This window comes from Ostrea edulis, chromosome 2, assembly GCF_947568905.1.
Source record: "Ostrea edulis chromosome 2, xbOstEdul1.1, whole genome shotgun sequence".
In the NCBI taxonomy this organism is placed as follows: domain Eukaryota; kingdom Metazoa; phylum Mollusca; class Bivalvia; order Ostreida; family Ostreidae; genus Ostrea; species Ostrea edulis.
In genome coordinates this window covers 97,831,065-97,903,153 of record NC_079165.1, presented here as the reverse complement: position 1 = coordinate 97,903,153, position 72,089 = coordinate 97,831,065, and the positions used below count along the sequence as shown (strand labels likewise).

Below are 72,089 nucleotides of genomic sequence, written 5' to 3'. Positions count from 1 at the left end.
AAATTCCCTGTATATTCCCATGTAAATATTTGATCCCCTATTGTGCCCCCATCCTACCCCCGGGGCCATGGTTTTCAAAAACATGAATCTGCACGATGGCAGGGAGCTTTCATGTAAATATAAACTTTCCTAGTCCAGTGGATCTTGAGAGGAAGATTTTTAAAGATGTTCCCTATATATTTGCATGTAAATCTTTCATCCCCCCATTGTGGCCCAACCCTACTCTCGGGGCCATAGTTTTAACAAACTTGAATCTGAACTATGTCAGGAAGCTTTCATATGAATTTCAGCTCTTCCGCCCATAATGGTTCTTGAGAAAAAGATTTTTAAATGACCCCTCCCTATTTTTGCGATCATCTCCCCTTTGAAGGGGGCATGGCCTTTCATTTCAACAAACTGGAAAGCCCTTCATCCAACGATGCCTTTTGCTAAGTTTGGTTGAAATTGGTCACGTGGTTCTAGAGAAGAAGTAAAAAAAGTGAAAAGTTTACACGCAGACAGACGGACCACAGGTGATCAGAAAAGTTCACTTGAACTTTCATCTCAGGTGAGCTAAAACAACTTTTCAAATGTCTGTCACGTTAACCCGAAAATTCTCAATTTGTTAGATTTTAGCCTTGTAACGCGTACAAAATACTAATAGACAAAGGTAAAGAAACATATCCATAGATTTGAGGTCACGAAGCACGATTGACCCCATTGTTATGGGTCAGAATATCCCTTGATAGCGCAGCAGAATTTACTAACAAAGGCAATTAAACAATTAATAAGATTTATTTACAGTCATTGAAAGAAAATTAGAACAGTAACAAGATTGCTACGCGTAGCCACATATCCCCCGCCGCCGCAAAAAAGTTGAAGCACAAAAGTCCCTTAACTCCTGTAAAATTTGTAAAATCTAAATTGTGGTGGAATATTATCAACTACATGTTGCAAAATTTGAACAAAATCCATACAGTGGTCTCTGAGGAGTTACATCGACAAAGTGCTCCTATAAGGTATCACACCGGTAATTGTCCAATCAAAATGAACTTAGTCAATTGTAGTTCCATGTATTTAAAGAAATATTTCTTTCCTTGCGTAATTTTTCCCATTTCCTCTTCTTCTTTTCTAAAAAAAATTTGTACCCCTGATTAGGAAATTTTGTGTAATTTGTAGAAATAACCAAGTGTATACAAAGGAACTATTTGCTGTTGGTAGCTGAGGCTACTTCCTGAGGTGCACTCCGGCTGTTTACACACATGTGAAAAACACGTGGATTTGAGGGTAGTCTTGTTTGCGGGCAATGCCGCGTAGGGTGTTGTTTTTCTGGTGTCGGCAGAGGAGATAGGTAACATAGAACGTGTCTGACTGCGTTATTCGGCATCAATTTTGTAAACTGAATTTTGATTTTTTTCCCTCTATAGTAATATATAGTGAAAATAATTACCGGTGTGATACCTATATATAGTGTGGCATGTACAAATTCAACAAAGTCCCATAACTCCTGTCAAAATTGTCGAATCAAATTGGCGGCGTAATATGATCAACATAGTGACTAACAATCCTTCAAAATATGAACAAAATCCGTTGAGCGGTTTCTTTGGAGTTGCGTCCACATAGTGAAGTGGGACGGACGGAGGGCGGTATTTCTATGTCCTCTTCCGCTTTGCGACGGGGTCAACAAGGTACTAACTTACGATAAGTAAACAATGATTAAGTACGTACTGAACTGAATCTACACACAAAAACAATCACAAATCAGCTGTTACAAGCATTATGAAGTTTCCCTTTGAAATTAGATACATAGTCTAAAAGATTACGAGCACTAGTTTCAGTCAGCCATTCTCCTTTAGCAATTTCAAAGGACCTTTAACTGTATGCCAAACACTAATTCAAAGGGACTGAATCCTAAATACTTTTTGACTGCTTCTCTTGCAGCAAATAAAACAAGGTGAACCCCCTAATCCTAGTTTTTATCATACTGGTAAAAATATGTTTTCATCATATTTTTAAGGGTTCAAGTGTTCCCTGAGATTCGGGATGATAAGCAGTAAACTTATACTGTCTAACACCTAACTCATGCATGACCTGTTGAAACAACCCTGACATGAAATGTGAGCCTTGATGTGACTGAATAACGTTAGGCACTCCAACAAAACTGAAAAATTTAGTAAGATACTTGACTATGGTCTTTGCCTTAATATTCCTAAGAGATATAGTTTCTGGGAATCGAGTGGACGTACACATGATAGTGAGTAAATACTGGTTCCCTTACCTAGATTTTGGCAAAGGTCTTACACATTCTACTATCACTCGACTAAATGGTTTTTCAAATGCTTGAAGGGTTGGAGAGGGGCAGATGGAATTTTCTGATTAGGTTTATCTACCATCTGACAAACATGACAAAACTTGCACAATTCAGAAGCATCCTTTCATAACTTAAGCCAATGAAATGACTCAAAATCCTGTTACAAGTCTTATTGATTCCTAACTGATCTGCCATGGGTGTTTCTTTATCTCTCTTATACCCCCATCACACTAGGCCACGTTCGCACTACGACCATGTAAAAATTGATGATCGTAGTGCGATCGGGTACGTCGTAGTAGGGTCGTAGTAAGAACGTAGTAAGGTCTTTATGGTCGTGATGGTCGTGGAGCAACTTTGAACATGCTCAAAACAAACGTAGTGCGATCGTGGTCAAATTTGATCGTAGTGGAAGCGTAGTAAGGACGTACTAAGGTCGTATTTAGATCGGCATGGTCGTAGTAGCATCGTAATGGGATCGTGATGCATAAGAAAACGACTGCACTGCGATTCCACTACGCTCTCTATACGACCATCCCGTTTTCACTACGTTCTCATTACGATCATCCCGTTTGCACTGCGTTTTCTTCACGCTTCCGCTACGATCACGACACGTCCATACTATGTTGTTGAAGACTGTAGTACGTTTCTACCAAGCTCATCCCGTCCTTAATACGTCCTCACTACGATTTCACAGCGCGCAAGCCACGACCGAATCACGTTCTGTTCTCCCCCACACAATGGTATAAAAACTGAACAAAGGTTGCATATGACCATTGCTTCTTTGGAATCATGGAAAGGCCAGACCAAGAAATATTGATGGAGATGTTGATGCATATTCAGTATATGGCACTTAACGACCAAGCTGCTATTTTGTTACTTAGGCGAAGGAGGAGGAGAATCATAAGGCAGCGTATATCTTGCTGGGTACGACCTTGGCTTTCTGTTGAAAGAAGACTTCAGTTTGACCATTATGATCAACTGATGAATGAATTGAGGATGGAGAATCAACAGTCCTTCTTCAACTTTTTGAGGATGCCTCCAGAGATGTTTGATGAATTATTGAATAGAGTTGGACCCCGAATTCAGAAGAAGAATACCACATTCAGAAAAGCTCTAGAACCCGGTCTAAAACTGGCTATAACCATAAGACATTTGGCATCGGGCGGTCGATATTCAACCCTCCAGTATAATTTTAGAGTCGCACGCAATACCATATGCACATTTATACCTGATGTTTGCAAAGAAATTGTTCAAGAGTATAAAGACGAAGTTATATCATGTCCAACAGAACCAGAAGAATGGAGGGCTATTGCTGAGGAATTTAATTGAAGATGGAACATCCCACATGCTTGTGGCGCATTAGATGGCAAACATATTGCTGTTAGAAGTCCACCAAAACTGGGACATTGTTTCATAATTATAAGGGTTTTTTTCTCAATAGTTCTTCTTGCCTTGGTTGATGCAGACTACAAGTTCCTATGGGTAGATGTAGGTGGTTATGGTTCCATGTCGGATGCCCAGATATTCAACGCTTCTGAATTAAAAGAATGCTTGGAAGATAGAAGTATTGGATTTCCAGAACCAGATGCAATGCCTAACGATGTCCAGGACATGCCTTATTTCATTTTGGGTGATGACGCTTTTGGACTTAGAACCTATTTGATGAAGCCCTATTCCATATGAGGTATGACAAAAGAACAAACCATTACTAATTACAGAATTTCAAGGGGGAGACGTGTTGTGGATAACGCGTTTGGGATATTAGCACAGAGATGGCAAATTTTATTATCGACAATGATGCAAGGCCCAGATACCGTTGGTGTTGTAACTGAGACTTGCGTTTGTCTGCACAACTTGATGAGAACACGATATCCAACCTTACAAAATGCTCTACTGGACATGGAAGACGATCAACATAATATTGCTCCAGGTCTTTGGAGAGCAAATGCAAACAAGCACCTTTCCCTTTCCCTTTACCTTTCCCACCACGACCTCTTTCAGTTTTTGGCGGCATGCTTTTACAATGGAAATATTGGTACAGATGGATGACAAGAAGGTTCTGAGCTGTATTTATACTGAATCTGGATCTGATTCAGCTGCTGCAAAGCGTGGCGACAGCGGCGCGGAAACGTTGTAGAACCGTAGTAAGATCGTGGTAGAATCGTAGTAAGATCGTGGTATAATCGTGGCAGAAGCGTAGGAAACTCGTGTTGCAGTCGTGGGAGTCGTGGTGAGAGCGTAGTTAGAACGTGATGGACGTAGTGGGAGCGTAGTAAGAACTTGATGAACGTAGTGAGAACGTGGTGAAATCGTAACAAGGCCGTAGTTTAATCGTAGTGGAGTCGTGATAAGAGCGTAGTGAGGACGCAGTAACATCGTGAAGACAGACAAAATTACAAATTCATGCCGTTCGCACTACGATCTCACCACGATCTAAAAAAATGATAGAACGTAGTGAGGTCGTGATGGTCGTGATGTAGTGTGACAGGGCCATAGCAACAGTTCTTTCATTTTCTTTTCCTCTTTCTACTCTGTCATTCAGCTCTTTCGTTTTCTATTATTGCTCTCTTCAATTTGATTGGGGGGGGGGGGCTCCGTTGCGTAGTGGTTAGAGCATTGCGGTCAAAATCAGATGGCCTCTCACCTCTGCTCGGCGCGGGTTCGAATCCCGCTCGCGCCGGTAAGTGAGAAACTTTCTCATTTTACTTCCGGAAGGTCGGTGGTCTCTTCCCAGGTGGGTTCTCTTCAACAAATAAAAAACTGGGCGCCACCATATAACTGAAGAATTGGCGGAAAACATCAACCTAGTTTCATTTTCTCAATCTACGTTTTCTTACTTTCCCTTTTCTTTGTAATTCTAAGTTTTCTACTTTTAATGAAATTCAAATTCCGTCATTTTCGCTTGTTCAACTGTTTGTTTCGGAAAATCATATGACTCAAAAATATTTTCTTCTACAATTTTTTTTGCGACCCTAACTTTTTTTGTTGTTATTGATAATTTCATCATTTATTAGAAAGTATACATATTATTAGTTGGGACAAAATATCCTCATATACTCCCGCATAATTCTCACCAATGGTGCCAGGTACCCATTGGATTGAATGTATTTTATTATGGTTATTTTATATAAGGCATATATATGATTTACATTACTAAGCCATTACTTTTTCTTACAGATGTGAGGTTGTAGAGAAGATTTTTTAGATTTGCTCAAGTTTTGCCAATGTTTGATGAAAAGAATTGTATTGCGGGAGTTAAAAGTGTTCAATTGTTAACTCATTAAAAAACCTACATATTTACATGTAATAAATAGCTTCCTACTGTGTTCTAGTTTAATAGTGCATGGGACATATTTAGAATACAACTAAAATGAAACTAGTCTATAGTTTGCTCAACAACAAAAAATGCACATATTAAATACATATGAAAGGTTAAGGTAACGAACAAACTATGATCAATCTTATAACTCCTATAAGCAATGCAAAAATAGAGTTAGGGAAACACGGACCCTTGGATATACCAGAGGTGGAATCAGGTTACTAGGAAGAGGAAGCATCCCCTGTCGACTGGTCACTCCCACCGTGATCCCTATATCTTGATCAGGTAAACGGAGTTATCTGTAGTCAAAATCAGCGTGCCAAGAACGCCCTAACAATCGGTATGAAACACGTCAGACTGCATTTGACCCAATGATAGGTTGTATTGGCAAACTGGATCGTTATAACGACCATATCATTTGCAGAATGCTGACTTTAAAGGAGACTGTTACCCCTGTACCATCAACTTGTTTGTCAGTAGCTTGTCTCGATTTAAAAACTGACTATACGCAGAACATGCTCTTGCGTATCGAATCAGTTGAGAGATAGAAACACCATATGCAGATGATAATGGAATATTACTACATGAATATGGGAAGTTAACGATGGAGAACCTGAAATCATCCCGTTTGTCATACAGTTGAGTTGTCAGTTTGCCGTTAATGTCTAATTTCAATAAAAATATGAAGCAGATGTGGACGTGTGGTGTCTTTTATTTCGAGTTCACAGGGATATATCGAATCGACATATGAATGAAAGTTCTTGTTGTTAATAGACAAAACGTCGTCCACATATTTAAATGTTGAATATAAGGTCACAGCAAGAGATTGTTTCTTCTCACGTAATAGAAGTTTTTAAATAAATTCTGCTTCATATGAATATAGAAACAGGTCAGCTAACAAAGGAGCACAATTCGTGTCCATGGGAATTCCAAAAGACTGTTGAAAGACCTGATCACTAAAGACCACGAAGATATTGTCAATGAGGAATTCTAGCATCTGAGAGAAAGGAAAATTTGTGAAAAGAACAAAGAGCTTTCAACCCTGCAAGAAAAAATTGAGTTAAAGCCTTTTTGTGACAAGAGTTTCTTTCAACGATAATATGGTTGGATGTTATACAGGATTCCCACGTTATAAGATCTTTTTAAAAAAAACCTTTTTATTCACCTTATCTCAGTGTGCTTCAAGAATGAAATCAGTCTATCATAATCCTGCAAATGACCTTGGTATTACAGGACGTCCAAAATATATGCAACTCATTGATGAACTTTTTATGTCGGTTAAAATGTGGCTTCCGCTGTGAAGATTTGGCTGTGTGTTTAACATTCACATTTCATCAGTTAGCCGAAAAATTATCACATGGACAAACTTTATGTATAAAATTCTTGGAAGTATTCATATTTGGCCAGAAAAATAAAACAATCGAGCAACACATGCCTCAAAACTTTCAAAGACTATATCCAGACACACGTGTAAAAATTGATTGCAGAGAAATATTTACAGAGAAATCTTCCCTGGTCCTTGCTTCAAATACATTTTCTACGTATAAAAGCCACAATACATGGGAAGCACTAGTAGGAATTGCACCTCATGAAACTGTTACTTTTGTATCTTCATTATTGTCGGGCTGTATGTCCGATATTGAAATCACAAAACTCCCAGGACTTGTTGATTTACTGGAACCAGGTGACCAAATCATGGCCGATAAAGGATTAGTCCCTGGACAATTTACTGAAAGACACAGGCGTATTTATTGCAACCCCTCATTTCTTGTGTAGTGATGGACAATATTCAGAGGTACGAATTGAAGACAATCAAAAGATTGCCTCGCTTATGATTCATGTGGAGCGACATATAAAGATAGTAAAAGAGTACCACCTTTTGCAGTTTATTGTCCTACTCTCCATTGCAGGCTCAGTAAATCAGTTATGGACAATTCCAAATCTACTGACTCTGTTTCGAAGGCTATTAAAAGGCCTAAAAATTAAAACTTGTTATGTTGCATACTTGTATTAACAAATAAAAGTCATGTTAACAGTTTAATTCAAATTATGATTGAAGAGAAATGCATCAAGTTTGTTTTTTTAGTACACTGCCAAAAATCATTATCAAAATTTATTGTCTCCAAATGTTCATCACTTTCTAACCATACTGAAAAATCAAACCACTTAAGTCTAGTCACAGCCATTTGCATTTGTACTTGATAATAATAGTTGTCTTTTTTCAATTGCAATTTGCCATCAATATTTGCTAGACATTTTACTTTTCCTAAGTTATCAGTATTTGGACATTTGACTTCTAAAAGTCCATGACAAGGTTGTCTGTCTGGTAAATACACCTTTCTGTCAGGGGTCGCAGTAAGCCAGTGAGCATAAGGACTGACTACAACACCGCATGGAAAAATGTTGACTGCATTAACCATTTTCTAAAATAACATATTTATAAAATATCAAATTCTATATTCCTATAGATTTACAATTTATTTATGATCACTAATTGTGAAGTTAAGAAAATAATATATGAAATCAAACTTGAGTCTTTTGTACTATCTATATATATATATATATATTACATCAATACAGCTCTGGAGAGAATAAGATGACTAACTTATATATGTACCTCACTGTAGGAATGTGCAGCTATATCTTCACATGCAATGCACGCCTAATGGCCACCGTCTGTACATGTTCGTAGACTTGAGACGGTCAGCGAGCTTCTCACCCTCTGAAGAATGATGGACATGTAAATTAATTTATAGTATATATAAAACTATATTTCTACAAGTCAAACTACTACTACGTAATGATTATAACTTTTAAGAAGTAATATGCACTGCGTTTTCATAACATGTCGAAATCCTTCTTTCTTAAAAACTGAATAAAAAAATTATCTGGTAAAAAGTTTTGAATTTTTAAATTTATTTTTGCCCCCACCCCGACTCTTGCCCCAGGACCATGATATCTATAATTTGCAAGAGTCATGAAATTAAGAATTTAGGTTGGGCTCCTACCCCAAAAATCCTTCATAACAAATTTGGAAAGAATTGGTCGGCAAGTTTTCAAGAAGTTAAAAATGTTCAATTGTTAACACGCAGCGGATGATGACAGACGGGTCTGATAGTAATAAATCACCTGAGTGACTTATGTCACCTGATAAAACATGATGAAAATAGCGTGAAAAGTACCTGTTCGTTGCTTAGCAATTTTCCCAGCCTTTGAAGCAGTTATCCTGTCCTTCCTTATTTTGTGCCTTTTTGGATTTTTGGACCTTCACAATTTCTTCACATTCCCTCTCTGCTACTTTGAGTGATTCATAGACCTTCAGTTGTTGCTCATTAAATACAAACCTGATATTGTTTGATATTGAATTTATCACTGGGAGAGTTGGGAAGGAGTTGTCATCCATTAAGTTTAAAATGTATGTATTGGACAGTTTTTGCCAACTGTTGTAAATAAAATATTTTTTCTGCAAGTTCTTCGGTTAATTTTTTCTATGTCCATATTCACATCTCCAGGAATAGTTTTATACAAAGTTGACTTTATTCCCTCTGTAGTCCTCTGAGGATTCTCTCTGTGATAACCCTGGACAACTACATTGTCTGCCTTTTCTCCACGTAATTGTTCACCCCTAGGACAAATGTATATACATTTGTAATGATACATTATTTCCAAATTAACATATTTACATTCTAAAACATATATATATATACTTTATACTATAAACTGTGTCACCTACAAGGGCATCAATGATATTTTATTTTTAAGAAATTAGGCAAAAAGTGTGACTCTAAAAATGACAAATATCAAGCACAGTGATCTATATGTGCCACTAAGCTTTGCAGGTGACACAAACATAGGATTATCATCAATCAGTACCGGTATAAAATGTATCGAATGGTGAAAGATACTAGACTAGAGCTGGAAATGTATAACATGATTCGAAGTGTAATGAAAATAATGAATAAGAAAACATTTAATCACCTAGGGACATGCCAAGTCTGTGGCATTGATGTTTTCGCTATATCTGCAGGGATAATGGAGAGGTCCATTTTCTTGTAGTGGGCAATTAGGTACAAGACAGCACTCACATGTCCGCAATGCCACTTTGTCCAATAGTGCAAGTACAGACAGAGTGCTCGACTTTCTCCGAATTAATCAATATCTACAAATCATGTAAAACAAATCATATAAAATAGTCGTCTATTGCATTAACAAGCCTTTGTTTACATAACACATACTCTGAGCTCAGTAACACACAAATAACTCACAACATTGTAACGCATATTGTAATTGCTCATTAAAAATATACCCGACATGACATTTTATACAGAAAAAAGTAAAGTAAAATTCCAAATATTTGGTGTCGTGTCCAAGCACCTTTAAACATTATTCTATTCTATTCTGAATGAGGGTTATTGAGTGCATTTTGTTTGTGAAATTTACACTAGTCTTGCAGATTTCACATTACTAGGCCTATAATTAACCCAGGATGTTACATGTAGCTGTAGAGTCAGTGTTACCTTTATGTCGGGGGGGGGGGGGGGGGGGGGGGGCTTCACTTTTCCTCTGTGATCTATAACATTTTGCTTTGATCAAACATCCAATATCCTCATGGTACACAATATAGAAGCAGAAATTAGTATGTAAGTTCGCATTAAGGACTTCTGACTTAGTTTACTGCATGTATTTAGGGTGCATCAATCAGAGTACTTCTACCTGTTCACCTGAGCCCATTCACCGTAATGTTTGTCCCATCATATACATGTACAATGTACCTGATTGCTCTAATAAGTCTAACTAATCTAACCTATAAATAAAGAAATGTTTCACATGATCATCAACTTAATCTAAACTTAAAATTCATACAAGTTACTTAATCCAGTTCGGCACTCAATATCACCCACTTTGTATAGTTGTTAGATCTCTATACAAGTATATACTAACATAAACAACAATGCCAACAAAAGCTGTATCAGAATAGGCTTCATCTGTCCTTCAATTTATAGAAAGAGGATGAACACACTCGGGGCAAATATGAATCAGAGCAAACAGATTCGTTCCAAACAGCTAATTATTAAATTAGGAAACAAGTCAAGTGCGAATTCGTTTAAGGGTGAAGAGAACAACATTCAATCAGCTGATCGACCAAAGCGTTTTTGCACATGCTTATGATAGTTTATAGGCAATACATACACTAAAATAAATAATCATAGCACAAAATTTTCTGCAAATTATCTTAGTACTTTTAACACCAGGCTGAAGCTAGCAGCCACTAACCAGCAGCCAAATAAGCACGCAGAAGCTAGCAGCCACTAAGGATAATCATCAAAGGACTGAGAGTACTCATAGAAAAAATATTTAGTTTGAAACCTTTTTATAGGAAAGTTTTAATTTGATTCATGTTTTGAATTAATAAATGTCAATCACAACACTCATGGGCAACTTAGCTCACATGAGAGATTGTACATCAATGGTGAAATTAATTTATATCAGTAATGTGTAATGAAAGGATGGAACGAAATAAGATTGACCACACTTTTCATATCTTTTTGAACAATTAGTTTCTCAACATGCACGAAAGTAAGTGCATATTGGTAATTTAACTCACCAGAATATTACGATCTTAGTCATTAAGTACCTATGACTAGATTGATATGATAGGGAAAACTATATGATGTGGAGTGCTTTATTATCTCAAGACTGATCCTATTTTCATGTGTCAATCCATTTGCAATCATATTGCATTCAAAAATCTTTTCTGTAAATTTGCTCACCTAAAGAGTGATAACCATTCCTTTGTAACAAAAGAAATAAACAAAAGAAATATTTTGAGCAAGTGGTGTAAGGAAACAGGATTAAATTAGGAAACAAACACTTTCTCTGTAATATCTGGTGAATAATAACTCCATCCGGTGACTGTTACCAAAAAATGTGGATTAGCTCACCTGATTTTGACATTGCGTATAACCTACTAAAAACAGCTTTTAGAGCTGTAATCTTTGAAGACAAGGCAGAAGGAACATCAAGGCAAGGTACAAATGTAAAGGAACCCTAGAGCTATCATTCACCACTTTCAGTTTGGGGCTGTAGTGGTACCACCCGGTGGCCCCCGGGGATCGGGACAGATTTAGAGTCCCTATTTCTACTTCATGAGGGGAGACAAGGACAATATATCCATTGTTTGAGGTAGAGAATGCTAAGGGGTACTCGATGCCTTATAAAGAAGAGCTCTGGAATACCCGGAAGTATTGTTTAGCTCACTTAACTTTAATATTTTTCGTAACTCGTAATGAAAAAAGGGGTTTTATGACAACCTTTTCAGCATTTATCTTTGAAGACAAGGCGGAAGGAACATCAAGGCAATGTAGCGGACCCCTAGGACTATCATTCACCCTTTTCAGTTTTGGGCTGTAGTAGTACCACCATTTCTACTCTATCAGGGGAGACAGGGACAATGAATACATTGATTGAGGTAGAGAATACTAAGGGGTACTAGATGCCATGTAATGAAGAGCTCTGGGAAACCCGGAAGTATTGTTTAGCTCACCTGAACTTATGGTCCGCACAATACCATCGTAATTTGTTGTATGTGAAATGCTTCCACATAGGTGTTTTATATCTACAAATTTTAAAGTGATGATATTATGCGGACCTATTTAAAATGTTAAAAAACTATTATAGTTTTAGGGATATATTTCCAGAAATATGTGTTCCGTACATATTTTGATTAAGTCAATATAGTAGAAATGCGACACAAGTTTCTGTTTAATTATTTTTTTAGACAAGTGTATTTTGTCATTAATTTGCAATATAAGGGTTTGATTCAAGATGTCATTCATTTTTTGAAAAATTGACGGGGCCAAATAAACTTACTTCTTTTGTGAGATTATATTTTTATAAAAGAAATTATTTTCATTAACATTAAAATTATCATTCGTACCGTATAATTTTTACATTATGACCCCTGGGTCGAGCCTCTGCTGATGGACTAATAGTCCCCGAGGGTCTCTACAGCACAATAGCTAAGTAATTCGTTACTAATTGAAAATACGGATGTATATTTGATTGCTGTGATAAGATTTAGAAATTCTTTTCAAAATTAAGGATTATCTCCCTCATGCATAGCTCTTATCCTTAGATGAATTTGACTCCACTTTTTTGGCACTCTGTTTTCTCCTAAAATAGCTCTTGGGGCCTACAAGTTTACTGTTATTTCGGATTTCAAAAATTTCGGTTGAGCATCACTGAATAGACATTATTTGTCGAAATGTGCATCTGGTGCATCAAAATTGGTACCGTATAAGTTTTACATTAATCAATGTAAAGAATAGAATCATGTTCAAAAGAAGATTTTTGGTAGGCATAAGATATTGTGTAAAACAAAGCCCAGGTAAGTACCATCAGTTTTTGATTGAGTCCTGCCTACGTTTTCTGTAATCGTACGGTCACAAAGTGTCTCCAAAACCCCAATCTTTTAGTCTTCTTGACTATCCCTGAGAAATCACATGGTTAACCACTGAGTATTGTCAACATTTCCAAACTGTTAATAAGGCATACATGTGTTGTAGCAGATGATATTTATGTCATTTTATTATTCCTTTGTACCTTCTTGTAGATGAAGTGCAAATTAGCACGAACGTCCGATATAACCTTTTATTATATATTGTGTAATTGGACAGAACCCTGCTAATGAGAACGTACGCTTAGCATATGAATTTGCCTAGTAAAATCAAGAAAAATAAAGTAGAAGATGACACACTTTTACCTATCGAAGTTATTTAGGGACAACACCCTCTGTTCAAATATACAAACGAAATGGCGCCAAATCATCACACAGTAGAATAGTACGTTCCCAAATTTACCTGGATGGCTATTTCTTAACCAAAACTTCAAAATTTTACTTACATTTGTCAATATTATGATATGAGCACATTCAAGGCGATGGATAATATTTGCGTGTGATAAACGAACTAATTCGATTAATAATAAAAAGGGTCTTTCATCAATCGCCTTCCCTGTGCTCATGGTGAAATTATAAAATCTGACATTTCCGGAAAAAATACACATCACACACATTTGATACTAAGGTTACATACATGTATATGCGCGACAAATCATAAATTAAGGCGTGTGTTACCTTTTTGTGTAGTACATATATGATATAAAGAAATATAATAAGATTTCTATTAATTTATGTGATCATTATACATGTAATTCGGATTTTCAATTTCATTCGTTAATGAATTAATGTTGCACATATCCTCCACTTTTTAACAATATCAAATTTCTCTGGTGTAGCATTCATTCTTAACAAAACGCTCATGCACCACAACAATCAACTGAGTACATGTGCTTGCTTTCAACATCTCACAAATGATTTCAGCTACTGTGGCCCTAAAATAGCCCTGGGATCCATGGTTTGAACAAACTTCAATAAATACTATATAAAAAACTTGTCTATCAAGTCTGGTACTCATTGGCCCAACTGTTCTTGAGAAGATTTTAAAATCGCCTTACCTCTTTTTATTTCTAGATTATATCTCTTTCGCAGAGTGTGTGAGTCTTCTTCTGAAGAAATTTGAATCCCCTTCATCCAAAGGTGCTTTGTGATAAGTTTGGTTGAAACTGGCCTATTGGTTCTTGAGAAAATTTTAAAACATACCATCCAATTTTTTTATAATTTCAAATTAAACTAAAGCGCTACTGTCCTGGACTATTTGGCAGGTGTCAGTCATGTGCATATTGTACATGTGATTATTTAAGAAATAAATTTAATAGTTGAAAATACATTAGCACTATATGAAAAGTATGATAGTGTAAAACATTGCAGTTCGTACCCTCATGTATTTTCAAAAAAGAGATTTATTTTTTCATGTTTACATTCTATTTTCATTTCTGTTTGAATTTCCAGCCACTTACTGTATCTATCAAAATTCATATGTGCATTGTTTACAACTGCAACACATTCATAAGAAAATAACTATCATTACAATTTGTAAAGATATCAAAGACAAAAACATCGGAAATGTATCTATACATAAGTAAATATTGCGTAGGTCTTCGTTGGTGAGACACTGGGTGATGGCACTGGGAGGGACTGGGGGGGGGGGGGGGTAAATCTCTTTTTGGAATTGCGGGGGAATCTCGAGACTAAAATACAACATTCAAAACTTTGAAATTGCACAGCATAAATAAGATAGTGCAAGTATGCAAGAAAATAGTCATATTATGCTAAATAAACCCAGAATTTGATTAAGCACTTTTTACAACTGCATGTATAATTGTTAGTGTGCATCAATTTCTATTTTGTATATATCAATCCAATATTAATTTTTAATGTATTTTAAAAGAAATCAATAGAATATCCCTTTAGCATGAGTATATCTTTGCCATCACATATTCACAAAGAAATGTTAATCCGTTTCGAATTCCGGAATAGCGGTTTTTCATAGCGGACTTTGCAGCGCTATGTTCATAGCGTTGCGGGTTAAACTACCTGTTTTTCAAAATTTAATTGTTTTGATGATTTTCCAGATGGTACGAGGTGTGATGAACCTATCCCTATTTCATAAGATCGTCAGATCATAAATGCCATAAACAAATATCATATAGGAATATTTTCGTCGAGACTGAAACACGTTAATTGAGTATAACACAATAAGTATTAAACACTGTGCGATAGATATTAAAGTATATTTTCAGTTTATCAAGCTGACAGAAACGTTGTGACAGCTTTGATGAGAAAAGATTGACAGTGAATTCACAACTCAACGAAAAGGTATGTTTGAGAAATGGGTCATGATATATTCGATTTCAACACCTTGTAATAAGACTTTATTATTTTATATGTTACAAATAGTATACATATTTTCTGGCACGCATAAAATATAAAAATTGACGAATCTTTCAGACTTATAAATATTGAGTAAAATATGTGACGGGCAGATCAAGAAAAAAATCAGAATGGGGGGATTGGAGTTGGGGGGTTGTCGCGACCCAAGCGTGTTACCTTTTCTGCCAAAAAAGGTTGAATACTTTTCACCACAAACAGGCAAAATTGACAAGCTTTGGTAAAAACGTTCAGCAACGCAACATATGTACATAATTATATATCAAATAATATAAGTCGTTAAATAGTGAGCCTTGTTGTAAATGGACCAAATGAAGTTCATGTTTTTCTATCTACAGCCAAAATGGATCCATTACCCGTTACAGAAAGTTAATTCTTTCAGCATTACAGGATAGCGGTTTTTCATAGCAGTCTTTGAGGGCTATGTTCATACCACGACGGTGTAAATCACCCGTTTTCAAAATTCAATTGCTTTGAATATTTTTTAGGTGGTACGAGGTGTGGTGAACCAATTCCTATTTATTAATATCGTCAGATCATAAATACCATCAACAAATATCACGTAGAAATATTTTCTTCTGAAATGGAAACACTTAATTGGGAAGTATGCAATACGTATCCTACCTTGTTCGATATGTATTAAGTATATCTTCTGTTTATCAAGGTAACGGAGACGTTGTGATATTTCTTTTTAAAGAAAAGATTGACAGTGAAATCACAACTCAAGGAAAAAATTATGTTTGGGAAATGAGACATGCTATGTTATGTTTCAAATTCTTTGATGAAATGTAAGAGAATTCACGAATATTTCAGACTTGAAAATATCAAGTGAAGTGATATGTCACGTGCACAGGCTTTCAATGTTTTAAATACATTTGATGAAAACAATGGTCTATCTGTAAGCAAATTATTCACAAGGTGTAACACGCCACCATCTTGTTATATCTTTTACCAGCGGCATCGGAGAAAAATTCGATGTAACATTTTAGATAGACCCCTATCGCGTCGCAACATTTCTGTGAATGCCTTACCTTTCACATCGTCACCACTACCATTGGAGAGTTAATTTTTTTTTTTTAGGCCTATGCTCGGTGCATATGGCCTTTGAGCAGGGAGGGATCTTTATATCGTGCCACACCTGCTGTTAAACGGGACCTCGGGTTTTGCGGTCTGATCTGAAGGACCGCCCCATTTAGTCCCATCTTACAACAAACGACAAGGTTGAGTAAAATGGAATCTCATGTGTAGATTTGGAAAAAGGAGAAGAAATGCCAGGGGAGTGGGAGGGGGTGCGATCTAGGTTCGACCTTTTCTTTCCTTAAAGATGTAAAACCCCAAAGTAGCTAAAAGTTACAAGTTTTGTTAGGAAAGGTCAACACCGCAACATACGTAAAGTATCTAAATACATATTTAGTAATGTAAGTAGTTGCAATGTTACAAAGTGACATTTGTTGAAAATGGGCCCAATGAAGTTCATGTCTGTTTATCTACTACCAAAGCAGGCCCGGTACAGAAAATCAAATCATTTCCCCATTACAGGATAGCGGTTTTCCATAGCGGGCTTTGTAGGGATATGATCATAACGCTGCGGGGTAAATTACCTCCTTTTCAAATATAAATTGTATTGAAGATTTTCCAGGTGGTTCGAAGTAAGATGAACCAATCCCTATTTATTAAGATTGTCATATTATAAATGCCATGAACAAATGCCATTTAGGAATATTTTCTTCTGAGACTAAAACGCGTTAATTGAGAATTACACAATAAATATGAAACCAACTTCGCTAGATGTTGCGGTATATTTTCAGTTTATCAAGCTGACAGACACGTTGTGAAGGTTTTCTTGAGAAAAGATTGACAGTGAAATACCAACTCGAGGGAGAAGGGTATGTTTAGAAAATGGGACATAATATGTTATATTTCAACACCGAGTAACAAGACTGTATATTATTTTGTTCTGTGATCTGGTTTGGATGAAATATAAGAATTGACAAATATCCTACACTTGCAATTGTCAAGTAAAATAATATGTTAGGTGTAGATCGAGAAAAATTTCAAGGGGGGCGGTGGTTGCGACCTAAGTTAGTACCATTTCCTCCGAAAAAGGACGAAGACTCCAAATTAATGACAGATTTTGTGAAAAATGTTCAACAACGTAATATATGTATATATTTAGTTATATAAGTAGTTAAATAGTGAGATTTGTTGAAAATGGGTCCAATGAAGTTAATGTCTCTATCTACAGCTAATTGCAGGATATCGGTTTTCATAGCGGGCTTTGGGGGGCTACGGTCATAGTGCTGCGGGGAAAAACTACCTGTTTTTGAAAATGTAATTGTTTTGAAGATTTTCCAGGTGGCACGAAGCGTGCTGAACCAATACCTATTTATCAAGATCGTCAGATAATAAATACCAGCACACATATCATGTAGGAATATTGAAACACGTTAATTGAGATTTACACAATAAATATCAAACCTTGTTCGTTAGATGTGAAAGTATATTTTCAGTTTATCAAGCTGACAGAGACATTGTGATAATTTTGTTGAGAAAAGTTTGGCAGTGAATTCCCAAATCAAGGAAAAGGGTATGTTTGGGAAATTGGACATAATATATATACATTATTACTACAGTAACTTGATCCGAAGAGTCGGATCACGTCGAGTTGACAGCACGGATTATCAGATCACTCGAGACGCAAACTCCGTACAGCGTCAAATTCTCCGGGACTACTTTCCCCTACGAATAATGACACTGCCACAGGCTTTCCAAACTTCTGCAGAAAAACGCAAGTTACGATACGCGTGTGATTCGGTTTTCTAAAATACCAGATAGGGTGGTCACGTAGGGTTTATTTATTCCAGAATTAGTAGAAACAAATTCTTCTAAACTCTGTGTAACGTTTAGACTGATTAAAAATTGAAACTACTGGCCTTGACATTGGACTATAATTTTGAGCGGAGCGTCATCGACGTAGTGATGGTGATGTTGAGGCGTCTGTGGAAACAGGAGGAAGATTTTATCGTATCAGGGCCACACCTTTGCGTATTGCTGTCATATTTGAGAGGGAATCCAGCCAAGAAAGACAGATACACCAGGGACTTCTTTACAGATGGATAAGTTGTCCAGAAAAAGCGAGAACATTCAAACAACCAGGTTAGTGACTCGAATTTTCTCAGAGATCTCGTATCTTTTGAAAAGTCCGTCAGCTGTTCGTAGTGCCATAGAGAATGATACATGTTGATAAAGTTTAAGTGTACGTACATCTTCAGTAAAATACTACAGGCACAGATTAAAGATTGACTATCAAGGATATTTTTAAAAGCGTAATTTCGTTTTTAAAACAATCTGGAAGTTGTTTCTAAAATCAAAGTGCTTGAGAAATCGCTCATATCAATCACTAGATCTATATCGCATTACTTTGATTATAGGTAATTCAGATTTAATCTGTTGATCTATGCAAACAAACTTTTATGGGAAATGCCTTCTCTCCCACCCCTCCCCCAAATTAACATTGTGGAGGTGCACTTTCAAAAATTATTTTTCAAATAATTATTAATTGTGTCATGCTTGTTCCCAGTGTAATGCTGTTGAACATGGTGAACATATAGATCTGGTACAGGATTTTAAAAAGTCATATGAGTGTATCAATGACCATGATATGGTCGAGATTAAATCATGCATATAACTTTGTACACCTTGCTAGATTCACAACTTGTGTTTACACACCAATACAAATAATTAGTGGCTCAAGAAAGAAAATCCAAAGAGAACAAATTCATATGCAGTGTAACTATATGTCTAATATAGATATCAGTTGAATACCTGACATTTTTGAAAAAAATGAAATTAACAATCCAGTATTAATTAAGATAAATTGTAAGTGTGAGATATAAGGTCTATGACTAATGTAGCAATGAAATAATTTCAATGATAAATAAATGTGGGAATTTATATTATGACAGGGCCCAAAGTTAACATACAGAGAAATTGATAAATATACTCTCACCACGGAAATTTCATCACTAAACATGTGAAATTTCTATGATGAGACAGTTGGACAGGATGTACATATATATGTACAAAGTATTCACCAAGTGTTCATACATTATGCTTTGCTTGTCATTGAAAATCCATGATGTAATGAATATAAATCATTACATATTGATGCAGTTTAAGTCAACCAATGGGAATTCAGCTAAAACCAATGTAAGAAATTTTTCCTGTTTCAGATGTAAACATCATATTGTATGCATCATCATTAAATGTAAGGTGTTGCAGATTGTTTTCAGATTAAATTTGTATTAATGCAAATTTGCAACATTGAACCACACAGCTTTATTTAAATTGGATCAAAATGTCTAAACTATGAGCATATATATAAATAAAACATGGTTTATATTTTTGTAGGAATTGCATCATCGCAATTACAAACCTTGATTTTTGAGTCCACACCAGCTTCCGCAATCTGACAAAGGAGAGAATTTATGGGAAGGATCCATGGGTAACCGACGACGAGGAATTACAAGATGTGAAGGATTTCCACTAATTTGAATTAAACTAATTTGAATGAGGTACTAGTACTTGTCTTTAACACATGTACATAGAAATTTGTAATTTAAAATGAGAACAGTAAAAAATCATGATTGCTGATTTTTGAGGGTAAATCTTTAATTCTGAGGAATGTCTATGCATGCCAACATCTGCAACATTAATAGTGAGAGTAGCAATATATACTTAAGCTTTAGAATTTATTATTGTAACAAGGTAACTTAAAATTTGTTTATCACAGGCCATCACTTTGCACTGTGATACATTATTGATATATACATGTTTATTGAATTTTGAGTTGTCTGAATTTCTGAAACAACATTTGAATATAACAAATAATTTTCTTCATTTCAGTTCCTTACATATGAAAAAATTACCATTTTTTGCCTGTTTCCAAATATGTGCAAGAAGCATACAGGGATTGAAAGCTGAGAAAGAGACAAAAATTCCTTTTCAATGTTACATATTATATATAGTTATGTATGACAGTGAGGCTATCAACAGTGCAATAATGATAAACATGTGAAGTGTTTGCTAATAAAACATGATAAATTTTCTGAAATTGTCATTTACATGTGTTTGATAGATACCTGTAGTTCTCATACAGTACATATTGAAAAAAGCCTCATGGGAGGCAAATTTAATGAAGAGGATTATGCATAGATACAGTGTATATATGACATACCATACATATAGAATATTTATTGACTTTCTTGGTATGCCTGTAGTAGGGGCAAATGGTCAAAGTAAGCTTTTCACATAAATTTTTATTTATAAATGGGGATCCCGGACCCCTTCCAAGGAGAAATAAATGCAAAATAGAATGGGTCATTCTGAATTTCAAATCTGCTGTAGAACAACAGGAACAGAAATGACAAAACTGTGTGAATATTGTTGTATAGGGTTTTAAAACATGGTTCTTGAGGACATGATGGGGACATATAAGGGTTCATTTTATTAAATTTTACTGAAGGACACAAAATACATATGTAATATACACAAATACATATATGTAATATACACTGTATATTCATTAAAAATTTTCTAAGGCAAGTGTTCATCTACAAAAGAGTTTTGATTCAGAATTATTTCCTGTTGAATCTTTGAAAATACCAAGAACAATTTGATTACATTATAACAAATTATGCATGCACTGTAAGGATGTGAATTTTGATTTGTTCAAACAGTGGGGTATTTTGTTGTTGCATGACAGTTTACAGGGGACTTAAAAACAATTCCATAATTATCAAATTCATATACATGTAATTCATAAGATACTTTTTTTCTTATATAAACATTGAAGTGAAATTGTCACATTTACAACAGTAATGAAGTCAATTAAGTACAAGTGGACTGAAAAAAGTGTGGTGCTGAAAGATTCAATGTATTTCTGCAAGAATTTTTACTGTCTAATTAGAAACGGTCTTTGTGAAATAAGAAATGAATTGTTGCTTGAAGTTAACTCGCTTTCCTAACTGGTCTTAATTTCAGAAAGATTTTATATGTTAAAAAAGATGTTTTCTTGAAAGCTATAATTCATTAAATTTGTTCAGTTCTGTAAGAAAATAAATAATTATATGGGGACCAGAGTCATATAATTACAAACATCATCAGAGCATGGCGTATACTACAAAGAATTATACTACCGGCAAATAGAACTTGGGAGGGGGGTACCCATCTTTTCCACTTTTTATGACAAATATGCCTTCCATGTAAAATAATACAATGGACAATATAATTTAAAAATATCATAAAATCAATAAACTAAGTTGCTTCATGCCAACAAGAGTAACAGTGTGTGTGTGTGTGTGTGTGGGGAGGGGGGGTTCTCTCTCTTCATTTTTTGCTTGTCGACCCCCCCCCCCTTTTTTTCGTTTGTTAAAGCAAAGCTACATGTATGAACCTGTACTTATATTATATATCTCAAATGCAACCTGCGAAGAAACGCTGATGTGTTTTAGAATATAGATAATGGTGACTGCAATTTTTGTTCGTTTAATTTGGGTGCATGGTGGGTTGTAAATGTACTTGTACAATATGTAATACACCTCAAGTTCATATGTTAGTTTGTTTCGATCTGGGATGTTGAGTAAATTTTAACACCCCCCCCCTTCTCCTCCTATATGCCCATTTTCATAAATGTGCACCAGATATATTGCTGTGCACAAATTTCTAAATGTAAGTTTATCAACAGCGCCTCACACATGGATCCCTGACGTGAAAAGATGAAAAGTTAACTATGATTTTAAAAATCCACCGGGCATCGTGTACAGCGACAAGGAATAGGCCTGCATCAAATTCTTTTAAAATGAATACCAATGGACGTTTTCTTATCTGATTCTAGCGAAATTACATTTATCTGAATCAAATAATTTGACACTACAATTCTACTTACTTTACTTACCTTCTCTTTCATTGATTTATATAGTACGTTATTAATAACGGTCTATGAATATCTATTTGAAGAAATTTGAAAGAAAATGATAATCTAAGACTTGATAATATATTAGATGCAAGGAAACCGATATCGATTAATAAGGAACCACTACATGCACAATGTTCGCATAAACGTTTCGACGTGGATTTTTTCTCTAAATATCAGCTTTATAATTTACCGCGCTTTTGCAACTGTGACGTCATGCCGTCAACACGGCTCATATCTGAAAGCCTGTGGCAGCGATGATATTGGAGTTGTAGCGTAACGGAACATACTGAGCTGACCGGAGCTTGCTCGAGACGCGAAGCGTCGAGTTTGATCTGATGATCCGCGCCTGTCAACGAGACGTGATCAAACTCTTCGGATCAAGTTACTGTAATAATGATAAATTTATTATATACCCCCTTATGCATTTTAAATCCACATTTATAAAGATAGTCAATGGAATCTAAATTATCAAAAACACAGAATACCAAGAAATCATGTTTGTGTACACAGTTTTGTTTTGTGACGCGGTCAATATTTTCCACAAATAACGTTGCATTGATGCATTGTGACGTCATTGTGACGGCATCAGTTTCAGAGAATACTGATACGGAATCAGAAAACCACAGTGTGGTGATCCGGAAAACCGGATCACACGCTGTGAAATCCACAGTATCAAAGAACGATACATTGATGGGTATATAATAAATTATATTTCAACACTGAGTAACAAGACCTTATCCTATTTTGTTTTATGATCTATTTTCTGGTTTTGATGAAATGTAAGAATTGACAAATCTGCTACACTTACAATTGTGAAGTAGAATGATGTTTTGTGCAGATTGAGAAAAAGTCCAGGGGGGGGGGGGTGCGACCTAAGTTTGTACCTTTTCCTCCCAAAAAGGATATAGACTCCAATTTTAATCAAATCGTCCATGTTCTGATTTTGATGAAATGTAAGAATTGATGAATCTCTCGGACTTAAAAATATCAAGTCAAATGATATATCAGGGCACAGACTTTCGATGTTTTGAATATATATCATCAAAACAATTGTCTATCTGTAAGCAAATTATTCACAAGGTATAACACGTCGCCATTTTGATATATATTTTACCAGCGACATCTCTTACAAGTTTTGGAGAAAAGTTCGGTGTAACATAATAGATAGACCCCTATCGCAAATTTCTGTGAATGTCTTGTATCTCGCATCATCATGGGGAATCGGAAATAAAGTTCATTTATCGGAGATAATCAACCATCAAATAACGTCTACTTTTTTTTCAAATGCGAAAACTCGGTAAAGGGAGGACAGAAGTTCGGGATAGTGCTTTTTTTCAATGGTTGATAAAATCAAAAATGATCAGGAATGTCAAAATGAGTAGATTTCTTAGTCGATTATTTGATAGCTTTAGTCGAACAATATTATCCAAACCTTTTTAACCACTGATTTTAATTTATACAATGCATCAATGTATATACATAATTGCATTGTTTAGTATAACGTACTCATATTTAATTGCCTTTAACAACAGATACGCATAATATAAGCTACTTCAAGGCATATTCAATCTGAATTTAACGTTAGATATGACTTTTTGAATGAATTAAAGCCATGCAAAGGTGTTGTAAAGGATAAACAGGACAACCACCTTAGGTGTGTAGAACGGCATGGGCAGCAAACCCGGGTCTAAATTCTAACCAATTCGTGTTCACTTAATCGTAAAAGTCCCGTGAGGTAGACCCCAATGTAAACATCCATGATGACAATTAAGTAAGACAATATGCATGCCATACCCTATTTATTTCAAATTAAATGCCAACTCATAGCATTTCAAATACCCTCACCCATTGGAACACATGTAATGAAATTGGTAAATTATCAGTTATCAGTATGCCCAATTTTTTTTACTGACTATTCGAATAAAAAAATAGTCGATGTTATCGAAGAATAGTCGAATATTAGTTGACATACCTAAAAATAATGATATTATAATTAGCGGTAGAGATGTTTTAGCAATGATTGATTGATTGAATATTGTTTTTCGAGAATATTCACTCATATGGAGACATCACCATTGCCGGTGAAGGGCTGCAAAACTTAGGCCTATGCTCGGCACTTATGACCATTGAGCAGGAAGGGATCTTTATCGTTCCACACCTGCTGTGACACGGGACCTCGGTATTTGCGGTCTCATCCGAAGGACCGCCCCATTTAGTCGCCTCTTACGGCAAGCAAGGGGTACTGAGGACCTATTCTAACCCGGATCCCCACGGGAATTTTAGTGATGAAGTAGATCTTGAACAATATTTTCTCGGTATAAACCTATTTATAACGCTAAACATTACTAGTTTACTTGTCCATGCATTCATTGCAATTTAAGATGAGTTGAAAGTAAATGTTATGTAGTAAAAAATGGTATGTTTGGAAACTCGGGCATGATGTGTTATATTTCAACATTTTGGAATAGGACTTTATTTTGTTGTGTTCTATCATTCATGTTCTGGCTTCGATGAAATGATCTTTCACACTTAGAAATGTCGAGTAAAATGATATATCACGAGTAGATCGAGAAAAATTTCAATTGGGAGATGCAACCCAAGTTCAGACATTTTCCTTTCAAAAAGATTGAAGACTCCCAAATAGCCAAAAATGACAATTTTGTTATAAAATTCAATAAAGTTCAACAACACAAGATATGTTTATAAGTATATATTAAGGTACAGTGTACATAAGTAGTTACATAGTGGGCTCATTGGAGTTTTTATAGTGGTGTTTGCGGGAACATGTTCATACCGCGGCGGAGTAATCTACCTTCTTGTTTTTTAACTGTTGATAGCTGTTCTGAATACTTTGTCTTGTCTCTTACTTCCAATGGATAAAATCAAATATAACTACAATTCAAATGTTTATGAATTACATTTTTTGCAATGATATTTGAGAGGAAATATATATGTATAATTCTATTATCAAAGAATAAAACTTTAAATATAGTTTTCAAGATCGAAAAAATAGTAAACCAATGGAATATCTGTTATCTGCTATTCTGGAGGTGTTGCTCAGTTTTTGACCTGTCAACTCTGGGATGTTGTCCTACCATCTCTTCCCTTGCCTTCTACGTCTTCTTCCTCCATGTACTGTGCCTCGCAGGATTGTACTGGCAAGTCCTGATGATCGTGAGATTTGCACGTACCACTTCAGTTTTCGTTTTTTACTGTGGTCAAGAGTCTTCAAAGGACCCGTTAGCTTGTCTGTTCCTGTTCCAGACTTCTTCATTTGTGACGTGATCTTTGTAAGAGATGCAGAGAAGTATGCGAAAGCATCTCATCTCAAAAGCCTGTATTCTTCATTTAGTATCTGCTGTTAGGGTCCATTATTCATAGGCATACAAGTATATGGGTATGACCAAGGAGCGCATTAGTCTGATCTTTGAGGTGAGCGCAATGGTCCTGTCTTTTCGGATAATCTTGAGTTTGGTGAACGCTGTGATGGCTTTGGAAATTCTTTCATAGAGGTGTTCGATGACTCTGATCAGGTTAGCATTGGTGTTGTACAGCCTCATGGTGGCCTATAACGCTGCATGTCATACTCTGTCGAATGCCTTCTTAAACTCAACAAAGACGTGGTAGAGGTCTTGTTGGTATCTTTCATGTAGTATCCTGAGGTTGAAGATTTGCTTTGTTGTGCTACGTCCTATTCTAACGCCTGTTTGTTCTTCAGCAATCATCATCTCTGCCTGTGGCTTCAACCTTTTCAGCAGTACCTTCAGCATGACCTTGCTTGGGTGGCTAATAAGGCTGATGTTGCGGTAACTTTGGCACTGTTGTAGGTTTCGTTTTGGGGGGATTGTGATGATCAGAGATTTTGTCCATGGTGTAGGCCATTCTCCTGTCCGCCAGATCTTGTTGCATATGATCAGTAAAGCACTGTTCATGCTTTTTCTCATGCCTGGACTAGTTCTGATGGTATATTGTTCACTCTTGCTGATTTCCCCCTCTTCAGCGATCTCATCGCTGCTTCCATGTCTTCTTAAAGGATGAGTTTGTTGTTGGTTGCAGGATGTACATGTAATACAGTTGTGGCTCTGTAACTGTACAGCTAGAAGCAATGCTCAATCCAACGCTGTAAAACGTTCTGATCTTTTGTCAGACACCTTCCAGTTTTGTCTTGAATAGTGGCACTCCATTCCTGTCATGTACTGGTCAGGTCGTTCAAAAGTTGGTATGCTTTCTTGCTGTTGTTCTTCAAGTTTCCTTCTTTATCCTGTCATTGTTCTCCTATTCAGTTCTCCTTCGCCCTTTTCATGCTTTATTTCACTTGTTGGTTAGTAGCCCGGTACTGCTTTGTTCTTTCTGAATCAATCTTCTTATTTATTTCTCTCCGTTTGTCACACAGAGCAAGGATGTCAGCTACAACCCATGGCTTCCTTATTGTGCAATGTTTGTCAAGGGTTTCACTGGCAGTGTCGATTACTGCTGCATTTAGGGTATTACTCAATGAGTCCATATCTGTGTTATTAGCATCGAGGATGGTCAATAGCGCAAAATTCCTTCCGACCATGGCTTGAAAGGTTTCTAGAACCTTTGGGTCGTTCAGTTTCTCGAGGTCAAACTTGAGTCTTGTCTGTCATTGTTTCCTCGCCATCTTCAGGTGGAGTTTGGAGGTCATCATCACGAGTTCATGGTCGCTTCCGATGCCTGCTCTTGGAAAACTGCGAGTCATTGTGATGTTCACACTGGACTGGAAGCGCCTCTAAACCATAATGTAGAACATCTGATTGCGGTGATCTACATTTGGGCTAGTCCAGGTACATGTTCTGGATGTATTTGCCAACATGATGTTGTTACAGCTGGTGAATTCCAGTAGTATCAGGCCTCTCTCGTTTGTCATGTCTTGGTAACCCGGGTGGCGGCCGAACCGGTATGTGTTGAGAAATGAATGTCATTTTCATGTGGCGTATCAAGGGCAAGTGACATAGCAGAGACCATCCCTCTCTATGTCCGACCACAGCCGATATCGTCCAATTCGGAGGCTCGCCCTTGTTAAAAACACTTGGACGTTGAGTTCATCTTGGAACTCCTTCGCCCTAACCTGTGACCTCATCATTGAAGTATATTCACCTTATGATCCAGTGTTACGATCACCTCACGTGGTTTAGCCTGCCAGCTGAATCGGTGCACCGGGGTATGGTGCTTTGAGCCAACAAGTGAAAGTTTTAGGGGATGAATGAGGGTCATTGGTGCTCGTTTACTCTTCAGAGATTACAGCTACCAAACACCAAGGTACTATTCCATACAGGGCCTACTACAAAGTATATATAGCTTAAATTTCTTCTATGATATAATTAGCAGCCTGAAATAACATCTAATGCTTACTTCACCTAGGCATCTGATCCCACTTCTGCTTTATCCAGGGTTCCATGTCTACCCAACTCTTTAGTTTATATTGCTTATAAGAGTTATAAGATTGATCACTGTTTGTTATCTTCACCTTTGATATAAATAATCATTCAGATTTTAAATATTTTGATATGTAAATCTATGATGATAAATATTTTTGTCACATCATGAATGTAATCAAAATCATATCCTAACCTGCTGTCAGAAATAAATGATTGTGTTTACATTTTCATTGCTTTTAGATATCGTCTAGAAAATTTCGTTCAATGCCACTCACACCGTATGAATAATTGACACGAGTAACATAGTTAATATTTTCAACATCAGGTCAATGTATGTTGGGTGAATTTTGCAATAAGTTAAGAATTTATCAAGTTTTTATGTTAAGGAATAAAGGTGTTGTGTTATAAAGTCCGTCAGTATAATGAGAAGAAACAGAGCAAAAGAACATGTTTCCAAAATTTGTTAGGGAACATACTAATGATACTCAATTGAAATTATCAACGTCACAGAGTAGAACTGAGTATATTGATTATAAATAATTTTCATTTGCACTCGCATATTCTGGTGAAAGATAAACTGCAGACAAGTAGACATCTTTGTGGAAGTTAAACAATTATGGTCAAGTTTAATCCATAATATATCTGGGTAACTACATTTCCGTTGAATTATTTTCCTCATAATACATTTTGCAAAAATACATATTCCAACCCTTCCATGTTTTACTTCTATAGTGCACCAACTGAAAATTATTCATCGAAGTATTTGGATTAGTGTCGTTCAACCAGGTTTCTACAAAACTGATAATGCTAAAATCAGAAACAATATATTAAAATTATGGGTCGAAGACCTCTCTTGCTAGACCCTCAAATTCCACATATCGAATAAAATATTCATTGTATTGTAAAGTTGTCGATTTTCAGTATATAATACTTGATACCTAAATTGTACAAACAAGAGCTCTTGAATTGATATTGATTCTCTATGAAAGGTGAAGATAACGAACAGTGATCAATCTCATAACTCCTACAAGCAATACAAAATAGATATTTGGGCAAACACGGGCCCCTGGACACATTATCAGATAGAGAATGAGTGTCTCATATCATCGGCATCAACAACGAAATGAAATTTAAACATGGGTCTAACTAGTTAAATGACCATGGAGGTGGATACACGGATTGATGTGGTGACACAATCTGGCGGTTGAATGGCGATAAATGATGCGCAACTACAGTTTTGTGATGCATTCTATCGTTAATCCATATCATTTTAACGATACAACATTCTATGCTTACTCCTCCTAGGCACCTGATCCCAAATCTGGTATATCCAGGGGTCTGTGTTTGTCCAGTTTTTAATTTTGTATTCCTGATAGGAATTACGAGATTGATAACTGTTCGTTATCTTCACCTTTTCATGATGCTCAACGAGGGGATTCCTGTGATAAAATATTCGTACTTTTGTTGGAAGTTTCTACTTAACAGGTGAAGAATGAGGCACTGTTTCAATCAAAGAGTTGTCATAGAAAGTGATGGGTGTTTAACAATAGCTGGTAAACCTTTGTATTCAGATTAATCTTACCATGGAACATGCTAACTGTTGACTGAAATTCATCAATAACATGTACTTTGGAAAACAGTTAACGGGCGTGAAACATTTATAAATTAGATTTGTCTCCAATTTGAACGAGGTATTTGCGGTTGATGAATGGTAAGCAAGATATGCGACAATTCTCTCATGAGCTGCAACTCAAATCCAAGAGATGTGTAGCAATATTCCATTATCACCTGCACCCGTTTATGAATTTCAACTGATTCGATTTGCAAAAGCATGTTCTGCGTATGACTAATTCTTAAATCCAAGCAGACTGCTGACAAATATGTTGGTGTTTCAGGGGTTCCAACAGATGTTTAAAGTCAACAGTTAGCAAATTATATGATCGTTATAATGATCTAATTCGCAAATACATTGGGTCGAATGCTGAACGACGTGTTTCATACCAATTGTTATGCTGTTCTTTTACATACTGATTTTGACTACGGATTAACCCGTTTACCTGATCATGATAGAAAGCTCACAACGGTTGTGACCGGTCAACTGGGATTACCTCTCCTTGGTGTTTGCAGAAGTTCCTGCTTGCTCTACTCCCAATTTTATATTCTGTATGAGATTGATCACTGTTTGTAATCTTCATTTTTCTTTGTTCATTGCATGGAAGTATAAGAATGTTTTATCTAATATTTTGATTAAATCCCATTGGCATTTAATTATTATTGAATCAGACTTATTTATTAGTGCTGGAATGTATCATCTTTATTTTTTCATCACTTTGTAGTAAAACTTTATTCTGAACACTGTCTGTTGTTACTTCGCCTTACCATACATCGGTTATCCAGAGTTACCGTCCTTTACCCATTAAGTAACACAAGTGTCATCTTCTGATTTAGAAGATATGTACTATCCTAACGAGGACCGCCTGTTCATATACATAGAAAGAATAACAACTCATAAAAAAAGTTTTGATGATAATATGATGACCTTTAAGATATGGGGTTAGATATTGGGTTATTCAGAAATACGTATTTTGACACCAATTTGACATGGAGAATAAAACAACTTGTTACCTACTGTGCTAGTCATGAACATGAAAATATTTCAAAGTGCGAGTTTTCAAAATCTTAAAATTTCCCCTTAACTACGTTTACATACCTTGATATAATTTTTACAATCTTTTACATGGATTCAGGAATTTAAACAAATGGAGAATCACGCGACCTCTTTCCAAAACAGAGATTGTAGAGGTATGAAACAACCCGAAGTGCTCAGTGGAAACAATAAAACTCCAGACAAAAGAATACCATCAAATGCATCATCATCGTCATCAGATATGGAGGTTCAATTGTCAGACGTGGATGTATATCAAATGTACGCCAATTCCAACTCTTCTGAATTTTCTGAAATGCAGAGTTCTTCATCTGAAGCTGAAAAGTCTAAGGATGGTATTTATGATGACAAGAACAACTGCATCCCACTGATAAATGGATCCATTGTATTGTCACTTATGGAAGCGAAAATGTGGCACAAGTTTTTGGAGTTGGGGACAGAAATGATCATCAACCGATCTGGAAGGTATAGTATATTTTGTTCGTTTGGTTTACGTCCCTTCGATAAATTTTCGTTCACATTAGTATCACAAACTGTAGGAAAAATGCCGCACATTCAGGCCTATGCATAACTCCTGATTACACACACGACCTTCCGGTTAGGAAGCGAACGATCAAATACTAATCCATTGTTACAGGATTTTAACTATAGGAAGAAGTTAAAGAATATATATTTTTCATCGGCGCAAACTTTGTGAACATAATTTCAGTGATGAATTCGATTTCGTCGGTAAATAAGTTTAGAAAGTATTGATTTTTAAACCAGGGAAAGTACATATTCATATCAGTAATTTTATAGAATTCAAATCAAAATTTAAGTGTCACCTTTTTATTTGTGAAACAGTTTGCTCATTACCAGGGATGATTTGGCATTACACTTATATGGAAGAATTATCATTGTCTTAATCATCTTAGCAATCCCTAACCTATTTGATTTGTTATCAGTTTTTATTCCTTGCAAGTTCGCCTTTCATATCTTAAATGATTATATACAGACCCTTAAACGTTCTGCTTTATCGTTTTCCCGTTCGCTCACTGTGCACTCTCCGTTAACAGTTTTGCTTTCACCGTGAGTTCATCGTTCGTTCACCGTTCAGTCTTTTGTATTTGCATTGCTAGTCACTGAAAGGTTTGTTCTTCATAGCGAGGCGAAAATAGAAAAGGAACGTATACGTAAAAGTGGAAGGAAACTTTCTAATTACATCAGAAATTTAATTTGGAAATACAAAATGTCAGGAATATCAACTGTGAAAATTCAAAGAAAACTGCAGACCACTCACCAATTTGTTACATCGAGACAAGGTATTAAATTCATCTGACACGGGGTACCTATGTACGGTCCGTGTTGTTTGTTTAATAAATCTATTGTGACTTCTTTCGGGGATGTTTGTTGATTACGTGTATCCCAGATGACCAAGCTCGTAAATTTTGAAGCCATGCATATACACTTGTAAATTCATTACAGTGCTAATTAGAAGACTATAGACCTTTGTTTTTCAGATACATTGTATATAGCAATTCTTTAAAAGATTAAATATCATGGATCATTTGTTTAAATGTAATAATATACCGAGATGACACCCCCCAATATTCATGATTTCTCATGAAAAGGTCAATAATTCTAAATATTATAGAAGATGGTACAATGCATCAAACATCCTTTTTTCTACTTATCCATTTGTTATATACATGTATTCATTGATTACATACACATATCTTTATTCATACCTGATTATGAAATGGGATTTAAGTTTTTGTTTCTCGATAGAATACTGGTTTCTTTCATTTAAAAGCACATCCGAGTTTTTTAAAGCATAATCACTGGACATGTCATCTAACAACTTATTTGGAATATATTTCAGGAGAATGTTTCCCTACGTGGAATTTTTCCTTAAAGGTGTAGATCCAGCTGGGTTGTACGACGTCATGTTTGATATCATACCCGCCAGTAGCAAAAGCTTTAAGTTTCTCAACAACAAGTGGATACCGATAGGAAAGAAGGACGAAGAATTTAGAAATCATCCATTCAAACACCCGGATTCTCCACGTATTGGATCAGATTGGATGAGTCGGAAAATTTCCTTTGAGAAAATTAAATTGTCAAATAAACCTGATACAAAGGATGGAATAGTAAGTATTTACTCAAATAGGCAAACATTTTTTGTTTGCAATTTTAAGAGCATTCATAAAAATGAATCAAATTTTGAAAGAGCTTACCATGATAAGGTTTCCAGAAATGAAAAATAGATCATGGTGCATGAGTAACCATTATCAACATGGTTTATTTATAATGATATTCATCATTCAGAATGACAACGTCAGATCTCACATTTGAAACTTCAGAGTACTGTAGTGATAGTGTGGTTTGTTTCATACTTTGTAATTATGTTCTCCAAATGAAGATTGGGAACATATTGGTTTTACTCTATTTTTTCTTTTTTTTTTCATTCTTCTTATGACATTTTTGTCCGTGATTGTTCTGAGAAAGTACTCAAGGGATGATTGATTAATTGAATATTGTTTTACGCCCCTCTCTAGAATATTTCACTCATGTGGAGACGTCACCACTGCCGGTGAAGGGCTGCAAAATTTAGGCCTATGCTCGGCGCGTATGGCCATTAAGCAGGGAGGGATCTTTTTCGTGCCACACCTGCTGTGACACGGGACCTCGGTTTTTGCGGTCTCATCCGAAGGACCGCCCCATTTAGTCGCTTCTTACGACAAGCAAGGGGGTACTGAGTACCTATTCTAACCCGGATCGGGATGAAGATAAAACCTTTTGTCTAAGATGATAGTATAACATATGTAAATGCACTAACTGAATGTCATTTTGAATGAAAATGCATGCATCTTTATGTACTTGCTTTGGATTTCTGGTCTACTAACTCTGTGGAATCAGTCTAACGTTTATGTTTCTTAGTGAAATAGTTTTAGATATTTGTCGTTAGTAAATATTGCGTCCATTTATTCATTGACATAATCAAAATCTATCATCTTCATGTACATGAACATGTGCTTGATTTTGATTGGATAATACCAAAATCTTATGTAACTCTCTTATAAAATATCGTAATTAAATAATATTCACATTTTAGCTAAGTAATGCAACTATCTATATAATGCTGTAAATAAAAACGCAAACGCACATTCACGTACATTGTCTTTTGAAGGTTAAATTCTTTGAATGACTATAACTTTAATTTTGTTTTTCGTCAAAATATTTTGAAATTCATGTTCTGAGTGTATTTTAATATTCTTAACATATTGCTGTTGTCAAAATCACTTTTCAGTACATGCATGCATGCACATGTGCTAAATTCTGAATGGACGATTTTAAAATCACCATAGCTTTCCTATAAATGGCATATACAATAGTACTGAGTCATACTAACATGCACTTTTATACACATGTATTGGTTTTCTTTCATTTTTCGGGTACAAGAATTACCATAAATTTGCAACTAAAGAATTGAATGAATTGAAAGTTTTGCTGTATGTTTATGATATGAATGCTGTCAACAAAAATTCCTTCATCAAATTCACGTGTGCCTGATAGCGCGTCCATTGTAAATTTTGACAAATAAAATCATGTTGAATGACAAAGAAAATTGGCCAAGTTCTTCCAACCATCTTGCAAGTTGACCTTATGGTGCTTTGAAGTGGAGCAACAAGGGAAGACTGCGATGATCTGTTCGCAGCAAAAACTGTCCCCCAAGTAAATAATGTTTGTATTGGTGGTAGAACGCAACTACAGCAAGCAGCTCACGTCGCGTGACGCAGTGCTAGTCCAAAACGTCGACTGGAATAAGAAATAATTCTTTCCACTCTATCTTTGCCCCGATACAAACATTCGAAGCGTCCGTGTCCCAGGTCATTTTTCCTTCTGGAAAGGGATACGCCATCATAGGTACAGGTGTCAGAGCCTTTTTAAGGGCATTAAAAGCAAAACCTTGTTCATGGTCCCAATGGAATACAACACCTTTTCGTGTGAGGTTGTGCAGAGGGTGCGCAATTTCAGCATAACCTTTATGAATCTCCGGTAATAATTTGTAAGTCCTAAAAATGTTTGCAGTTCCTACACGTTTCGTGGAATTGGCCACTGGGCGACATCCTGAACCAATGAGGGGTTGGTACGTACCCGATCTTTGCTCACAATATGGCTAAGGAACAAGACCTCATCTTGAAAAAAATACATTTCTTTGGTTTAGGCTTCAACCCAAATCACGAAACCTCTGAAGCACCTGCCTAAGGTTATTCAAATATTCCCGATATATCCTTCCAGTAATGATCACATCATCCAAATAAATCAGCAGAATGCTCCACTGAAGACATCATTTTATACACAAACCATTTTCAGCTATAATGGCTGTCTTGGACCTGTCCTTCTCATCGACTTCGAAAAGTCCACTGATCAAGTCGAGAGTAGAAAACAACTTGGATCAGCTCAAAGTATCAAGGCATTCTTCAAACTTTGGAAGTGGATAAGCATCTTTCTGCGTGACATTGTTCAGTTTACGGTAATCAATGCACCAACGCACTCCACCATCCTTCTTTCAAAAAAGCATTACTGGGGATGCCCATGGAGATTTAGATGGAACCACAACTCCTGCATCTTGCTGCTTCTGAAGGTGCTCCATTTCCTCGCCTTGAAAGTTTAAGGGGGTCCGACAACAAGTATCAATATGGTGCTTTACGGCAGCAAAAGTACCAACGTCATATTCCTCTTTGGCAAATTTGTCCTTGCATTCACAGAGGAAGTAAGTACGGTCTTGCTTCTGAGAGGTAGTCATCTTCTCTGAGGATTTTGTTACGAGTTCAACGAAATCAGCTTGGATATTTTCACTTGCGACATGAGGTAGTGCATGACGGATATCCCCAACTTCTGACTTCCCTTCAGTGCATGTCGACATTATCTGGACTTCATTGCCTGCCTCACAAAGTTTACCTAGATGAGTTCCTTTCACAAGACGGATTTTTTTCATCCCGGACGTTTAGTACTCTAACAGGTACTTTTGCTTTCATGTTTACCAAGCAAGACCCAATTTATAGGATTCCTCCAGGGAGTCTATCGTCACAAGCGTTAAGAACCAGCCTCACCCTCCAACACCCCCCAAATTCACCAAAATAGTGAAGTTGAAGTGTGTTGTAGTAACATACATGTACTACGAAGTCCTACACATCTGCTTCGCACTTAGACATTTTATTGAAAATGAATTTTAACGGTAAACTAACAACTTAGTTAAATTAGGTTGTAGATATATCTTAGAACTGTCTACTGATCCGTGTGGTAAAAATCACTTACTAGAAGGCACAAGTACGTGTGCGGAATTTTGATGATATAATATAATTCTGGATTATACTTTTTACGTCATTTGCTGAATTGCGTCAATAGGAAATAGACTGAAAATCATAATATAAGTACAAATAGGGGATTTTCGAGTTCTTCCGTTCCGTGCGTATTTTGTGTTTTAGAATCTACCTAAGTCACGTGATTTGGTGATTTTTTAGGCATGCTTTCTTCCGGTTTAGCTAACAATTAGACGAGTTCGTTCATTTATTTTACTCAATGATTTTGATACCGAATTTAAGTACCAGTGCCATTGGTGTGTGGCAGAGGGATGTAATACGGATTTACTCAAGAGGGGAAAACAGGCACGTAACATAGTTCTTCAGGGAATGGGGGGGATGAGAAGATGCCTTCAGGCTTCACACTACTTTGTCTAAAATTCTTGACAATAATAGATAAATATATCAAAACAAACAAATCCTAACATGTTCTTTTGACTAATATTTAAAATCTTTCAAATTTGAAATGCATGAATGAAGGTTAAGTAGTGACATACGACTTATTATACCTCAATATATATTTTTCACACCTTTTAAAATTCAGGAAGGGGGGGTTGAATGATTGATTGTTTTTACGACTCGTCGAGGAGTTTTCTCAGGGCCGTAGCAGTGAGGGTTCCTTATCGTGCCAACGCCGTCGGGGGGGGGGGGGGGGGTAGCGTATCATGTATATTGCATAAGAATCCCGCTCCCCCCCATTCTGATAACTTGAATCGTAGGGAGAACATATTATGGATTCACTTCATAAATTGCATTCGTACCATTCACTTCTGTCGCCATAAAAAGTCGGAGGGGGGGGGGGGGGCTTGGTGGTTGTCTCACGAAATATATCTTTATTTATATATATAAATAATAGAAAGTTATGGTTGTTAGAATGGGGACCATTACCTCCCCCTCCCACATTCTACGTGCATGCCTCAGAAGTACCGATATATCCATTATCGGATTTGCAATGCTGAAGTCGCCGTTCATTCCAATGGTGCCCAATATTTATAAAGATAAATCATGACATAACTTTCAATAGCTGGTATATGTCCTCATTTAATTTTCCCCCACAATTTTATTGATGATTTCGGACAACTTAGTCATTCAGTCAGTTTTCTTTACCAATAGGCGATTGACATTCAAGAGCTTGAGATCAATTCTTTTTACGTATCTACACCAACATTTTTGGAAAGGATTTCCAAATTTGATTATAGGGCCAATCGCAAGCTTACATATAGCCTTTGTATATTACTTTTACGGTAAAAGTAACAAGAAACACTTATCTATTACAAAAATGTCTTTAGTTCGATTATACTTGCATAGAATCATCGTCCATTTCAATAGGTTGTAGGCCCTACATGTATATATACTTACACAAGACTTTGTGTATTTACGTTAACTACGATAAACCGGATATGACCATGCCTAAAAAAGTATGACGTAATAGTGACTAAATGCAGAATAAACACGGACATGGAAGAACTCGAAAATCCCCTATTGAGACACTTAATTGATTGATATGATAACAATCACCTCTATCAACGCACAAGCACGCCAACATACTTTTGATTGGATAGTGTTTTAACTTGCAGAGCTCTCTCACGATTCAATGAAATAATGTTAAAATCATATTGTTGCTAATCAAAGTGTAGATTGAACAATTCAACAGAACTTAATCAGACAAAATGGAACCACTTTGTAAATGGTGGACGTTTGAGGAACATTCTGTAACGTTTCTTGTTACAATTAGAACTAAAAATGTTTTTACACTTCTTAATTTCTATTTCAGTTTACGCTGCACACATTTCAGAAGTACTTCGTCTGCATATATATCGTCAAACATGAAGAAGATGACAAGCTCTCAGTCATGGACTTCCCCATCCGGGCCACGACCTTCATTGCTGTGACAGCATACAACAACAGAAAGGTTACCAAACTCAAGATTAACAGCAATCCCTATTCCAAGGGATTCCGATTTCCGGTGAAAAGGTTAGGAATGTTTATTTCCAAAGTAACACTATATTTGTAGAAATGAAATGTATAAATTTCAAGAAAGTCAAATTGTATTCAATAGATTTTATCTTGATGATAGTGTCTTGTCCGTAATGTAATGTAATGATTTTGGTAGTGATGGGTTACAAGAATGCTGCCTCTTGAATAACTATATTTCCCCATGTTTCGGCAGTAATAGCGATAAAATGTATCTATGATATACGATCATGAATATACAAAGTAGCGAGGTCCTGTATTGACCAATAGGAAGACAGCTATAAGTGTCATGGTCCATTATTGACCAACAGGAAGACAGCTATAAGTAGTGAGGTCCTGTATTGACCAATAGGGAGACAGCTATAAGTAGCGAGGTCTTGTATTGACCAACAGGAAGACAGCTATAAGTATTGAGATCCTGTATATATTGACCAACAGGAAGACAGCTATAAGTAGCGAGCTCGAGGACCCGTATTGACCAATAGAAAGACAGCTATAACAGGTAGAAAACAGTTTTTAAAACTTGTGAACGTCAATTGGTGTACAGGTCTTTTTGTTTTTAAGCAATTCTTAGCTTTATGTGACCATAAAACTGTAGTGATTAGTTCCACGAAGTAGAAAAATCCCAAAACACAAAAAAGAAAATAATAGTTGTGTGTTAATTTCATTAATTGCAATTTTCTTTTGTTCATTTTGTCAATTTCTTTTAGATTAAAAATCTTGTTAAATTGTTAATTCGTGCGTATATTAGATCAAAGGAAAATTATCTCCCTTGGGTAGAACAACATTTTAACCAATGTATATTAAGAAAATGTTCACTTCATGCATTTTCTACCAATCACAACTGAGAGAAAGTGCACAGTCCAAGACTGTAAATCACTTCAAGTATGTATACATTTTCATTAATCTTTAATTGAAAATCGAAATAATTTTCGCTATGCAACAGTAAAATTAATGACTTAATTCACCCTAATGCATTTTAAAGATTTTACATGAGGCTTGGATTTCTCAGGAAAAAAAACTGAAGTCGAAACTTTTACTTAAGTCTGCGATTTTACTCAAATTTTCATTTTACAAATAAGAAAAAAGTCCAACTTAAGATTTTTTTTTCGAGATATCCATGTCAGGTTTTAATAAATGACATGTCTACTTTCTGTGAATATTTATGAGAGTAAAATCAAATCAAATCAAATCAAATCAGGAGTTCGCATATTGTGTTGAAAAATGTTCATTGATCAAAAGGTAGGTTAATACTTAGCATAAAATAAATACATACATAAAAGACAATGGCCTCCCTGTTACGAAACGAACGCTTTATCACTGAGCTATCGCGACCGGTACAACTGAAAATTAATCTAAAACACATGTAACAAATATTATAGCATATTCTTCGTTGATTACCCCAGACTAAATATGTTATATTGTAAGTGTAAACATTTATAAAACCCTAGAAATATATACAGTAAAGAGTGAACATTCTAAATGTATATGGACAGCTGAATGTATATTGTAAACAGATTGTAGGTAGCAGAAAGGTGAGGGTAAGCTCTACACGTGCAAATTAAGCCATTTAAGTATCTTATCATGTCGAGAATGGGAGTCGAAAGGGTAAATAAATTTCGCATTTAATCAAAAACTTTTATAACAAAATTATATTCTTCTGGTAAAGTTATCTTTTCAAGTGACGCTATCTGCTCCCAATCAAAATAAACTAACAAGATCAAAGGAACGGGAGTCATAGAGGTTACTCAAGATGACTACAAATTCACAATATATGCTATCATATCAAACTATCATGACTTGATTGGTATACTAGGTTGAAAATGAAACTTAAAAATGATCATTCATCAGCATAAAATCATTTACCACCTAAATTACATAAATGATATATTGTTTAGTACCAAAATGAAATGGCACCATACAATAAATCATGGCCCCCGTTGCCAGGGGTCCGTGTTTGCCCAACTATCTATTTTGTATTGATTTTAGGAGTTATGAGATTGATCACTGTTCGTTATCTTCACACCTTTCATATGTGAGATTAAAATTGTCAGGGATATTTCAGCAAAACCCTTGGGCCATGAATCCTTAAGATGGCTGTATGATTTCCATGTTAATTGTATAAGTGATTGTATACGCCAAATGTTAGAGCAACATCATACCTTTGTATGTATCTTTATAGCAACATTTACAATTGGGAAGAGGTTTTCTCTTCTTAGCATTTGCAGCTGGTGGTCTATAGTTTACTCCTCCAAGCCATCTGCTCTCACCTCTGGTATGACAGAGGTCAGTGTTTGCCCTTCAAAGTCTCCCACCACAACGCGGAAGGGGGACATAGAAATACCGGTGACCGAAACCGCTTGACGAATTTTCTTCAAATTTTGTAGGATTGTGGTTAATTATATTGCGCCGCCATTTTAATTCAACGAAATTTTATGGGAGTTGTCGGACTTTGTTGAATTTGTACATGCTACACTTTAGGAACACATTGTGGACGCAACTCCTCGGGAACCGCTCAACAGATTATGTAGGATTGTTAATCACCATATGTAGTTGATCATAGTGCACCACCATTTTGATTTGACAAATTTTACAGGAATTGTGGGACTTTTGTGCTTCAACTTTTTGCGGCAGTGGGGAAAGATGGCCATGCATAGCGAATATATAAAGAAAATGTTGAAAAATCTTCTCCTCAGGAACCGCTGAACCCGAAAGGTTCACATTTATATGACAGCTTTCTGACATAGTGCAGATTCAAGTTTTCTGATAGCCATGACCCGTGAGTGGGGTGGGTACACAATAGAGAATCAAAGTTTTACGTGGGAATATATAGGGGGAAGTCTTGTAAAAACCACTGAACCAGAAAAGTTCAAATATACATGAAAACTTCATGATGTAGTGCAAATTCATATCTGTAAAAATCGTGTCAAAGAGACGTGAACCAACTCTTCGGATCAAGTTACTGTAGTAATGATAAATTTATTATTATAACCCTTTATGCCTTTTAAATCCACATTTATAATATAATAAATGTAATCCAAATTATGAAAAACACAAACATACCATGAAATTATGTGTACGCAGTTTCGTTTGTGACACGCTCAATATTTTCCACAAATAGCGTTGCGTTGATGCATTGTGACATCATTGTGACGGCATCAATTTCAAGGGATACTGATACGGGATCAGAAAACCAGTGTGATGATCCGGAAAACCGGATCACACGCTGTGAAATCCACAGTATCAGAGAATGATACATTGATAGGTATATAATAAATGTAAATAGTGTTTCATAATGAATATTAAATCATATTTTCTAAAGACGTTGCGATGAATCGATTAACGTCGTGATACCTTTAAGAAAAATATCTTTTTAAATCAAATCCTTTTAATTCGCATTGTAGGCCGAACAGTCATACCTTCGAAGAACTTGATAACAAAGGGAAAAGACTGGTGACCTATGACGATTGTGTGAAGAACTCATTGTATTGCCACCCAGATGAGATACCAATTTCACTTCAGTTAGTTCTCCATATATTTTGTAGTATTGTAATATAATGTGTACGAGAGAAATATGTAAATCAATGTTTCTTAAAAGTGAAAGTGATTCCTCGACGAAGCGAATTCCCCTGGAAAATATTCTATTATAAACGTTTCTAATTAAAGTTTAAGATAAAATGATTTTTTGGCTGTAGGTTTACAATATGAATGTCTGATGAATGGTGTGAAATAATATGAAAGATAAATGCTAAATCCAATTTGCTTGCGGGATAATGCACGTGCATTGTGGTTTTTAACTTCTTTCAACAGGTACCTATCTATTATAGAATATTCGAAATTTCAATGAAATGTTTTGAAATTTATGTAGCAGATTTATTTGTGGCTTCTCTAGCAGCGTAACAATCACTTGCACACGCACGCAAGCACATGCATTCAATTTTGAGTGGCTAATATTTACATAAACGGTAAATCACTTACCAATGAGAAAAATGTAACGATCTTGACATCACAGGCACATTAACATCTTACAAAAACTCGAAATATAAGATGGTGGGTGCAGGAGCACAATGACACCGCTTTTTAAATTAGGAACGTTTTGAGGGAACATCCATAATGGTTCCTGTTATAATAAGAACTAGTTTACGATTGTGTTAATATTGGACGTATATGATTATTGTGGGTTTTCAATTTTCCCAAAAATCGTTCATAACGTGTGTTTATGCATGTTACAGGATTTATGAGATTGATTAATGCTTGTTATCTTCTAATTCACTTCTTCATTGATATCTACTCAACACATCAATTGTATAGATGCATGTAAATGGTGTTCATAATGAATATTAAATCATGTCTTCTAAAGATTAACGTCGTGATACCTTTAACAAGATATGTTTTTGATTTCCAATTCTTTTGATTTGCATTTTAGGCCGAACAGTCACACCTTCGAAGAACTTAATGACAAAGGGAAAAGACTGGTGACCCATGACGATTGTGTGAAGAACTCAATATATTGCCACCCAGATGAGATACCAATTACACTTCAGTTAGTTTTCAATATATTTTGTAGTATTGTAATATAATGTGTTTGAGAGACTTATGTAAACCTGACCCGTTCCTAGCAAAACAGGCCCTTAATTATTTTAATGCTAAAGTATGAAAAGTAATGCACACAATCTCTCAAAATATTAGAGTAATATTGATTGTCGTTGAAATATTATAGTCAATCAAAGATGACAACCAACTCGTGATTGGTAATTATGACCTTTTTCTTAACCAGTATGTCAAATATAAAGTCATGTTTTTTCATGATGACGTGTTTTGAAAAACATTGTTGGATAAGCTAAGAGTCTTTTTTGCTAGGAACGGCTCAATTCTATGTTTCTTAAAAGTGAACGTGGTTCCTCGACGACGAAAGTCCCCGTGGGAATATTCTGTTATAAACGTTTCTCGAGGGTGGGTGAGGGCATTTATTTTGCTATTTTTTATATACCGGTACACAGCCTCTGTTTTCTCATACAGAAACAAACCGAATATTTAAGTGATGACTTGTGCTTTCTAAGAAAGCCCTCTCGTTATTTTGTTTCATGATTATATTGCATACTTCAACTGACCGTAACACGTTCTATGAAAACTTAAAGGTATATATGTACGTTTTAGTAATGCCTGATCCCCACTGTCGTGCAATCTGATACGAACGATTCGCAGCTGATCTCGGAAATTTTCTGAAATTGCGGGTTTTAATTCGAGATTATGCGAGTTAATCCGTTCTGATACGATTTGTTGCCCTTTGATCCTGTTAAGTCATGATAGATAAATTAATTTGACACGATCTGAACACCCGTTCAGATACGATTACATACGTTCTGATAAGATTGTCCCGATCAAGTTCACGATTGGACCTCGATCTCAGACGATCTTCACGATCAAGGTTCCCCATTTTGGACCATCATATACGTGCAGATACATTCGTATACATTAAGATATGTTAATCGCGAACCAATGCGCTATGTTGCGATAGGATGCGATTGTGATCGCGATGTCTTTCACGACCAGAATCGAACATAATCACTGTCTGAGCTATGCATGGACCCCGACGGATATATATACAGCCCGATTGACCATTGACTTCCTTATTTAACATCTAGCAAGTGAACAATACAACTCACAGCCATTTAAAAAAGCGGAAGTTGATGTTGATGACAACGTAGTATTTGTAACATTGCTGTATGCTTATATTATAACTATCGTGAGGGATTGTCGGACACTGCAACGCATTGCAACATTTGAAGCGTGGTGTTTACCTAGTAAAAGATTGATCTTGATCATCACGATTTTGGACCACGATTAGTTGCGATATATTGCGCTTTGTTACGATGCAATACGATCTGATGCTATTGTAACGACTGAAAATTAATCATGTTGATCGTAGAAATTTTTTGAGAGTTGAAACACTTTCTACGATCAAAACGATTGCCACGACTGATGGCAAGATTAGGTAAGATTTGATACAATCACAACGATTATTCCAAGATTAAGACCAAGATCTCAATATCTCAATCGTGTCGAGAATCATGATAGTGGGAATATTTTGAATACAGTCTTTGGCATACATTATGCAGAGGTTAAATTTCTACGTGACATCAGAATGCCCCGCCTCCCGATCATATTCATAGATAAATATGTATATCTCTGTCAGTAATAAACCTACAGATACTATTATTTTAAAAATAAAAATGTTTTAAATGCGTATAATGTAAATAAAAGACGATATAACACGAATCAAAGGCGTGATAACTCGAATTAAAGGTATACTAATGTGAAGTTAAAAGGTGCTCTAACTCTATTTGCAGGGGCATGGTAATGCAAATGAAAGATGTAAACAGCGCAAATAAAAGGCGTAGTATTGCAAAATATAGGCGTGATAATGCAAACTTTAAAGGCGTAATGATGCACGCAGAGAGAGAGAGAGAGAGAGAGAGAGAGAGAGAGAGAGAGAGTCCAACACTGATCCCAACCTACAATGAATGAAATAATATTACGCTATTCTATTCTTAGTAGGAAAAATGAATTGTTCTTCAAACCTTATAAGGTGTTTTGGACCCCTATTTACGGGAATTTCTATTTATACAAGCAAAATTAATTCATGATTTCTCCCAAGTCCGATTGTTAACTCTTTCATTACCATATTTCTTTTATTGTAATGCAGTTTTTGAAGTATTCCGGCGGAAGCTTGAAGATCATAAATGTACCCTCATGTATTTTGAAAAATGAAATTCAATTCCTAAATGAAGGACTATTGATTTTACTAATATAAAAGAAAACCCCGTATCTTGTATTTCTTATAGACTACCATGTCCTCTAATATCAGGGTATTTGCAAAAAAAAAAACCCTACTATTTTCCCATTGAAGAGACACGGACCCCTGAATATATCAGAGGTTGGATCAGGTACATTGGAGGAGTAAGTATCCACTGTTTACCGGTCATACTCGCCGTGAGTCCTATATCTTGAAAAGGCAAACGGAGGAATCTGTAGTCAAAATTAGTATGTAAAAAACGACGTACACTTGGTATAAAATACGTCAGATAGCATTCGACTTAATGACAAAAATTGATTATACGCAGAACATCCTCTTGCGTATCAATAAATTGAGATATCTAAACATCATATGCAGGTGATACGGGAACATTGCTACATGATTATGGAGAGTTGAGGACCAATAAACTAAAGTAATCTCGTTTGTCATAAAATTATGTTGCTAGTTTGCAGCTGATGTCAATGTTCAAGAAAATATTTAAATATGAATCAGACATGGAATACTCTGTGGTGTATTTTATTTTGAGTTCTCTGTCATATATCTTATGAAATAAGTTGATAGTATAGGGGTTTGAACAGTCTCGTTGAAAGAAAGCATTTCGCAAATGCTACGGTCGTTATAATGATCTAATTTGCAAATACAAACTGTCACTGGGTCAAATGCTGTCTGACGTGTTTAAAACAAATGATTAGGCTGTTCTTTACATATTGATTTTCACTATGGATTATTCCGTTTACATGATCAATATATAAGGCTCACAACGGGTGTGGTCCACAGGGGATGCTTACTTCTCGTATGCACCTCATCCCAGGTCTGGTATGTTTAAGGGTTCATGTGTGTTCTTATTTTGATGTTGTATTCATTATTGGGATTTATGATATTGATCACTGTTCGTTATCTTTACTTGTTTACAATGTATAATACTGATTTTATCCCTGTAATGTTCAAATATTGTATTGTTTTTAGAGGTCCGCTAGATTTATCTATCAAGAAAGACAGCAGGAAAACAAGTAAGTCTCTCAACTCAGTATATCACTCATAATTGTAGTCTGCAAGAAAGTCATTCTCTTTTCCATTACTTCTATAATTTGTTCCCAATCCTACATACTTTCAAGTACATTTTGATATTGATGATTACTTTCTGAATATTATTTAACGGTTGATTTTTGTCATCATTAAGATAAACAAGAAGATATGTGCATGTATTTTCATAACTTACGAGATGAAGCCATATTAACCTTTCTTACTTGTAGTTGCAACATTTATTGCTAAATTAGGTCTAGGGAACTTAAATTCAAGGGGTTAATATTTTCAGTGGTATCAAAGGTGTAGCAAAATAAAATATCTCATTATTCCCTCATTTAGAAAATTGAAAGTACTGAATTTTGTATCCAACATAACAAACTAACGACAAGAAAAGGTTTTTAAAACTATGGAAATAAGCAGTAAGTTACTAAAGTAACAGGGTTTAGTAAATTTGCTTGATATTCTAAATTTGCTTTCCCATATGATGCCATGGTAGATGCTCCACCCCAAATCTTTTCTTCTTAAGAATTTTTTTTATCATTTTCTCTTTCTTATTTGATCATATTGGCCTACTTTATTTTATGTCATTATGCACCACATCACACCAGTGCTGTTACAGTTAAACACACTTATTACAAACAGGCTTATAACGAATTCACACTTATTGCATAGTGATATTTTAATTAGCTAAAATTTTAACAACTTTAAATCTCCTATAAATGAGCAAAATGGAATGATATCCACAACATAGGTACATACTAGAAGTACCTGAAAAATATGGTTAAAATTCCTGAAAGACATATGTGAATATGCACATACATTGTTGTTCAGCTTGCTATGTTTGAACTAGCATTTCTTACTTCGTTCTTCTTTAAAATGACTGTTTGAATTTTGCCTTGTAAGTATATCCCACCTCTGGTGTGTCCAGGGGTCCGTGTTTGCCCAACTATCTATTTTGTATTGCTTGTAGGAGTTATGAGATTGATCACTTTTTGTTATCTTCACCTTGCATTAGAACTCGTACCTAGTTGGCATAGTCAAAATTACTCACAACCACCCGAACTCACGTGTGCTGAATTTTGATTGGATAACAATTAAACGTCTATGTCTTTCATATTTTTCGATGAATTGGTTTGAAACTCATACTTTAAATTTATATTGAGATTTTTGACAGATAGACATTACCACATCGTCGCTAGCCTCACTTAACGAGTACGAGTAGGTGTGTACCTACCCTACCTCAAACCGAAGCTGTATGATCGACGAAACCCTCGATTTTCATTAATGTTTTGGAAATGACAGCATCATTTATTGACCAATCACAGTTATGATAACAAATTTCGATATTTTAATTGCTACACCCGCAAGTAAAACATGTAGCGTTTGTTTACAAATAATAACAGACAAAAAAGCTTACATATCATTCTTTTAGAAGCAAGTCATGTACATGTATATAGCTATATATTAAATAAAACCTGATTTTACAACAGAGTTTATGCTTACAAGTCATGTATATAGCTATATGTTAAATAAAACCTGATTTTACAACAGAGTTTATGCTTACAAATTCTGTATCAATAAACTTATTTTGATTGACTGTTGTGTCGGTTTTCCTCGGATCACTTCATTATGAGCCACGCGATGATCACCGTATGTGTGTATGGATTTTAAAAATATTACGGGAACTCCTCAGTTAGTTGATTTTGGAAGATCAATATTTATAAAGTCAAGGGTTTTTAGTCATAGAAACACGGCTATAACGTAATGTGACCTGAGACAGTAGACATGGTTTGCGATGATGGCATTGTTATAATTACTGACAGGAATGCGCATGCCCGTTTGATTGATTGGTTGTTTTAACTTGCGCATCTACCTTAAAGGGGCATGTACACGATTGAGCTGAAATTTTGTTTTTCCATTTTATTGTCTACAATGCTTAACTAACGTAACCAAAATTTGAATATCAGTTCTTGAGTTACAAGTGAGATGCAGCACTCACAATTCTTTGTTATGTAAACAAGACTCGTGCCATGTGATTGTTTCCATATAGATTACCCGATAGAAAATAGCATGTTTAAAACAAAACGAGATGTGTTAAACACTAGAAACTGTTGAATTATGCTCAGAATTAACTTTTAAATTGAAAAATCTGCTTTAAACAAACTTTTACTTGTATATTTAACCTATGTAAACTAAAACATGACACAAATCTTGTTTACATAACAAAGAATTGTAAGCTCTGTATCTCCCATGTACTTCGACAACTGACATTCAAATTTTTGCTGATCATTCGAAATACCTTAGCTGAGAATTTTAAACATTAAAAATCGAAAAATAAAATTTGAAAATTTTCAGCTCAAATCATATGCATGCCCCTTTAAACATGAAGGGGATAGAGTGAAATTCATACTTTTTGTGAATGTAAATAAGCTGCTGTAAGATGCAAAAGTTTTAAGTAAATGAATTAAAAATAAACTAGCATTGAACATCTTCGAATCAAATTCACTCCCAGATAAAACGATATAATTGGAACACCGTCAACCTTATCCATGTAATTCGCAATGTCTTCCAAAGTTGTCAATCTTTGTTGAAATGTTTGTATAATTGATTTACATGTATAACTTCGATGACTCCCACAAAACCGTCAACAACAAACCGAAATGATAACACATCATGGCCTCGTAGTAAACAGCAAACCGAAATAAAAACCCTTCATTGCCTTGTAGTGAACAACAAACCGAATTAAAACCCTTCATTGCCTCGTAGTGAACAACAAACCGAATTAAAACCCCTTCATTGCCTCGTAGTGAACAACAAACCGAATTAAAAACCCTTCATTGCCTCGTAGTGAACAACAAACCGAATTAAAAACCCTTCATTGCCTCGTTGAGAACAACAAACCGAAATAATAACCCTTCATTGCCTCCTAGTGACAACAAAGTATTTAACACTGATTCTTCTCCAGAAGGCGAATATGAAAAGGACAAAGAAGCACAGACGGACATTACAATAGGAGACGCTAAAACGTGGTTTTCCTTTCTTGGATGTAAGTAGAATATTTTATTGTCCTATTCTCTATTAGAAAAGTCTTTTAGCACTTTTCCTTTTTCTGAGCATGCAGCAGTTAAACGATTGACCAGTCATTACATTTGTTTGTTTCATGGCACGCCACGTGGATGTTGCTACGTATCAACCACTAATGATATAATATACACCTATTTACTGGTTATGAGGACAATAGCAAGTTCATTGTCCCCCAAGACAGCAACTTTTTCCCGAGGGGGGACAATGAACTTACTATTGTCCGAATAGTCAGTAAATAGGTGTTTTATTATACCAAAGTATACTTTACCTGTGTCAGACATACGAAGGTGAAGTTTACCAGTATCCATTGTCGTTTGATAAACTACTTAGAGTTATTGGACTTTGACGTCACAGATTTGATAACACTAGAGATATTCCGAAAAAGAAAACACGGGAAAATATAGCATCCGGTAAATAATTTCGAGGCTATTTCCCTTGGGCAGATAGTTCAGAAACTATTTTACGGCTAGCGTTATCCAGAAAAATAGCATATTTATTACCCAACATTTATATAGCAAAAATATTCTGAGGTATAATAAAATCCACTAATGATAAATTTTGCATTAATGAATGCATTTGTGTCTGCTAATGATGTATCATCATAACCACTATTGATAAATCGTTAGCTATTGAAAAAAAAGTTTATCATTGACCGACGATTTGTCATTACTGGTTATGATGGTACATCCTTAATGAAATATACTGATTATTTTTTTCATTAGCGAACACAAATGCATTCGTTAATGCAACATTTATCATTAGTGAATTTTATACCATTAAGGGTTGTTACGTTGCCACTAACGAACTATACATATCCATATTCAAAACTGAGTTTTATAGATGTATGTTGAAAACTTTATGAATAACGTTTTATAAAATATCATTATTATATATTCTCATTAGTAAAGTATTAACTACAACACTGTGGTTCTTTTGGTTACAGATAATTAGATAAATCAATTGGAATATAAAACAGTTATTTCACCTAAACATACAAAATTATTGCCCCTCGTTGGTGTACGTGTGGAAGACCTCACTGACTATTTCCCTCGGCAGTTGGCCTCAAACAATATAGTTCATGAGGTCATCAATACCTCTTTAGGGCAACAGTTTTAACTGTTTCACTGAGATACATAAAATAACTGCATAATGTTTAGATTCATTCGAGTTTTCGAACGTTTTCGTATGTATGTTGACATATATTGTTTGATCTCATATCTGGTATCACCAGTGAAACATAGCTGCATGTAAAGATGTATTCATTGTTTCCGCTAGTATAGAAGATTCGTGATGATAACAAATTCAATATTGTGCCATCAATAATTCTATCTAAGATACATTTATGAAAGGAAACGAAAGGATACGAGAAGATAGTATACTTTCCCTTTAACTTCTCAACATGATGTTAAAAGACTATTACATGTAATTTTCCTTTTAGATCCACTTGCGGATAAGTCCGCTGATATGGCTCTGTCATTCTTCCATATGTTCCCTTACCTCACAAGAAAAATGCGTGAACAAGGTAATAGAGACATTCATCTTCCATTTTGTTGTGCTACCTTGTCATAACACCAAACATCCAGAGTAAAGTGCATGAGCTATCCGTGCCATTAGGCTAGGTTATCAAGTACTTACACATTCGGTGTTTTAAACAAACAATGGTTGATCTTTATCTATTATTTTGAATTCATATATGAAATTTAATCATCTAAATTTTTAATTCATTTTAGTTCAGATTAAGTGAGCTTTTCTGATTACTTTTTGTCCGGCGTCTGTTTGTCCTTCCATAAACTTTGATAACATTTTCGACTTAACCGTAACTACAAAGTCAATTTTAACCAAAGTTGTCATACGCATCTTTGGATCAATGGGATACAAATTTGTTCAAATAGATAACATCTTTATAAAAAAAACTTCTGAAGGACTACAAGGACAGAAAAGTTGAAATTTACACGAGAGCTTCCTTAACTAATGTAGATTCAAGTTTCTTTAAATCATGGCCCCTGGGGACTCATGTAGGATGGGGCCACAAATAGGGAACAAAGTTTTACATGGGAATGGTATATACCAGTGAACTAAAACTAAAACACATCTTCCACATCTGTTTTGTACTTAGATGTTTTATTGAACATAGATGTTAACAGCAAGCTAACAACTAAACTTTCTGACAAAGGGGCTGATTTATGCTTCTCCCTCGTCAACTTCCCATATCTATGTAGTAATATTCCATTATCACCTGCATATGGTGTTTATATTTCTCAACTAATTCGATGCGCAAGAGATTGTTCTGCGTATGATCATATTTTAAATTGAGGCAGGCTGCTGACGAATACGTTGATGTTATAGGGGTTTCAACAGTCTTGTTTGAAGTCAGCATTTCTCAAATTTTATGGCCGTTATAACAATCTAGTTTGGCAACCTATTTTAGACAGTTCTTTTTACACTGATGTTGACTACTGATTAATCCATTTTCCTGATCAAAATATAAGGTTCACGGTGGGTGTGACTGGTCGACAGGGGATGCTTAATCCTCTGAGGCACCTGATTCCACCTCTGATATATCCAGGGATCCGTCCGTGTTTGTCCAACTCTCAATTTTGTGTTCCTTATAGAATTTTTGAAATTGATTACTGTTCGTTATCTTCACCTTTTCATGCAATATTCGGCAAGCTATATTTAGGCTCTTCTCCGATTCTTCAATGTCAATATACAGGATTGTCGCACATCAGTACACGGGAAGTCTATATCAAATAAAAGAATTTTTTATTTTCTAGTTCACTCACTTTGATTGTTTTAAAGAATCAATGATGTCAACTAAAAATGAATTCTATAGAAATATGCATGACATTGAATCTGAGGCAATAAACATTTTTTTTATTAAGCCTCAGAGGATATTAAACAATATCGCGCCATTATGTCCGTTTTGGAATCATAGAGTAGATAAATCACAATTTGTGCTGTCTCTATTGTATGTTTCGACAGTTTTCATACCAACATTAATTTGAACTCAATGTGACACACATAATGGGCGAAATTAATATATTTGCATTTACTTAGAATCTAATTATCAAAATTGAATATAAATACAGAAAATCACATGTAATATTTTACCGCTGATGCGTATTTGGAGTGCTCAAAGGAGTAAATTAGTTCACGCAGAATCCTTCATACACAATCCATCAAAATCACTGCGCTGTGATAAGGAAATTGAACATTCTTGCATACATAGTTCAACTCCCCAAAATATGTCTTCTGTCTCACTTTTATCACTGTGGGACGCGCATTGTATTGTTAAATTTGTAGCTATATCCTTTTTGAGAACTAGGAAACAGAAACGACTTTTCTTAGATATGTTATTACAAAACTATGAATTAAATGTCAATTGAATTTCTACTTGGCTATCGTGAAATTAATACAGATGGGATTTGATAACATTATTGTTCTTTAAAATTGATTTTTTTCTCCTCACAATACTATATATACAACATATTTGATTTGATCAGACGTATGCAGTGATGGACAGAGAATGGGTTTTCCAGAGAGATACCCGGAATTTAAATCATCGAATCAGCATTCAAACGCAACTGGTAAGTAGAATGAAATGTATATGGAAATAATTATGGTTAACTGTACACATATTCTAATGCTCATAGTGTATTCATTTGTTTATTTTGATTCAGTTTCTGACATGTTACATAATGTAATACAAAGGTCGTGTATGTCCGTCTGTCGGTCTGTTCTTGGGTCTTTAGTTTTCATTTTCGACATCTGGACAATGTCATGTACCACACAGCGTTCCTTTAGTGTGTTTGACAAACACATCTTGCTTTTGTCTGAATGCATCTAAGGTTTATAAGCTTATGTTCCGGTATTCTTTAGGTATTTCTAATCTCAGATATTTTCTTTTTGATATGAAATATAAAATTCATGTATTGTACAATCTATATCTTAAATATCAATTGTTACTCTTTAAAATGAAAACAAATATCAGACACGAAGAAGATTGATATTTCTTAGTGTCAGAAAATGAATTCAACATACAAAATAAAAATCGCTTTTGATATATTAATTCAAATTGATGATGTCACAAAGAAATATTCTTATTAATGAATAATAAAAGAGAGCTGATTTTTTATATCAAAAATTTATTTACAACAAAAAGAAATTCTGATTATTATTATTTTCATATCAGAAAATAATTTTCTGATAGTATTAATTCTCTTTTTGATATCATAAAATTTGAATTTTATTTTATTTTATTGGCATATACAAACTTTCATAAAATATCCATGTATCTACTTTCGATTTCTCTGAATATTGATAATTCAATAAAGCCATAAAACCCGTCAACTCGTACGAACAGCCTCTATCTCTCTCATTCGATAACTTTTCACGTATAAAGATAAAGAAACATCCACAGTTGTTGGTGAAAAGTCACTTTTACAAATATGCTCTGTTAAGTAGTGATGTAGTAGGTTTTAGTTGTAAAAATGAAATATATCATCATCGTGCTCAAGGGCGTAAAGTCCGAGTTATTCATCGTGTCAATGTCTACCATAACACGGAACATTGATTGTCCAGATAATATAGGTTGGACGCTTCGTCGGGATCAATAATCGAACCCATGATCCTCCGGCTGCGAAGTGAGAGTTTAAAATATTAGGATATCGTGACTGTTTAGATGTCTTTATTGTATTGTGAATTAACCCCCCTTTATTGACCTAGATTCAAACCAATAAAGTTTCATGGGAACATGGTTTGCCTTGGTTTGGTGTATACATAATTCATGTCTGGATATTGCTCGCGATATTTCACTGAATAGTACATGACGAAATTATAGATAATTAATGTTCAATTTGATACGATTATATATATATATATATATATATATATATATATATATATATATATATATACTGTCACATTAGAGATAATTCTCACACACCAAAGTCTCAATCTACATGTATTCTTTGCCAAACCTAAGCTGCAACCTAATCAGTTTTATGAAATTTGACAAACGCAATAAATAGAAACAAATAGACAAGTTAAATACTGAGTCTAAAAAACTCCATAAATCAAATCCCGTGGATGAACGTAGACCGAAATTCAAGGAAAGATTTCAAATTCTGGTAATGGGGAACGAGTAGAGGGTTGCTGTCATCTTCCTGATAGTTTTCTTAAACACGTACTCCTAGCGTTTAAGTCATCACTAACATGCTGTACAATTGTAAATTCTTAAACATTATGTAACTTACTCTTTACAGCAAAAGCAGTTAACAAAGAAAACAACTTACAGAGCACAGAACGTGAACGTGAGATGAGAAAGGAGCGTCTGAAGGAGTACAATACCAGAATAGAAAGTATGTATTGAAAAAATACAGGTGGTTGTATTGAATTGCTAAACCATTAAATAACCAACCATATGCTTATTGGATACTTCCAGGAGCACTGGTTGGGTTCTTCAAATAGTGATGATTTTTAAAAAAAAAATGTAATATTAATTCTAGATAAGTGTCACCAGCTTTTTGTGAAAATCGGGACAATAAAGTAGTTGACCAATTTCAACCTAACCGACAAAACTCATCTTAAAATTGCTAAAACCTGTCTATATGTATCTTGATAAAGACGCGAGTTGCGTCGAAAATATGAGGTTTAAATAACCAACAGTGACGTGGCCTTTTCAGTGCCTTTTGGCCTTGTGTACTTTTAGATCACACACTTTAAGAAATAGGGTGTGTATTTTTTGTATTTGACCTTGAAAAACCAATGACCAACGACACGAACAACAGTGCATTGTGAAATTTTCGTCCCTTCCTCAGGACGATAGCATATTTACATAGAAAATAAAACTAAATAGAAAAGGAAACTAATACTACAACTAGACTTCAAAAGCTGATAACAAACAAAACGTCTACTTATTAAAATTATCGAGCGTAATATGTGGCAGTAGAGAAGTATATTCTAAGCGAGCATCAATCAATTAATTAAATTAATCAATCTTACGCTGGATCGAACTTAACATTTTTCTACCACAGGCTAATTTTAGCCTGTGTAGATAAACTTCACAAGCTAAAATGAAAACCTACAAGCTAAGAAAAAAGTTGTGAATTATTGCTTTTTTCATGCTAACTAAATGAATTATCCCCCCCCCCCCATAATTTTGTACCTAATAGGTTAACAGACATTGTTTGGACAAGTCAAAAACGTAAGTTCATATGGTGGTATGCTGGGGTCTCATGACCCTCACATCTCTAATATACTATCACCTATATGTACTGCAGGTCTAGATATGCCAATAAAATAATCACCATTATTTGAGAAGATATCACCAAAAACTTTTCTTGAGCATAAAATTGACATTAATAGATCCTAAGGCTTATAGACGATCGTTTGACGATAATATTATCTAAGACTATTAGTTGTCGTAATGATGACGGAAAAATGTTCATTTATTGCTCCAAAGAAATTGATAAGTGGTGATGTGTTTTCTAGAATTCAAGAAAATGATTGGGTTTCCGTTGTTGAGAATTAATAAAATTTCATTTATCGTTTTGTTAAAAATAATTTGTCCAAATTTCATAGATAAATCAATATTTGAGCGAAAAATCAGCCAGGCTAGATGCAGATTAACAATGCATGTCAATCTAGTAATGAATCTTATAATCATTCATGACGTAATACTAGATAGCAGGCAGATATCTGGATAGCACAGAAAATTATTTCATGTGCTACATGTATATCATTTTGAATTCATGGATGAATTTTAATTTTCTTTACGTCAAATATGGAGAACGACCAAGTCCAAAATAGGTTTGATTTTATTTCTGCAGTTAAAAATGAAAAGACCATTAATTCAAATAATAGCGTATGTATAAATTCAAAAATACTTCAATCATATAATATATTTTCTGCAAACTTAAATACATTGATGATTTTTACAGCATACATGTATTCTTAAAGAAGATGATGATGAAGATGACATGGCTTTGTGGATATTGACGTCATTAAGTTGAATTGGCTTGTTGTTGAGTACTAAAAGTCGATTAATTGAGGAACAAGTTGTGTTCATGAAACACTATGCCCCCCTCCCCAGTGGCAACAAAAATACAAATGAAAGGTCTTGTAATGAGGACGTTGTCAACAAAATATGAAAGCCTTACCTTGAGTTATTCACAAGATATTACCCAGGTTAATATTCTTAAAATAGTTCAAGCTCCAAGGTCAAAGTCAGAAGGTCAAAAGCTTTTGTAACAAAATAGAAGGGTATTGTCACAAGAAATGCAGCTATGAAATATTATAGCCTTATAACTCGACCATTCAACACTTATGAGCAATGAAAAAGTTTTGAACAGAATGACAGACACTGATACAGGACAAACACAATATGCCCCTTGATCTTCGATATCGAGGGCATTGAAATGTTCAATTTCTGTTACAGATGATTTCTTTACAACTTTAAGTACATGTAATAGTAAAATAGCTATTTAAAACCTGTTTTAAAAGTAATCTTAGATTTCGGGAAAGAAAAGATGGACCTGATAGTTACCGTAAGTTATCTCTTTATAACGCGTTCGGTATGTCGAGATAATCATTTCGTTATAACAAAATTATTACTATGCTTAGTCTCTTGCTCATCAAAAGATTTGACTACGGATAACTCCGTTTACCTGATCAAGATATAGGGCTCACGGCGGGTGTGACCGGTCGACAGGGGTTGCTTACTCTTCCTAGGCACCTGATCCCAAATTTGATACAAGGGTTGTTCGATATGTATGTGTATTGTACGATATCTCAAAAGCATTCGACTCAAATAGTAAAATGAACATCACATCCCTTCAAAGTATTCTCCGCGGTTTCAAATACATAATTTGAATCTCTGAATCCATTTCTGAAATGCCTCACGGTACGCTGATTTAGGTATACCTCTGACGCACTGACTGGTGGCTGAAAGTTTTGGAAAAAGTAAAAATTCGCATGGGGCTAGATCTGGAGAGTATGATGGGTGTGGCAAGACGGCAACCTTCTCCGGCTCACAAGCTCAGATGTATGTTATGGAGCATTATCATGAAATAGATGACCATGCCTAGATCCTGACTTAGGGCGTCGTTTATGATAATATTTCTTGAGTTGTTTTTAGTAGAACATCTTGGTAATACCGACCTGTAACACTTTTCCCCTTCGGCACCGGAATTCGCACGGCTATACCATCACATGAGAAGAATAGGTAATAAAGAACCTTCTTTGTGTATATGGTTCTTTTGGCAACTACAGGCCTTCTACCGTGTTTAGTTAGCCATATTTTGTTTACAATGTAAAACTTATACGGTACCAATTTTGATGCACCAGATGCCCATTTCGACAAATAATGTCTCTTCAGTGATGCTCAACCGAAATGTTTGAAATCCGAAATAATAATAAACTTAAAGAGCTATTATAGGGAAAAACAGAGTGCCAAAAAAAGTAGAGTCAAATTCGTCTAAGGATAAGAGCTATGCACGAGAGAGATAATCCTTAATTTTTAAATGAATTTCTAAATTTTATCACAGAAATTATATATACATCCCTATTTTCAAGCTAGTAATAAAATACTTAGCTGCTGGACTGTAGAGACCCTCGGGGACTAACAGTCCACCAGCAGAGGCCTCCACCGAGGGGTCATAATGTAAAAATTATACGGTACCAATTTTAATACACCAGATGCGCATTTCGAGAAATAATGTCTCTTCAGTGATGCTGAACTGAAATGTTTAAAATCCGAAATAATAATAAACTTTAAGAGCTATTTTAGGGGAAAACAGAGTGCCAAAAACGTGGAGTCAAATTCCTCTAAGGATAAGAGCTATACTTGAGGGAGATAATATTTCTTACTGGTTCGAAATAGTGAACCCATGTTTCGTCACCAGTTACAATGTTTGCAATTTGTCTTTGATTGAATTTGGGAAACATTTTGAGCAATTGCTTAGCGGGTTGTACTCGTACTCGTTTTCCGTGGCCGAGTGATAAGAGTATCGCGCTCAAAATCACACAGCCTCTCACCTCTGTCGGCGCGGGTTCGAATCCCACTCGCGCCGGTAAGTGAGAAAGTTTCCCAGTTTACTTTCGGAAGGTCGGTGGTCTCTTCACATGTACATTGTATCTGGGTTCTCTCTTCCACCAATAAAAACTTGGCGCCACCAGACAACCGAAAAGTGGTTGAGTGTGGCGGAAAACAATTAACCAATCAATCAATCGTACCCGTTTTTAATCATCTGTCAATATATGCGGTATCCATCTGGCAGAAATCTTTCGTATTTTCAAAATAGGCGTCAAAATAAAAACACCCGCGATAGCGATATGCCAACAGCTTTGGCAATATAACGAATGGTGTATCTGCCATCACTTTCAATTATTTCCCTGACTTTCGAGACATTTGCCTTGCCTGTTACAATCACAGGCCAGCCAGAATTTGCTGCATCTTTGAAGGACTCTGTGCCAGTCAGAAAGTTCTTTCTCCGCCTACGAACTGTCTCATAAGATACCTTATCAGACCCATTAACTTCCCCCCAATTCGGTAAAAATCTACATTACAGAATGACCGAGTTTTGTACGAACTTTTATATAAGCTCTAATTTCTTCAATATTCTCAACCCGTTTCCCACCCATTTTCACATCAATGGTCAACGACTGGCTCTATTGAAATTACTTTAAGTTTAAAACTATGTGGAGCTGAAGGCTCGTGTTTATACAGTTGGAAAGGTATGAATACAGCCATTTAAGAGTATCATCATCCACGAAATCGTGCAACGCATTATCGTGCTGTGGTACAATACACATTACATATCGAACAGCCCTCGTATATCCAGGGATCCGTGTTTCCCAAATTCTCTGTTTTATATTGCTTATATGAGTTATGAGAATGATCATTGTTCGTTATCTTCACCTTTCATACAGCACCTGCATAGAGCTATGTAATAAGTAATGTGTTTAAAAGCACCACAAAATATGACTTTTTACGAAATTAATATGTGGTTGAAACTCGTAGACCATCCTTAAAATAGCCGTAGTTTACGAAAGAATACATAGGATCAAATCTTAGGAATATTTCTTTAAAAGAGCAAAACACCATATTTTGTCAAATAAAGGTATTTTTATACCTGCACTATTGTGAGTTCAAAGTAGAAAAACTGTATTAAATTTCACTTAATATTGTGTAATTTTATAATTAATCATATTATTGATTATGTTGCAACCTTTTAAAAGATGTCAGACAAATATAACTACAAATTGATGTCAATTTCAGAAAATCGCACATTTTCGTGAATCAGTATGATAAAAATACATAACAAGAGACCCACCTGATTATTAGCTAAAAGGATCACTTGTGCCAAGGGCTATGAAATTCTGTTCTGCATATCTAAAAAAAAATCTAATATTTAGCAACAGTATAAAACAAGATGTATACCTAAAGCATGGATCATCAAATTTACAATTTTGGTAAAGGACTAACTGTTCTTTCTAAAGATCCACCTAGTTTCAATTTGTTATCAATAGCACTAAAGATGTTATTTAAGTGTTTTACACATGAACACAATACACCAAGTTTGTTCCCGCCCTGGGGTCAGAACCTCTACCTCTGGGATTATGAAAATTACAATTTTGGTAGACGCCTTCTAATTTTACATCACTAATCATTTAGTCTTTCTTAACTTGTGCAGTTGTAGAGAAGATTTTTGAAAATTGGTCATTTTGGCAGTTTTTGTCCCATCCATAATGCCCCTGGGGAGCAGGAGTCCTGAAATTTATAGTATATGTCCATCTTTTCCCAAAGATGTTTTATACCAAATTTGAAAAGAATTTGAACAGTAGCTTTCAAGAAGTTAAAAATATCCAATTGTTGACGGACGACGCAGGACGACAACCACTTGCAATAAAACTAAAACTGGTTTAAATAACAACAGATTGTTTCATCAATAAAAAGTAACACGGAGATATTCGTATTTTGTGATCAGTCATATGGAAATTACTTTGTTAAACACAAATATGATTCTCCGAATTAGATATTAAAAAGATACTAGAGTTCCACAATATCTATGTGGTCTTTGGTAATCAAGTCTCCCAACAATCTGTAATATCCTTGGGCACGAATTGTGCTCTTTTATTAGCCGACCTGTTCTTTTATTCTTATGTGGCAAAATTTATTCTCAAAGTTTCTGCATGAGAAGAAAAAATCTCTTGCTGTGGCCTTAATTAAATCTATACATTGTAGATACATCAACGTTTTAACTATTAACACTGTGTATTTTCATTCATAAGTCGATTCCATATATTCCTGTGAAATAAAAGATATCAATCTTCCGTATCTGCTTCATATTTAGATATTTTATTGAAAATCACCGACAGACTGACAACTTAACTTTATGATAAATGGAATGTCCTTTAATTAGGTTCTCCATCGTTAACTTCATGTATATATATATATATATATATATATATATATATATATATAAGTAGCAATATTTCATTATCACCTGCATAAATATTTATTTCCCCCAACTAATTCGATACGCGAGAGCATGTTTTGTGTATGTAAATTTTCTAATGGACGCAAGCTTCTGATCGATAAGTTCATGATACAGATGTTTCAACAGTCTCGTTTGAAGTCAGATTTTGAAATTCTATGGTCGTTATAATGATCTTATTTGCAATCCAATCTGTCAGTAGTTCGGATGCTGCCTGACATGTATCAGTATTGAGAACATTTTCAACGTAGATAATCAACTATTTGTAAAAGTAAACGTTCTCAGTATCGAAAAGTTTGCCAAATTTTATTTTATTGTACTCATTGAATAGAATTCCCTATTCTTACAAAAACATGCGTTTTTATAATACACAAAGATTTTGCAAAAACCTATGACATTTTATAAAGGTGGAGTACCTCAATGTATAAACAGTCTCTTGTAATAACATTTCATAATAATTCTCTTTAGTAAAATCTATGATTCAAAAAGTATTCATAGGACTACAAAAGAAATGTGACATGATAATGGACGTACTTTATTTGTTTCCTCAGTTCATACCGGCATAAGTTTCAACAACTGATGATTTCAATTTCTAGGTTTCAAACCATTTCTCCAATCAATACAGTGCAATAATTGTCTTGACTTAAAAATGATTTCGATGACTCGGAATTGAATTTCTGTGCAAAACCAATAGAAAGAAATATATGAATTGAAAAACTTTACTAATAGGTGATTTCGTTTGTTTTCACTTCTTATCTATTCTTTTACAGTGTGGAAACGGGACAAAGAAGACATTTATCCTGACAATCCCAAACAGATGAAGAACTCATGGTGAAGAAATTTCATCACTTTTCCTCTCGTAAAATAAGATTTGGAGTATCCAGAAATCAATTTGTGTGTCTAGATGTTTGAATGTTTGAATATGTGTATATATGTCTGTCCATTTTGTAACCCACGAGTTAATACTTGGTCTAGTATTAATAAGGTACTTTATTGCAATAGTGGTAGGATTATTTTTCACAGTTAATTCATTTACTTAATTATATCTATATATGGCAAACCTTTGGTCACATATAGACTATCAGTTTATTCATGTGCTAAATTCAGGCACAAATACTTGACATGATATCATCAAACATATACAACTAAACGTTTGGCGTCAATGGACCACATATTACATAAAACCTACATATTGTACTTACATGCAACACTCAATCGAAATTGATAGGCTGATCCGAGTGGGCTAAGAATAAACATATCATATGCGCGTGTCTGATCCCAGGAGCGAAAGCACAGAACATTGTCTGCGTTGCATCTAGCAGCCATAAAAATTATAATCTTGATCCCAGAGTTTTGTTACTTTTTATGTTGTTATACGTATTCGGTAATTTTCCACTCATAGAGAGACGTCACCAGTTGAAGGTGAAGGGCCGCAAAGTTTGACTTACACAGGGAACTCAATTTGAGGAATTCAATTTGAGCAATGAGGATTCTTTATCGTGCCAACATTTACAGTACCATAGGAACTACGTTTTTCAGGTCATATACGAAAGAGACATTATTATTTCTATTGCTAGACGCGCTTAAGATCATATACGAAAGATCCGTGCCTTTCACTTTTAATTCCATGCGTTTGGCAAATGAAACGTCAAGTGTTGTCCTGCAACAATATTTTGGAACGCAGTTCACAGTTCACTCTTCGCAATTCAATAGAGAATGCATTCTAGAACGCAGTTTGCAGTTCAACTTAAAGAAAATCTTAGACTGGAATTTTAAGGATAGGTGTGCATTGTAACTGGGCAAATCGCACCACTGTGAAAAAATAGCAATGGTACTCCCTCTGCTTACGGAGATCCGCCTCTTCGATGTTCATTCATAATACATTACACTTATTGAATAAACATCGGGCTAGGAAACATGGAAGACCCAACCCCGGGGCCTGAAATTTTTAGGGTAAGATATTAGTGGCAAACTCCTACAAGTGTGAAAAATAGTGGTGATGCTCTCTCTGATTGTGGAGATGCGCTCCTCTAATTCTATGAATATCATATTACTTTAAGTAAATAAAAATCGGGTTTGAAAACATCGAAGACCCCTACCCCTACCCAGGGGCTTGATCTTTTTAGAGTAGGATTATAGTGGTCACCTAACATACTTGAGAAAAAATGATGATAGTAATTGCTTTCATTGTGGAGATCCGCCCCTTCAACTTTTACCAATAACACATTAATCTTAGTGAACAAACATCGGCCTCAAAAGCATTGATGAAGATACCTACTTCGGGGCCTCAATTTTGGGGGTAGGATGATAGTGATTAACTCAACTACTTTGAAAAAAATCGTGGCAGTACTCGCCCTGGTTCTGGAGATCCACCCCTCAATTTTTTTTTTATCACCAATACATTACATTTGATGAATAAACATCGGGTTCCGAAACATCGAAGACCCTACCACAGGGCCTGAATTTTTTAGGGTAGGGTAATAGTGGTCAACTCCCACCAATGTGAAAAACTGATAATGGTGCTGTCTTTAGTTTTGAGGTTCTGCCCCTCTAATTTTGTAAAACATATATTCCACTTAAGGAAAAAACATTGAGTTCCGAAACATCAAAGGCCCTTACTTCGGGTTCTGAAATTTTTAGGGTAGAGTTATAGCGATTGACTACCACCACTGTGAAAAAATGGTAATGGTACTATCTCAAATTGTGGAGATACGCCCACCCATTTAAAAAATAATAATAACACATAACTTTTAATGAGTTAATATCGGGCTCGAAAATATAGAATACTCCGGGGCCTAATATTTTGAAGAAAAGGTGGTAGTGGTCATCTCCGAATACTTTGAAGAAATGGTGATGGTGTTCTCTGTGGTTCTGGAGATCCGCCTCTAATTTTTAATCATAACGCATAACAATTAGGGAACAAACATTGGGTTCGGAAGTACCAAATACCCCCTAACTCCGGACACTGAATTTTTAAGGATAGTGTTATAGTAAACAACTCCAACTACTGTGAAGAAATGGTGATAGCAATTTTTCTGTTTCTACTTTTAGAGATCTATTCATCCAAGTTTTAATAGTAACACATTGCACTTAGTGAATAAACATAGAGCTTGGAAGCATCAAAGACCTGGCCCTGGGGCCTGAAATTTTGAGGAAGAATTGTTAGTGGTTAACTCCCACCATTGTATACAAATGGCGATAGTACTCTCTCTGGTTCGGGAGATACTGCTCTCCAATTTTTATTTATAATGCATTAGACTTAGTGAATAAACATCGGGTTCGGAAACATCGAAGGCTGGGGATTTTGATTGTAAGATATTAGTGGCCATCTCCCATCACTGAAAAATAGTGGTGGTAGAAACAGTACTGTTTTTGAATTTTTATTGGCTGGTTATTATAAATGTGATTGTTTTGGCCAATGGCAGACCCTGAAGGGAATTTCATGTCGTTTTTCAGATCCCATTAAGTATCCCGGCGTGAAATGCTTAGTGCGTACCTTCACGTATTTTCAAAAACGAAGTTTATTTCTTAAATGAAATCAATATACAAGCATCCTTAAGAAATGTACATGTAGAATAAAGCTTTCGTACACTAAAGCCCACAAGATCTTGGTGGGATGGGGAGGGCGCTAAATGAAGAGTTTTAAAATTGTATAGGAGTAAATATATATAGTAAAATACCATTTCTTTACGAAATCTTCTACTACAGGGGTACAAATGGTCAATATAATTTACAAGCATCCTCATGTAGTGTATATTCATATTTACTCACATTATGACACATCGGTTCATGACGGGGTGATAGTTGGGGTTTAACATTTCACATCATAATATGAAGGATAGTTCTTTGAAAATCATTGAAAATGCGAACCCGATGTTTATTCGCTACGTGTAGTATATTGTTAACAATAGGCCCACAGGCCTTATCGGCCACCTGAGTACTACATGCAGTTAAAAGTATCACTACTCCAAGGCTTATAAAATCTAGAGAAAAAAATCCTGTTCTAAATATCTAAGCTAAATTCTAGTATTCAGCAACAGTATAAAAAAGATGTGTTCTTAAAACTTCAATGCCCTCAAAAGTGCATACATTGATGAAAGGCTTTACATAATATGACATATCTATCAACATTAAACGATATGACTAATTTGGACCTATCCTAGAGTCAAATCATTGGGTTGCGAAATTCATCATTTTTGGTACATCTTTTTCTGTTACTCCTGAATATGCATTTAGATTTTATACGGTATCAGCAAACTTAAAGAAGTCCTTCAAATCATTGTAATAATTTTGACACTATCCTGAAACCAAACCCTTACCCCCTAGAATCATGAAATTTACAACTGTGGTAAAGGACTGTCTACTCCTTCTGAATATCCATTTAGTTTCAACAATTTAGTACCAATAGCATTAAAGCAGATATAATTTATTTTTTGCGCATATACTCTATATATACCAAGATTGGCCCCACCCTTTGGTCAGAACCTGTACCTCTGGGATCCTGAAAGTTACAATTTTTGGTATAGGCCTTCCTGTTCTATATCACTATGCATTTATTTTTTCTTAAAGATATGCAGGTGTAAAAAAGAATATTCTTTTTTTTAAATTGTCATTTTTGGTAGTTTTCGCCCCACCCCTAATCCAAAAATGGTAAAATCATGAAGTTTACAATTTAGGTAGAGGCCTTCCGGTTCCTGTGATGTTATGCTCACAACATGTAACACGGGTCCCAGGGGTGTAGGAGTCCTGAAATTCACATTTGATGTCCCCCTTGTCCCAAAGATATTTCATACCAAATTTGAAAAGAAGTGGAATAGTATTTATCAAGAAGTTAAAATGTTCAATTGTTAACGCACAGTAACCAATTGGGCCCGTTTTACAAAAAACATGTGTAAAAGCAGGGCGTAACTTAGGCCGAGTAACTAATTTACGCCAAATTTTAGGCCGGCCTAAATCGCATTTCACAAAGGAGCGTTATACCGGACGTAAATCCGAGATAGTACATCTGCCTAATAGTAATACCAGACTTTGAGCATGCGCAATTGCTAGATGTTTTTGGTTTCGAGACTATTTTAAAACAGAGGTGGATCAAAATGGTTTTAAAAGCTCTATAGGAAATATTAACGAATGCTGAGAAATTAACGAAATATACTTACAAATGTAATGTAATTGATAAATAATCCAATATATCATGACTGTTTAAATACATGTTATTAGAGACATGTTATGTTCGTAACATCACAGGAACCGATAATTCTATCTGTAATAATGATATAATGATAGAGGGCTCACGGCGGGTGTGACCGGTCAACAGGATATTCTTACTCCTCCTAGGCACCTGATCCCATCTTTGGTGTGTCCAGGGGTCCGTGTGTGCCCAACTATCTATTTTGTATTGCTTGTGGGAGTTATGAGATTGATCACTGTTCGTTATCTTCACCTTGCATTAGGGGTCTATATTATACCACCCCTATTAAATAGGGAGGGGGGGCTTAATTTTAATAGGGGTGGTATAGTATAGACCCCTTATATCAATATTACAGACAAAATTACCGGTTCCTATGGTAACATATAAATTGAAAGTATGGAAACGTATTTTTTTAACATCAACTTTAAATTATTTTTGAAACAGAAAATTAAATTCCATTTTTCAATTACATCAGCAAATGACCACCCAACGTAAAGAAGAGTTATGGAAATTATTGAATTGTGTTTTTTATTCTTCTGGAGAATACTGCAAATTTTGATAAACTATAATACATGTACATGTATGTAGACTGAGTCTCTATTGATATTTGAATTTATTAAGCTGTAGTAATATAAAGTGAGTTTTTAAAGCATGAATAAATGAAATATCAAGCTATATACTGTTTAGGAAAAAAGCCATGTATTTACATCACCTACATTGTTGTAAAAGAGAATCTTTTAAAAGTTTAAAATAATTTATGAATTAAAGTGTTAATATAATCAGACCAGTGGCGGATTTGAGGGGGGCGCCGGCTCCCCCCTCCTAAAATTTTCAAATTTAAACTATATCGTGGTCTCTTGCTTGGAAAAATGTAAACAATAAAAGAAACAATAATTTCTTTCACTCTCGGAGAAAAAAAAAAGACAAAATCTTTTGATTAATTGAATTACTTTTATTGGAAAAACTTTCATTTGTTCCAAATATCCTTAAAGTTGCGTCATTTTATTAATTTCATCTATCAAAAATGACTACATATGAGACATATTTCAAACCCTATAAAATCTGTAAAATTCAAGAGCTTCAGGGGGCCCAAGGTGGCCCCCAGACCCCCTACCTCATAAAATTGCACTCCCCTCCCTAACCGCAATTCCTAGATCCGCCCCTACACTAGACAAAGGGTAGGTCTGCATGTATTACATATTTTTTCAGCATTTATATTGCGTGTTTAACTTCGAGATTTCAACAGAGTATTGCAGTACTGCATGTATATTCCGTGCATTGCTACTGTCGTTTGCTTCAATATTCAAGACAATAATATAATGGCGTCTTCAAATTCACAGAGTACTATCACAGGTGCTTTGGTTATAATATATAAATACACATCTAACCTTATACATATACGTATGTATAATGTTAGATGTGTATTCATATATTATGACCAAAGCACATTTGAGCAAAATCAGTCAAACAAAGCCTAATTGGACGGCTGATGAAATACAAGTGCTAGCATCATCAATTCGCGAAAATGGGGATATTCTGTTTGCAAAATTTTCTATTGATATCACTTTGGAGAAAAAGAAGGGAATCTGGATCGAAATAGTAAGTAGATAGATACATTATCTTTTTTTAAACTTGGTTGATTGGAAGGAATAAATCTCTAGACGATCAGCATTAATGTTCCTTGATTGTAAAATAGAATCATTTTAAAATATGCATGTAACGTATCACGTTCTATGATTTTTGTATAAATGAAAGTCTAAATTTTCTTTTTAAAAAATGAAAGCTTCCAATATTAGCATCAGATATACATGTACATAAGTTTGTTCCCAGAAACATTTTTCACTATATATTTCATACAAAATAGCAATTTTTCAAATAGTAGGTGTGACGTTATCTTTTACAAGAAATTAATGCAATGGATGTCACTTTTAAGCAGAATTTTTTGAAATTTATAACGATAAGAATTAGGTATTTCTGATATGGATCTTTTTTTTAATCAGAGTCAATCTGACAGGTCTCTGAAAACTCTTTCTCTTCTTATCTGCCGTTGTCTCCGTTGCTTCAAAATCAACACTGTCGTCATTATTCGTTTAGTTGTTTACAGGCTAAGAGTTATACCTAGTCATGGGCAGGCCTAAACTTAAGCCATATATTTAGTCGGGTTTAAACGTAGTCTGTTTTATGAAACGCAACTTAGTCCGGTTTTATGATTTAGTCCTGTTTTTACGCCCGACTAAGCTAACGTCTGGTCGTACGCCTTTTTAGGTCACCTGAGTAAATTCAGGTGATCTATTGCAGTTGGTTGTCGTCCGTCGTCGTCCGTTAGCAATTAAACATTTTTAACTTCTTCTTAATAACTGCAATTCCAATTCTTTTCAAATTTTGTATTAATCATCATTAGGGCAAGGGAGACATAAATTGTAAATTTCATGACTCCAGCACCCCTGGGGCCCTAGGGGCGGGGCAAAAACTGCCCATAATTGACCAATTTTAAAAAACCTCAGTGCATAGTGATGTAGAGCAGGAAGGATTCTACAAAAAATGTAGATTTCATGATCCCCGGGATAGGGGTTTGGACCCCAGGGAGGGGCCAAACTTGGTGTATAGTGTTTATGTGTAAAACTCTTAAATAACATTTTCTTTAGGTGTATTGATACTAAATTGAAAGTAAATAAATATATAGAAAGAACAGGTAGTCCTCTTCCAAAACTGTAAATTTGATTATCCCAGGGGTAGGGGTTTTGGTATCAGGGTTGGGCCAAATGGTCAGTTATTAAATGTGTCAACAATATACATTTTTAACTTCTTGATAACTATCATTCCATTTCTTTCCAATTTGGTATGAAACATATTTTGAAGAAGGGGACATAAATTGTAAATTTCAGGATTCCTGCATCCCTGGGGCGTTAGGGGCGGGGCAAAAACTGCCCAAAATTGACCAATTTTCAAAAATCTTCTTCTCTAGAACCACACACGTGTAAGAAAAACTGAATGCATAGTGATGTAGAGCAGGAAGGCCTCTACTAAAATTGTAAATATCATGATCCCCGGGGTAGGGGGTCTGACCCAGGGCGAGGCCAAACTTGTTTTATAGTGTTTATGTGTAAAACACTTAAATAGCATTTTCGTTAGTGCTATTGATACTAAATTGAAACTAAATGGATATAGTAGGTAGTCTTTTATCAAAATTGTATATTTGATGATCCCCGGAGTAGGGGTTCTGACTCCAGGATGGGGCCAAACTTAGTATATAGTATTTATGTGTAAGTTTGCTGATACTGTATAAAATTTAAATGCATACTTAAAGAGACACTACAGCTCATTTTCCACATTTTAATGAAGTGTTTTTAAAACCATATATTGATAAAATGATAAAATTCACATCGATACTGACAATTTTGAACATTTGGGATGCATCAATTTACTCTCAACTGCGCGTTGAAGATCATCCGGAATTCAAAGGTTTCTTCATGCTGACTCGGACTTTTGAATGCTTATTTACATCACGTGGTTTTGAATGACAGCAAAGGTGTTGTGTAGGAAATTATCTAAATTCCCCTTCAAGGGAGTCCACACTCACCTTTCAAGTACATAAGATTATTCCCTGCTCCTTATAATAACTAATTATCAATAATTATTTCAACAGAAACCCTTCCATGTTCCCATTGACCAGCTGTTGACCGATGTTTTTACAACTAACACGTGTCGTGTTCAGATAAAAACGTACTTACTTTTAAACGTAGTGTCTTCGCAGCTAGTCTCAATGGCATATTTAGGGGGCCAGTATCCCCCCTCCCATTTTACGCCACAGATTGTGAATGAAAATCAAAATTTTGCACCCGAATGGCCGATTACTTTGGCTAATCTTTGACTTTCACACCCCTCTTCGGAAATCCTAGATCCGCCACTGAGTTACATGCGCGTTTCTCCGAGCTCTCTGTTTTCCAACGGTCATACTGATCCTTAGGTAAATTTTATTTCACGCATTAGTTTTATCTCATTCTATTTTTACCTCTTTTCTCACAGAATCTGTCAAAATGCTAGATCTATCAACTACACTTTCTCTCACTGGACGACATGCTGCACTGTTTACTGTCTATGCGCATGCGTCTGAAGACTAAAAGGAGGAGACTCGATATTTTTTGTATAGGCCATCAAAAAGTATTAATTTTTACGTTAAAACGATAATTTTTAACTTTAGATAAGTGTTATTTTCGTGAAGTTCATACTTTCAACAATGCAACAAAAATTGAAAAAGCGCTGGGAAAATTGTCATTTCATGATTTTTGCGCAAAATGAGCTGTAGTGTCTCTTTAAGGAATAGCAGAAAAAGATATACAAAAATGGTGAATTTCACAACCCAGGGTTATGACTTTAGGATGAGTCCAAATTAGTCATATCTTATGATGTTTAATGTTGATACGCCTATTATTTAAAGCCTTTCATTAGTGTATGCACTTTTGAAGGCAGTGAAGTTTTAAGAACACATCTTGTTTTATATTGTTGCTAAACATTAAAATTTGTCTTAGATATTCAAAACTGGACATTTTTTCTAGATTTCATAGCCTGTGGGAGTTGTGATACTTTTTCACTAGTATTCAGGTGACCGATAAGGCCTGTGGGTCTCTTGTTGTGAAACGGGCCAAGAGTTTACTAAGGTGACCTAATAAAAGTTGGAGGGGCGGATCTCCAGAACTAGAGAGAGTACCATCATAATTTCTTCACAGTGGTATGAGTTAATCACTAACACCTTCCTCTTAGAATTTCAGATCCCGGGGGTAGATGTCTTCTACATTTCCGATCCCTATGTTTATTCACTAAGAGTAATGCGTTAGTTACAAAAATGGACAGGCGGATCTCCACAACTTGATAAAGTACCATCACCATTTTTTCAGTAGTGGTAATTGATCACAATAACGGTACCCTCAAAATTTCAGACCCCGGGGTAGGGGGTCTTTGATTTTTCCGAACCCGATGATGATTCACTATATGTAATGTATTATTTCTAAATATTGGAGAGGCGCATCTCCACAACTAGAAGGAGTTCCATATTAATTTTTTTCACAGTGGTGGTAATTGATCACTATAACTCTATCTTAAAAGTTTCAGGCCTTGGGGGTAGGGGTATCCAGTGTTTCCAAATCCAATGTTTATTCACCAGGTTCAATGTATTATCTAACAAATTAAAGGGACGGATCTTCACAACCAGAAAGAGTCTCATCACTATTTACTTTTAATACTTCTTCCTTAGAAATTCAGGTCCCGGGGTTGGGGACTTTAATGATTTTGAGCCCGATCTTTAGGAAGAGAACCATTACCATTTTTTCACCGGGACAAGGGCCTTTGATATTTGTGAATCCGATGTTGTTTTTTTTCCATTAATTGTAATATGTTAATGAAAATTGGACGGGCGGATCTCCAGAATCATCATCAGAGAACCATCATCATTTCTTACCCTCAAAATTTCAGGTCCCGGGGTAGGGATCTTCGATGTTTCCGAACCCGATGTTTATTTACAAAATGAAATATATCATTAATAAAAATTGGAGGGGCGAATCTCAAGAACCATGGAGAGTACTATCACCCTTTTCTTACAAAGATTAGAGCTGGCCACTAATATCTTACCCTAGAAAATGTCGGGCCCTGAGGTAGGGGTCTTCGATGTTTATCCAGTGTAATGTGTGGATCTCCATAAGCAGAGAGTGTACTATAACCATTTCTTCACAGTGGTGGGCGTTGGCCGCTAATAATTCCAGGTCCCAGAGTAGGAGTTTCATTGTTTCCGAACCCGATGTTTATTTACTAAGTGTAATGTATTAATGAAAATTGGAAGGGACAGTCTGCAGAGAGAGAGAGAGAGAGAGAGAGAGAGAGAGAGAGAGAGAGAGAGAGAGAGAACCATCTCAAGTTTTTAACAGTGTTGGGAGTTGACCACTAATATATTACCCTCAAAATTGTGGCCCCGGGATAGGAGTCTTTGACGTTTCCGGACCAGATGTTTATTCACTAAGTGTAATGCATTAGGAATAAAAATTGGAAGGGGGCTCCACAACCAGACAGGTACTATCTCGCCATTTTGTCAGTGGTGGTAGTTGACCACTTACACCCCATCCTTAAAATTCCAGTCTGGTTTTGTTTTCTATGCATATACAATTTTGAATTGCGAACAGCGGTCTAGAATGCAGTTCATTATTGAATTGCGAATAGTGAACTGCGAACCGTGTTCCAAAATCTAATCACCCTCTATGTTGTACGATTAACCACGATGTATTTGTAACGTATCAGTATCCATTATTGTCCAGAATATGTTAATTTTAGCCCGATTTATTAAAAAAGAATAACCATGTGAGCCTACGCATATTTCAAAAATATTCTTTCATTTGATATCTCATCAATTCTTTTTTAAATTTCTTTTTCCTTGATGTACGTTGCAAGGGCACAGGTCCTCTTTATTTGATCGATATTTACAAATCATGCCATACACTGTTCCACATGTGAAATATACATTAATAGGAATGTGACTGGAATCAATATGTTTATTTCCCTTCAATGTTGTTTTTGTATAAACATGTTGAATCAATTGTAGATCCATATGTTCAAAAGAATATTTTTATCATCCGCAATTTTTCAACATCTGATCAAAGTTGTCAGTTTTAATGTT

The 72,089-nt window shown here is 35.4% G+C and overlaps 1 protein-coding gene and 2 long non-coding RNA genes across 3 annotated transcripts; 2 read left to right on the top strand and 1 right to left on the bottom strand.

The window, feature by feature from the left end:
- Positions 1-7,601: 7,601 nt before the first annotated feature.
- Positions 7,602-10,071, bottom strand: LOC125681042 (uncharacterized). Its single transcript, XR_007372139.2, has 4 exons — positions 9,588-10,071; positions 8,792-9,234; positions 8,227-8,331; positions 7,602-8,032 (listed from the first exon to the last, which is right to left on the bottom strand). It is a non-coding gene; the product is annotated as an uncharacterized LOC125681042 (long non-coding RNA).
- An 8,125-nt stretch (positions 10,072-18,196) lies between these two features.
- Positions 18,197-20,559, top strand: LOC130052005 (uncharacterized). The gene is made up of 3 exons (XR_008800312.1): positions 18,197-18,612; positions 19,867-20,030; positions 20,362-20,559. It is a non-coding gene; the product is annotated as an uncharacterized LOC130052005 (long non-coding RNA).
- A 10,031-nt stretch (positions 20,560-30,590) lies between these two features.
- On the top strand, positions 30,591-61,583 carry LOC125681035 (T-box protein 12-like). Its single transcript, XM_048920930.2, has 9 exons — positions 30,591-30,961; positions 32,358-32,625; positions 37,616-37,815; positions 45,599-45,642; positions 48,624-48,704; positions 50,181-50,264; positions 52,246-52,329; positions 54,007-54,102; positions 61,011-61,583. Exons 1-9 carry the CDS (start codon positions 30,591-30,593, stop codon positions 61,073-61,075), a joined length of 1,293 nt encoding a protein of 430 aa, XP_048776887.2. The 3' UTR covers positions 61,076-61,583.
- Positions 61,584-72,089: the final 10,506 nt, after the last annotated feature.

Coding starts and splice junctions, on each gene's coding strand:
- LOC125681035 (XM_048920930.2), top strand. CDS start 30,591: ATGGAGAATCACGCGACCTCTTTCCAAAACAGAGATTGTAGAGGTATG. Junction 45,643..48,623: donor GAAAGACAGCAGGAAAACAA/GTAAGTCTCTCA, acceptor ATTCTTCTCCAG/AAGGCGAATATGAAAAGGAC. Junction 50,265..52,245: donor AAGAAAAATGCGTGAACAAG/GTAATAGAGACA, acceptor TGATTTGATCAG/ACGTATGCAGTGATGGACAG.